A 72089-nucleotide genomic window follows, 5' to 3' on the forward strand; every position below is an offset into this window, starting at 1 on the left:
CAAGCCTAGGACAAAATCTCACCCCCGTATTTCAAGCATTTCAGAGAGACACATCAGTGTAGAAGCGGGGAAAGAGGTTCCCAATTTAAAAAAAATATATATAAAATATTTGTACTGCCTAAGTTTTCAATTTAAACTATTTTTACCAGTTTGTACAACCCTAAGCAGGCTTATGTCATACACACATGACACAAGACTTTCTCTTTAAATTCACATCATCTAGTGACGCTGGGTTTGGTGTAGTGCTCATCAAACATGAGCAAGAGCTGACGTCCTCTCTTCTATAATTAAGAAGTGGAAACATTACACATGAGCTAAATAATTGTTTGCAGTAAGATCACTGTCCTTCATATAATCAGCGCAGTTTCCCTTACACTGCTTTCCTTAAGGCACAGATAAAATGATCCCATTTCAGATTTTAAAAGACAGTTTATTTTTTGTGTTTTATTCAGTCTCTTCAGCAGAAAATATTCAGTTTGGAAAGAACTGGGAATTATGACATAAACATAAGCAGACAGAAAACAACTTAGATATCCGTGGAGCAATAACTTAATCTCTTGTTCCTTAGCTTCTCTTACAAGGAGGTGGAGGACTAATAAATCTTTATGTCATTTAAGAAAATTGAAAGGGTGAAATTCAGCTCAGATCACTAAACTGCAATCACATAACCCTGAGGCATCAAGTTTAAGTGACTCATTAAATTTAGAGTAGGCTAGATACAAAAAAATAACACAAACCAATAAAATAATTTCTAGGTAATTAAGACATTTATAATCTGGTTTAATTTCAGCAAGAACTAACACCCCTAAGGGACATATAGTGAATATTCTTAGACAAAATGAGAAAGTGAATATCTTATGAGTCTCTATGAAATCTCTTTATACTTTAGAATTCAGGAGAGTTTGTGTTATGAATATTTAATGTACAGCATTAAAATCTGAACCAGCTGTCTAGGCTCCCTTTATATTCATTGGAAAGAAGTAGGTTTGTTCAAAGCAGTGAAACATCAGGTGCCTTGCTGTCAGATCATCTGGTGTAGAGTCTTCCTGTACAAACCTAGGAAGATTCAATTGATTAAAAATTAAATACTCATGCATCACAACAAAACATAGCAAAATACCTTCCCAGGTTAAAGTGGAATAGATTTCATTAAAAAAAAAAAAAAAAGCGGGGGAGTGGAATTCCTTGCTTTGCTTTATTTCTTTTTCTATTCGTAGCAGTCTGGTAAGGGCATCCATTGGGTTGTTGATACACCTTCAATTCCCTTATTCACACAAAATGCTACAAATTCAAATCACCACTATTCAGATGAGTCAACAGGCTTAAGTGCATCTGCTTGAATTGTTTAAGCTGCAGCTATTCTGTTCACCATGAGGAAGAGGGTCATCTGAAGGGTCATTCTTATTTGAAGTTCCTTTAATAGTTCAGAATATTCTGTGGCCTACTGTGAATATCTAATTTGATGTCTAATTAACTGCCAGTCACAGTTATCTGAATGAGCTCTAGCTCTATTTGCAATTTAGGAAATACCAACTTCTCTTTAGAAAACCACTTGCATTCATGGCACTGAGGAAACTAAAAAGACAGGAAGAACAAAAAACTTGAGGAAGACCGAGAAAATGATAAAAAGAACAAGGGAAAAAGAAAAGAAATAAAGAAAATTTGAAATAACACCTCTAGTAAATCTTGTCCTGATAGAAGAGGTGCAGTAGGGAAGAATGGATTTTGCAGAAATTAACAAAAAAGTAAAAACACTTGTTCTCTATAGCAGTTCATCTCGTTATGGACACAGTGCAGCCTCTGCCATACCACACAGGCTTCTAAAAGCAGTCTATAATTGTGCATGGGTTAATTTTTCATGTACCTACTCTCATTTTTCAAGATGCTGTGCACCATCTCCTTAAGTGACTTTTTGCATACTCTTCAACTGTGGAAGCAAGGAGCAGTCTGCTGCCTTTAGCTGGGCTAATTTGACCATATTCTCAGTTTATTAAATGTAAATGTCTTGAAAGAAAAGAATGTCCAGAGACTTCAGTAATGGTTGCAATGCATTTGTACAGTGACAACAGTGAGTAAAGGAAGAACTGTTAGGAGGCATTTACTTAGCTAATTTTTCTAGGACACAAAACATCCTGGTCCTCTTCCATGGAACATACTGGTGATTCCATGTGATGCAACAGATGGCAAGTCCAAGGCAGCTGTAATGAAACCTGCCATGGCGTCCCTCAAATTTTGTCACATCAGGCTCTTCCTTTTCTAGTAAAATAAATTTTACCAATTGCCATGTCCTAGCAAACTTTTGCTTATCAAAATATGTATTTTTTTATACTTCCCTTATCTGTTAGCTCAAAGGGTTTATTTAAAGTTTCTTTACTGTCATCTTCCTTCTTTTTATCCCAAGCACTTTGCTCCTTGACCCCTTCCTCAATTACACTGAACTCAATTTGGCCTATATCTGTATGGCACTGCGGTGCAGAGAGATGATCTTGAACCTGGTAACAGGGATTCTGCTATAAATCACAGGCACAGCAGGGCAGAGCTCAGTGCAGCTTAACTTCCCAGGAATTCCCAGCTGCTCAGTTGGGCTTTGCTGCTTTCTCCGAGCTTTGGCATAATTATGACTGTAGCCATGAACAAGTTAACCAGTAACAGCTTGTTTAATAAAATGTATTCAGGCCATGGGCACAACTAAGAATAAGAATAGTCTTTCTCATAATGGAAAATTAAAATTGCCATTCTCTTTATTTTGCTGTTAAAAAATTGCTACTCTGATTACAAAAAGAAACTGTGAAATAATCAGATTTATTGATGAAGAATTGATATTGTACATTTTCTTAGCATGTGTAACTGCAGAAACACATTGTTCTAAACCAAGTTCAAATTAAAAAAGAGCATTAATTTTGACACTGTTTTCTTGGAGATATTCTGTGGATGCTGTCTAGGAAGCAGATGTGAGCCTCTGCCTCTCTCCAGGGTTTCACATCCCAGTTAAACACAGGGTACACTGAAGTCTGCAATGAAGTGTTTTAGCAAGAATTGCCTTCTCCATTTCAGCATTTTCAAATACTCCAGGAAATTTCACCATAATGGCCAAGAATTCCGCAAGAACTAAATGATGCTGCAGTTTTGTAACTGTATTAGCACAAAGTATGTCACTAGTACCTTTTAAAGTCCACCACAAAATAGACTGAAAGGCACTAAGGAGTTTACAGTTAGCAATAAGTTGTTAGTCTAACAAACCCAAAGTTTTTTTTTTTGAAATACAATCTCCCAAGTTTGGTTTTAATATTCAAAAAAGTGGTCTAATTTTCATGAGTACTCCATTTTAATCATTTTTTATAAATGTAATGGAGGCTACTAAGTCCTGAAAAAAGATTGTTCATTTTAATAGGTTAAATATGCTCTCATATTTAGCATAGTTAGCAGCCTCAGTTTAATTATTGTCATTTTTTTGCTTTGGTCTTTTTCCATCATTAGTTTTTATGACTCTGTATATGTCAACCATTAATTGCAGAGATTGTGGAATCTATTTACAGAGGCACAGTACCCCTTAGGCACCCAATTTCCATTGATTAACTAACTGCTCTTGGTGTCTTTAAAATACTGCTTTTGTCTTCCTCTGTGTTCAGACGTTCCCTGACATTATCTTGCATCCAACAAGAAAGAATAAGAAGTGCAAGACTGGGCTGGAATATTTGAATATCCTCTCAACTGGGTAATCTGTGTTTTTCTTCATAGTTGTAAGCCTTTGAAATTGGAGGCAGTTCTTGTTTTAGACACAACATTCCTGAAATCTTTGGTGTGTGTTTTTAGTGGGATTTTTTTTTTTTTTTTTTTTTTTTTTTTTTTTGTCATTTTGTTTTTATATACCCATTACTGTTTGAGGACAAATGCCATCTGATGTTGCAATGAGGGGCTTCACCTTTCAGGCTAATATTTAACTGTAGGTATAAAGGTATGCTAGTAACTAGTCAAATAGAAAGATCTCTCTGTAAGAACTCTGCAGAACTCATATACTGTTGTAGTCAAGGGAAAAGAAAATACTGTGTAGTATCATCAATCTCTTAATTCTTTTTATCAAAGTTCTGCAAATCTGCCTTTTCTGGTCCATTTCCACAAAAGTGGAAAAGACCACTGACCTCATTAAGACCAGAGTCCTACCATCACAAGCAATTTTGTTTGCCATTCAGAAATATACTAAACTTTGCTCAAAAAGTAGTTTGGTTTTTACCTCTTTAAGTCCCACCACTCTTATTCAAAGGCTCTTTTTCTTGTTTGCCAGTCTTCTTCCAAGATGAACCTTTGTTTTAATTTGGGCCTGTAACAACATTATCCTTTAGCTTATAAAGTTTGTCCCTCTACCTGTGATTTGGAGGGATCAGTCATAGCCCTCTCAGATTTCCCTCAGATTTTGTCCTCTGTTGAAAGAAAAAAGAAAAAGTCATATTTTTAGTTACTTACTGTTTCAGATAGTCCTTCCGTATTTGTTTAGTTCTATTTCGTGTTTCTTGAATATGACCAAAGAGAAATGCTTATGATGTTCTACGTGAGGTCTCAGCAGTACAGTGGAAAATAATTGGTCATTACAGTTATAAAATCTAATAATACATCCTTATCAAATGCTCTCAGTGATAAAACTTAAGTCTGCAGCTGCTCAACACAGATAGCTGTTCACAGTTCAGCTGCACATAACTAATATATTTAAATCCTTCTCTTCCTCTCTTTTTTTTTTCCCGATATACAGCCTTCTAGCTTAAAGCATAGATAGGAAGCTCCTACTATTTGTTCTTAAATAAATGAGCCTTCAGTTTGTGCTATGGAATTTCTTGCTGTCCCTTATTATTCTAGTTCTCAAGATCATTTAATTCTTCCCTGAGAGATTTTTCTAATCTCTTATGTAGGCTAGGTCCAAGGAAAGATATAGCAGGACTTAGTCAGATTTTTAAGTCAGCGATTTTTGCTCAGTAGCTGACTTACTCCAGTGGCATAATCATTGCTAAAGTAATTCCTTTATTCACGAGAAAGCTCCTTAAATGTCTTCAGTAGTATTCCTTTCCCATGTATGTCCTAAGCTTGTTTATTGAGAATCAGGATTGATTCCTACTTAATATTTAGACAAAACTTACAATATCTTTTTATTAGCCCTTTCTTTCCCTACCCAGTGGCTTCAGGTATTTATCTTCACTTGCTTTTTTTACAGTCGTCATGCTTTCCTTTTGGAGTTTTGGCAGTTCTCCTTTAACCCTTCCAAGTTCTAACTTTTCTGCTGATGTGCTCCTTTTTCTTATTCATTGTTCATGTTCTGCTTATTTTAATAGTATTTTCTGACAAGGTTATTTATTCATTTAGGCTTGGAGTTCTTCCTTACAAGTTTTTTCCCCATGCTTAATATGAAAATTCCAATGTGGTGTTGCACTAAAGAAATTACAGTCTTCCCCTACATACTTATATCATGCTTTTGGGTTGAATGTCTCCCGTGAGAACAATTCTCATTTCATAAGCACTTGTCGGTTGTTTAACATTTCTACATTTTCCTCACAGTACTGATCTGTAATCTACCTACTTCACTTCTCTTGTTTAATCTTCATCTTTTTGGAGGTGTGAAAAATTAAAAAACAGAGGAGAGGAGAGGAGAGGAGAGGAGAGGAGAGGAAAATGAAGTTCCACTGGAAGAATCACTGGAAACAGCAGCACTTCCTTTAATTTTCCAGTCAGTTTGCTTTTGGCAAGCCCTGTGTCATCTATTCTCTGGCTTTCCTTTGTTGACAGGCTTATCACATACTTCCTAGTAAGATATTTCACAGTTCTTATAAGACTTCTTCAGGATTTTATATGAATCCCCAGGATTTTCCATCATGTTTTTCTTCTCAGATATTTTCAATCATCTGCTTAATCTTGCAGTTCTTTGTATATTATCCACATGTCTCCTTGGACTCCAGTCTCAGATTACACCTGCACTAACTAAACTAAACAAAGTCAGGGCAGCGGATCTTACTTTTTCTTACACCTACAAAAGCGTGTCCATGACACATTTTTAGCTCATCTTAGTAAGCCCAGATAATGACCAGGCACATCTTGACACTTAAGTCACCAGACATTCCCATTAAGCAGTTTGGATGTGATAACCTTGTTTGCTGATATGAGAGAAAATAACCTGAGGGACATAGGCTGTCTCCTTGCCCCTAGAGCCAGAGAACAATCCTTGGGCCATTTTAAGTTCTTAGTATCAACAAACCTGATTGTCTCCATCATCCTTTCCTCGTGGAACTGTTTTCCTTGCTGTTCCTCTTTGCTGACCATTTTCTGCCTGTTTCTCTTTCCTATTCACCACCACACAAGTCTGTTGGTCAAACCAGTCTTTCTCTGGTAAGAAGTTCCTTTTCCTTTTTCTTGATGATAGTTGCAATCTGCATTTCTGGGCTTCTTCTAGTGTCTGAAAATTTGCGTTCTTCCAACTACCTTCTCTTTTCCATCTCTATCTGAACGCTGCCTTTCTTGGTCTTATTTTTTTTTTCCATATATTCCAAATGTTTTAAGTATATAGCTTCATTTGGATTTTCATCCAAAGATAATATACATTCTAGTTTTATGGACATACTTCTCTTTTCTAACCATCGTCATCTTCTGTCTCTGGACACTAACTAACAAAATAGGGAAAAAGTTCTATCCAAAGTCTCCTGTTTATGGTCTATTTGACTGCTACCCATTTGGTGTTTCAATCTACTGCCTGACTAAACCCTCCTTCTGTGCTGTGGGTGAGTTAAATGTCCATCAGCAGTGATCAAAGGCAGAAAGCTTCCAAAACACACTCAGCTAAACTGAGGTGAAAATGTTAAGCCCATATGCAATTTCATTTCAGAATAACTTTTTACCAAACTATAAAGTCATGGGAAAACTTCAGCAAACATTTTTTAATGTATATCTACAGAAATTACAATACAAAGTTAGTTTAATATGAATACCATGAAAACGCAGAATGTTATTAACTGAGTTTCTAAGCACAATGACTATTCCAAAGGATTGAAGAAGCTTTTTACATTTTCAGCTATCCCTGTGTCTGACTGTAGCACCAGAAGAGCTGATTCTACACTCTTACTGTGTTTTATCAGGAATAATTTAAGATACTGGGAAAAAAAAATCTCTCTGGTATAACAGATGTGAGCAAATATAACAGATGATGTGAGCAAATCATATGTGGAAACATAATTGAATCACCGAAGAATATTTTCTGTTTACTCCAGTAAGCAAACAAGAAAACTTAAACCTCTACTAGACTCATGAAGTTGTTATTCAGACTGAAAGATGAATATTAGTAGAATATAAAGTAGGTGTATGGAAAAAGTGATACTACATTCCCACAATGCCAGCTGATTCACAGAGAAATGGTAGACCCTGTCAGAAGGTACTATGGAGTTGTTACTTTTTTTCTGAAGGAAAATACTCTGTGATGCTCATGTGCTTGAACATAAAGGTTAGGATCATTTTTAAACTATGTTGTCTATAATGTGTTTGCAGGCAACCTAAATGTTAAAGTTCCTGCTAAGTCAGTGGAGATTTACAACTTTTAATACAACTGTGTTCAGTTATCTATCTTATACTATCCTGTCTGGCTGCTGCTGTATTTTATTTTTTTTTTTTGTGTTTGTTTGTGCGTATATGTGTTTATGTTAAGATCACTTTTTCAACTTTCAGTGGAGGGTGGAGGAAATATTTTTTAAAAAAATATTTTAAAATGCTAGCTGAGATAAAGTCCCAGTCTATCCAGAAGAGAATATCCAGGAGGAACATTATACTAAGGGATTGTAAACGAATAGACTTAATATTAATATTTCCAAAGCTACCTGTTGCGTGTGTTCAATTGTTGACCTTGTTTATTTAATTTAATTTTTTACACTCAGATTTATTACTAACTTTTAAAATTCACTGAAAGCAAAATTAAGTGGATGTGGACATCTGATATCATTTTTAACCCAGTAGAATCTCCTATTTGATCTTCAGTGGCTAATGAAGAAATCTACAAAAATCCTATAAGAAGATCTATGTCATAACTCATCATATAGATGTCCTGAATATTGAAGAGAAAATAAATTGGATGGCTGTTTTAGCAACTGTTTCCTCACGCAGGCACATACACACACTCACACATCAAATGTCTTCCTGTACTATAAGAAAAGGAAAGTCACAGTCCTTCTCTTTCTATATTTTTTGTAATTGTTTTGTGGGACATTATCCTATCTTATCTCCTCCTCAAAGCAAACACTTACAGTGTCTTCAGTCTATTCAGAATATTTTCTGTGGCTCTGATCTACTTATCTTTTACCTTTCTCAATTACTACTACTGTTTTTTGAACTGGAACCACAGGAACTGAATAATATCTGTTTCCTTCTATTATTGTTGCTTGTAAGAACAAACCATTGTATATATTAGTAAAATACTATTAAAATATTTTAACAGTCTTTTCCATTCTCTTCCAGTTAAGTTACAGGTTTGTTTTTTGTCTGCCTCCATATGTTAACCTCAATGCAGACTGGCTCACAGCTATGTGCATATTTTTCCCCAGAATCATTGTAATGGAATTCGTCTTGCCTAAACTTGCCATGTGAGCATTGTTGGCCTGAAGTCTCAGGCCTACTCAAAAGTGGTGGTAGCATAGGAAACAGGGCATATACCTACCAAATAGAATGTCAAGCATTTTATCATGAGCTTAGGAAATGGATTATAGCAGGAAACTGCATAGTAAAATACTTCAAGGTTATGCAAATTTTCATTAAAAAAAAGTCAGCATTTTAAGAAGCTAATGTGGTACGTGATGAGTCGTTGCTAGGCTGTTTTCTGAACAGGGGATTTCTGAATACGATAGGGAATTACAAAGGCTTAGTAAACAGGAAGATAAACAGATTTCAGCTATCTGTTACCAAAGCAAGAGTTAGCAAAATGCAGACTACAAAGAAAGCAAAGCAAAAGCGCCACAGAAATAGAGTCATGGGTGATGCGCTGAAATAGAGAAAAAGAAATGAAAAAAAAAGTGTGCAATGTTAGCAGATGAAACTTTTTAAATTAAACTCAACTTTGTCACTTAAACTCTGTTTTTCAAAGATACCAAATGGAATGGAGAGGATGGTGAAAGGTCAAGAAATAGAAAGTTATGGAGATGTCACAAGAGAAGAGCTTCTGAATCCATGGTAGCAAATAAGAGCCATCAAAGAGGCAGTTTAAAAATTGAGATCCTCAAATCCTCAGAAAGAGTAACATACACCCATCTTTGCCAGGCAGTTCATTCCTGCAGACCAGGCAATTCATTCCTGCAGATAAACTGATTATTAGTGTTACATTGCTCTAAAAAAACCTCATTTTCAAAAAAAAAGTCATTACTGATTTGATTTTTTTCCAAAAACTAAAAAAGCATAATTCACAAATCTTCTTTCCTGCCCACTGAATTTAGATGTTTTATTTGACTTGATTCAAATGTCTTTGATGTTTTCAAAGAACTTAAAAAAGATTAACTCCTACAAGTTTTCTTCTTGTTACTAAATAACATCTGAACTAAATAACGTCTAAACAACAGGATGTTCCCTTCCCTTTTTGAGCCTCAGCTGCTACTGAAAATTGAACCTTAACCTATTTTTCCATTTTATCTTGGTATTAAATAAGAGTTGATTCATTTGGATGATCAGCATAATGGATCACTATCTTGGTTACAGCAGAAAGAATTGGTTAAAGTTTTGCACAAACATAAAACCTACTGCTACATTTTCACTGAAGCCTTTATGTACAGGAGTTTTAGCCTAAATGGCATCTCATTGCAATCCATTATCATCCAGAAGGAGAAACATTTCCAGAAACTTTCTGGACAGATTTTCAAGCCCATTAGACCCCACCATAGAAACCAGATGTGAGAAGAACTCAGTGCCCAACCACTAGAGGACACCTTAGGTATTTCCATTATCATTATCTATGATTATTAAAATCGAGTTAAAATGTTATTATTAAGAAGAATGTACTAATATTAGAAGTTTCAAACAAAACTTCATATTTGCAAAATTTTCAGTTTTGGTGGGAGCCTATATTCATATGTACATGGGTGTATCTACAGACAGGTGAGGAAATAATGATTCCAGGTACAAAATGTAGAATATACATGGTAGCACACAGTAGAGTTCAGTAAAATTCCAGAAGTGCTTTCTATGTGTAATAGTAGGGATAAATTTTAATGTTCTGAGTAAATATATTTACTCTGATGCTGATTTATATTCCATCAAGACCATATTCTATACAAAAAGTAAATTTCAATTGCAAAGATAAAAGCTTACTAATGTTGATTTTACAAGACACATTTCTTCTGCATTCCAAATAATTATATAAAAAAGGTTCATCTTAATTAGAAAACTGCATTATTCTTTTTTTGCTTCAAACTGATTCTTCCATATATGCAGTGACAGATGTTGACCAGATAAGTATAGGAGTATTTTAATGTAAGAATTAAACATATCTCAGTATCTGTCATTAAAATAAGAACATGATTATTGCTGATTGTATATTGCCTAAGTTGCTATTTCAGGTTTAGAAAGGAACCTATGTAGACCTTCCTTTTAAAACACTTTTAAAAATCAATAATTTTGGTTCCTTTGGACAGAACTGTGCTTTTTAATTAGAAAAAATGTTCAAGTGTATGAGAAATCCTAAGCCATTTCCATGGTGCAATACATATGTACTAAGTCTCTTTCAAGGCTAAAAAACTATTTTTATTCTCAAAACTCTGTGACCTTTGGTCAGCCCAACATTTAAGATTACAACCACTACAATAAGGTTTCCAATTTTGAAAAAATTTTGTCGTAGGAAGGAAACTGGGCCTGCTGCTCATTAAAACTGTATTTACGAAGGTGATCAGAAAGCGAAATGCCTTTGATGTAGCAATAAGCTGAGTAACATGTTCCCTTCTTTCCTAACTTTTCAGAACCTCAAACCTAGCAGGTGCACTTTATCATCCACTAATGACATTTATAGTATGGTCCATATATAGATTAAAATTCAGTCTTTGCCTGGAAGCCGTATCGGTTGTTGTTGTCATTGTTTCATAAATTGTATTACTGTTTCTAGTCATATCATGCAGAAAGCACTGACTGGCTTCATTTTCTTCCTTGTTTAGCATCATTACCTTAGCAAAGCGAAAGAAGTTCTTTTATACCTCCCCACATGAGACACTAGGTAAACCTAAATACAGTCAAATGTGAACTTAGTCCACAAAGCCCTCTCTGTGGCTATCTAGCAACTAGTACGTCATAGCTCGCAGTATTAATTATCTAACATTAGGAGAAAGCCAGTAGTTATGAAGTTATGACCTCGTATGCAATGTTAATTAGTCCCTTTGCGCTTCTATTCCTCATCTATACTGTGAAAAGAGGGTTTTGGTTTTGGTTTTAATACCTGGGGAGAATAGTCCATTGCAAAGGCTCTGGAATCATCTCAGTAAAATTAAACGTGGTGTTTTGTAGAAATTTGTCAAACATGCCAGTCAGTGAAAACATCCAAACCGATGTATCAGCTCAGACACTGAATGAAGCCAACCTGTCAGACGTTGACTTTGAGTGATTATTGAACTCCTCACAGAGCAAAGAGAAAAATGAACTGCTCAGAGCAGTGGAAAAATGAACTCCCAAGAGAGCAGAAACTCTTTGGAAATRTCTAAGACAACTGGAAAAGATTTTAACATTATTCCTCAGTGTATTTATGAGCAATAGAAGCTAGTAAAAAGAAAAACAGTAAGGCAGTACTATAACTGATAATTTTTACATTTGGAAACATCCATTCAAGTGCAGAAGGCTAAGCATTAAACTTCAGTATGTGTATCTGAGGGACATGATATTCTGTGGAAAACTGATATGACAAATATTTGAAAGAAAAACTGGAAAAAAAGAGTAAAGGAGCTGCTTCTATTTTGATTAACTTGTAATTCTGGAGAACAAATCAAGTCTCTGAGAAATGATCATAAGAAGAGTTGAGAAAAAGCTTCACAGAAAGCACTGTCATGGTGTGACTTTCTTTTTGTAAAACAGAATTTTGAAAGCAGGGAAGTCATCCTATGTAYATAAATGACTGTGGAGACGGCATCAACTCTGACAATATGAACATGATGGAAGASTGAGACCAGGAGAGAGATGAAGCAAAAAGGTACACAGAGCCGCAAGCTGGAGTTCTCAAATCCCCGGTTGACTGAAGCACACATGTTATGACAGAGCAACAGAATATGACATTTTGACAGAGCTGGCAATACTGAAACATTACAATCTGGACCAAAAGAATGAAAACAGTGTCCCTGGTTGAATGAAGTTATTACAACCCAGTAGGTCATTTTGCTTCAGGAGATCTGTGGATTGTCTACTAAAAATAAGCGGGTTGTTTACTACTTTTAACTTTTTTTGTGGGTATACTTACAAGTTGTACCAGAAACAATACTAAAATATGCAGTAAACCAGGCCTGCAGCTGGGAGATTGGAAGGAAAATTTTGAACGGAAATTATAGATAGACCAAAAAAAAATAGAAGAAAATGTAATAAAACTCTGGAAAATGTCATTTTAGAATACATTAAGCACTTTACTATGTCACCTTGTTGGTGAGATGGAACAAAGTAGAATTTTGCAACAAGGCATCTGTCAGCAGAATTCATGACTGAATTCAGGGAGCCAAACCAACCCTCAGTTCAGAAGTGTAATTTTTTGCCTATGGAAAAAAACAAAATGAAGGAACTGGGGAGTTTCAGTACTTCGAAAAGGAAAGTGTGAATAAGAGGTTCAACAGAAGTGGTACATTTTCTAGTTAGTGCAAAAAGAAGACAGACCCTTTGCTAAGGAATATACTCAAAAGAACTAAATAAATATGTAAAACGGAAACATTTTCCACTACCTACATGGAGAGAAATTCTGAAGGAGATGGCTTATGCCAAATATTTTTCTACTCTTGATGCCTCAGCAGGCTTCTGGCAGCTATTCCTAGACAAACAGAGGAGATGTTTATGCACCTCCAACACCTCCTTTGGGAGACACGTTTTCCTCCAATTGCCATTTGGGTTATAGTTAGCACCATAGGTGYTTTGCCAGAAAATACAACCATTTTTCTCTGATGAGGGACATGTTAAGACCTGAGCAGATGACACTGTGATCTGGGAAATACAGTAGAAGAGTAAGGCCAATGTTTCCAAGTTGCTCCCAAAGAACCAGAAGTACTGGCCTTGACCTGAATGAATAATAATAATAATAATAAAAAGAAAAAGTGAACACCACGTAGTGGGTACTTCTGAGGAAAAAAGTTTGCACAAAAACGTACACAGAAGGATCTCAATAAGAGTGAGACAATTRCCAGCATATTTGCTGTGGAAAAGATAAAGACAAGACCAAGCAAAGGAGGAGGAGAGAGGAAGAAGAGGAAGAAAGAAAGAGAAGGGCAGTAAGGAAAAAAAGAGAGGGAGAGAAGGGARGAATGTAAAGGAAGGTCCACAAGTATTCTTTGGAATATAAGAAATTCAATACCTTATCTAAATTCCTTTAATAAATGGTCTTTCTGCTACTTAGCAAAAAGCAAGGAGTGAAAAGGAGATGTAAAATTCCATAAAGAATCTAAATGAGTTAATTGAAGGGGCTCCAGTCTTCAGTGCAACAATAAGCACCAGGCTAAATCGCTGACAGATGTATCCAGTGAAGGTGTTACCACATCTCCTTTTTAACAGTACTGTGGAAACATTTGATCAGTCATCAGTGGYAGCAAAAACCAATGTCAATATCATCAAAGACCATGATCTTAATATATAATTAAAGAAAGCTTAGTGATTTTTCTTTCCATATTTGTATCAATGTTAGCAAAGCTGAATATAAGCCATTATTAGCATTGCTAAAATAGCACAAATAAAACCAGTTGCCTCTCTGGGAAATGAACAGTGTAGAAAGGCTGGGCGGGGAAGGCAGCTTCAAGCATGTGATTTAATATTGCAGATTTCCTCCATGGGACATTGGACAAAATGAGAGAGAAAAAAAATCTGAAGGCAGATTACAAATTGATAAAATAAGTTGTTCCTAGACTCTGAAAGCCAGAACTCTTAAAAATAAGCCCTTACAAAAAAAAATGTTAATGCAAAATATGAATAACACACAACTTCCAAGCGCAATCCTTTTACCAAATTAAGAGCTTTTATCAGTTTATTGACTCAGCTTTACATTTCAGTACTAGGTGGGTTTTCTGTTTAAAGGTATTCAAATGATCATCCCTAAATACAACAGAAGGAAAAACACCACTAAGACAAAAAATGGAGATTTGTACTGAAAATAAAAAAAAAAGAATCATTGAGTAATAAAACTGTAGAGGCCATCAAGACCTGCATATATACCATAAATAAAGGCCATATTGAATTTAATGTATTCTCTTTAAAAAAARTGAAATATGCTAGACCATTTCTAAACATAATGTCATCGTTATTTTTGATCATYTTAATTTCAATCATTAAATATTTTAAAGGGAATAGTGAACAAACTTACTTGTATGAAGCAGTACCTAGTTCTTCCTAATTCTTCCTTGTTGTAGTGAGCAGCAAGATAAAAAACTGTCCCTCTTAAGAGGTCTTGTGAACTTAAGAAAAAAAGAGATTTTCTCAATGGAAAAGAATCAGTAAGTGCAGGACTCACTTCACAAGGCTTGATCCAAAGGCAGCTGGAGAAATCCCATTGAGGTAAAAGGATTTTAGATCAGATCTGTCCAGAGTAGAGACATAGAGCATATATTCAAGATTGGGGCTAATCTCAGTGCAGAGCACTAGGGAATAGTTTATATTTTGGAGTTGATGTAATGTCTGTGTTGTCATCAGCTCTTCATTCTTAAGTTTAATGTATCTGACATTCTCTTTTCAGATCTGCATGATATCCATCTACCTCTCTTTGTCATATAGAGTGCAAACTCGGAGGAGGGTATGACGGCAAAAATTAAGTGGAAAACCAAAGAAGGACACTGGGATATGTTTTAAAACATTCTGATCTGGAAGATGAAGTCTGTCCTGATGTCAATACTGACAATTTCACAGAAATARTTGAAATACAAACTTTATATTGTCTAGCTCTATGTGACTAATGACTAGTTCCAGTGAACTGATAATTCCTTGAGAATGGGAATTCCTTGGTGTTTGAACAGATAAAGCAGTCTATGAGATTCTGTGKCACCTTTCGTGAAGTAAGCTACTGGCCCTTCGCTATGCAATGCAGCAATAGAAATTTGTCATGATGATATACTACACCCATGTTRTTTGTATGCTTTGGAAATGAGTCATGATTTCTGTAATCTATTTATGTCTATACATATTAATACAATCAGTCAGCCACAGTTTGAGCCTGCATAGCCACCTGAAGGCAGTGAGGGAGCACCAGTAAAATTTAGAAATAATTAATAAATCTCTGAATGCTGGGCAYTTCCAAGCTTTTTTATATCTTCAGTGCATAAGTTAAAAAAAAATGCATTAAAATGCATTAAATAATAGTCAAAAACTATAGATATCTGAGYACAGAGAGGGATCAAATGCCATTATTGTACAGCCTCTTGCTAGGTAAGATCACATTACAAAGTAAAATCCCTCCTACCTATCACCGAACATACTGAGGCAGCTGTGGATAGAGAAGTTAACAACTGTCTTGCTTTTCAAAAGTGAAAAATAATCACTTATTAATTGATTTATCATATCTAGAATGTGGTGTCAGCCAAAGACAGAAACAGAATTGGAAAAATGTAAAAAGTACATTTTTTTTTTTCACAGTGCCTCTAATAAAAGGAAAAAAAAAATCTGTAAGAAATCTCTCCAAAGTGGAATACTCTTACTAATGTTATCAGGCAGGATCTTAACTACAATGAAGTAAATAGGTCCTTATTGGAAAGTACATCTCGAGCTACATCCATGCTTTCCGTTTGGTTGAACAGATGTTACTCAGAAGTTACGTGGTTCTAGTGCATCTTGGGAAGTATAACCTAACTATGAYGTCCCAGAGAGAAAGGATAGTGAAGAAATACATTAAAGACAACTCCAAGAACACATAGTGACATCTGAAAGAAACACAAATTACAGTCTAGCTATGCCGAAAAATAATGTTTACTTCAACAAGCTAAGTAGAAATGCTTTGATTTGGCAATGTCATAACTTTTTATTTTGATCAGATAYGTGAAAATTAAATTTGTTGAAAAAAAAAGTTCTTAGCTATTTCCATAGTGCAATTACCATTGTTAGACATGAGTTAAGAAATAATTTAAACTACTGGAATTTYTCGTGACATAAAATCAATCTTTTTGTACAATTTATATATTCATAAAAAGATTTTTCATTTGTTCATTAACCTTGTCTTCATTTCTTTGGATAAATTTTATCTTTCATATTTTTGCTGTTATTAGCAAGCAAGAAAATGGAATTTAAAAGTATAATTTTCTCAAGTATGTAAACCCTTTAAACTTCTCAGTCTCTAAGCTGACATCATACTGCAGTGATTCTAAGCTGACATCATACTGCAGTGATCATTTCCTCCAGATATGATTTATAATTTATACTTTGTAAATATTGTCATGGAAGTGTGGAAATTGTATTTGAATAGGTTCTTAGGCTCTAACTGAGGCCCTTTGCKTTTTTTAATTGTTAAAAACAAAACAACAACAGAAGAAGCACAATGACCTGGAAGAACAACTTATCTTTGGTATATGTTCAGTCTTTTCAGTCTTTTGCCTTCAGGGACTCCCAGCAACCGAAGCAGAGCCACAGTCCGGAACACAGTGAGGATCCAGGCCTCTCACCTTTGGACCTTTAGCAATTTGCTCTGAGCTTTCTAAACCGTTTGCCTCAGCTGCTTGCTACAGACTATATAAATGTGGGTCCAAGTCAGAAGTCTCATTCTACCCGAAGAGAGGAGAGCAGCAAGAGGGTTCAGGGCTCACCATGGGCCCTGTGCAGCTCTTGCTGCTCTTGCTGCTGCTCAGCAGTGGTGTTCTCACACGTAAGTACCTGCTTTTATGGCAGTGATTTTTGATTTTTGGTTTTTTTTTCTGGAATCCAATAAAACAATGCAAAAATGAGCAGGACAAGGACAATTTGAAACAGGAAGATCAATGTCAGAAAGATGACATCTCTCCTTTTTTATAGGACTGCAATCATAGAAGGATCCCAGTGCAGGACTGCAAGTGTTGACTAGTATTTTGACATTAGTTTTAATGCATTTTGAAATTTTTAAGGCTTTCTCGTAATGTATTTTTGCCTGATTGTTTTTCTGTAATGTTATCCTTTTCACTTCTGTGGAGATATTGTAGTTTACAGTTCAGACTTACCTCAGCTGTCACTAACCTATTTTGTGGCAACCRTAAAAGAAATAAGATTAGTAAAATAAAATGCATTTAACAGCTGGTAATGACACTTGAAATACAATTATATATTAAAGGGAGATAGTCATCAGTAGTGGTAGAAGACCAGTAGACTTTTTATTTGTTTTTTTAGATCAGAAAAGATGTAGGCTGGATCAATCTAATTTAGCAGATTGTGAGCTACCTTCTTGCTTCTTAGGATTTTTAGAATATATTACAGTGTTATGTAAGGAATCTTAAGGGGTAAAATTGCTCCGGGGCCAACTATACAGGTCTAAACCTGTCTAGTTTTATATGCAGATCAAATCTATCATAAATACACCTTTGTTGAACTAATGTACTTTTATTGAGTGAACTGATATTAAACTATTTTATAGTATGCATTTATTTCTAACTATTATTATGAATGTTGTTGTATTGAGTAGTCAGAAAAATTTCCAGTACGGAAACTTGAAAATCTGAAAGGTTTAGACTTAGAAAGCCTGAGAAGTGCTGCCATTCACGTGTGATGTTCCACATGTTTGACATACAACTGAATGGGTGCAATATATTGACAAGASTGTTATTATATTATATTTAAAACAGATAATTGCATAGGAACTAAACAAATGGAGCAGAAGTTGGAGCATATGATTCCTATTGCCCTTAACTGGAATGAGCTTCCAGGGTGTTTTTCCTCAGGAGTATAATTCTCAGTATTCAAACTGATTGTCAGAATAGCATATTGATTATTTTAAACAAAAGATTCAACAAATAAATATTTGTCTTAATTATCAACATTGATTAATTGTTTTTTATCTGTCTCTTGCCAATTCCCATTTCTTCTATTTTGTCTAACTGAAAAAACCCAAGGAAGCTCTAATGGCAGAAAATTGYCTTACTACTCATCAAAGTTGTCATTTTACCAGTGCACAAACAAAATATAACCATTCAGCCATTATGCAGTATTTCTGTGTGTTCAAATAGACTAAAATTTTGTAGGAAAGCCAACTGTCTTTTACAGTGTATTCCATCTGTCTACATTTTGTGTCTATCATTTATAAGCATTCTATTCGACACATCACAGGGCTTTAAAAAATATCTCTTAACACAGAAGCTGATCCTTCTCAATTTGAATCAAAGTAGTTCAGTTCCAAGATCTCAAGATCCTACTCTGAACTATTAGTTCACAATACCAAGGCAGTTACAGTAAATCCCTTTATTCCCTGCACTGCATCAATATTAATAGCAGCTACATCATTTACACCAGTGTGCTAGTAAAAACTGGCTAGTAAAAGCTGGCAAGCAATTTAGTCAAGTAAATAAAATACAATTAATAATTGTATTTTATAGTCTTTGCTTTGTAGCTATAAACTACTTCTTTATAGCTATAAACTACTTATACATTTTTTAATTTTTGTTTTTATTCTTTACAGAAGAAGAAACACCTGAAAGTGGAAACCTCGGCTGTTCAAGTAAGTTGTTTGTTGCATATGCTTTTGTTATCCATGTTTATATATTAACTCAATATGTTTCGGAGCTTGAGTTTTCCCCTTGCATAAATCTCTTCCTCTAAAATGGACAAAACAGAAGTGAAAGCACTATTCTGAAGTTTTTATTGCCATTTATTTTAGAAACTGAATAGTCCATGATCCAGCATTTCAGGAGCTTCTTCAGATTTGAAAAGTTGAGATTGTGTTGAAAACTTCTGAGAAGCTCCCTTTAAGAAACAGAAAATGCGTTTTATTTTTTTGTTGATTTCTTTATATGCCCTTTCAGGTGCAAATTCCATACTGTGGAATCCCTATTTATCAGATCTGAAGCTTGAGCAATGAGATTATGTTCATTTCACTTTACCTTAGGCTGAGTCTCACTTTTGCTTTAGCCTTCACAGTGGCTGCTAAACACACACCATTGCACTTGGATATCTATCCAAATATCTGTAGAATAAATAATCAACTCAACAGCAATTTATTAAAACTGAGCTGAGACTCGGGAAATGCTGACATTATCCTTATAAGAAACTGAACCTGCCTTAGTTAGACACATAATGTTCTACCCTAGGGTCAAAGTATGACATGAGCTGTTTTGTTCTTTGGCCCTTATTATATTCAGAGGTTTTTTTCCTTGTTGGATACTTTAGCACCATCTCCAGGCAATCCAGTTTTTCAGCTGAAAACAACTCAAAAGGCTTTTCTGTGTTACTCTGCAGATTTCTTGTGTATGTTTAATATAACAAATTCTTTGGTATTTGCATTTCTAATTTTTACCACTTACCTATTCCCTTTCCATGATTTCTATTAAAAAGCAACAAATCAAGCAATAATCAACCATTTAGTTTTAGCATTGTAGATACTGGTGTTGTAAAAAATTCTCAGAATGCACAGATAAATAATGGTATAATTCAGGATAGCAAAAAGTTCAGAGGAACTAACAGGAAATGCGGGCCTTTACAGGAAATGATTTTACCTTTATATTCTGTAAAGGTGTATCAGCATTCAAATCTGTTCAGATGGTCACAAATATCTGCACAGGAGCAACTTAAGAAAATGCTTGTTCATTCAGTATCCCAATAGTGACATATTCCSAAAGAGTTGCTCAGTCTGGACAGAGAGGGCAGTAACTTCTGGTTGTGTAACTGAACTGTTCTAACACAATCACTGAAAATGCCCAATCTTGCTTTTAGTTTAAAATGATGCCTGTAAACATAATGGGAGAGAATTTTGCCTGAGAACGTTATTTGACTTGCATTAGATGTTCCAGACACCAAAGATCTTGTTTTCCTAAATTTGGTGCTGAGCAAAATTATTCTTTTCTTTAGGGCCCTATTATCACATTCATTCATGCCTGTATGAATTCATGCCTCTGGAGGCACTAGATACAGAAAAAATACAGGTGACATTCATCCGTTTGAGAAGAAAACATTTTGAATTTTGAGCCTTCCTTTGATTATAAGAGAGACAGCTCAACAAATACCTCCTCCTGACTTATTCTTAGCAATACTGGGTTTTAAGTTATGTCCCTTTCTATGCTTATTTGTTTTCAGTTTTAGCCATATGACTTAGATAAATCTACTCCTTGATTTTTGTTTGAAATATGATGTAATAGTCTGAAATGAAGTAAATTATTTATTTATTTATTTATTTATTTGCAATTTAAAAACTACCATTTATTTGCCTTAATTAATAAGCAATGTGGTCATTTTGAAATAGATCTACTAAATATCCGTGTCATTTGTTTCTCATCTATGCTTTTGTAATTAATTTTATTGAGTCATGATTTTAAGGTTAGATAGGGTAATATTGTCAGATCTTATCCTAATACATTCTCCTAAAACAATCTGGATATTCTTCACACTTCCTTTATATGTAGCATATGAGTCAACCAACACTAGCTATGTATGTTTTGTAAGGATCTACATAGACATATCCTACAGAAGTCACTAAAATACATCTGCTTTTCTAATTGCAGAAGATGCAACCAGATTTAAACACCTCAAGAAATACGTTTACTCATATGAGGCAGAAACATCAAATGGAATCCCTGGAACAGCTGATTCTCGGAGTGGTTCAAAGATCACCTGCAAAGTAAGGAAAGAGGAGTAAACACAACCCACTGGGACTGTTGACCTATTAATGTTGGAGCTAGCAAACAGGGAGTGCTCTTCAGTATTTTCCCCACCAGGGCCATTCCTTGGAATTTTGAGGCTTAAAGACTAAGCTCTTCCTTTTGCAAACAGGAGACACTGAAAGTGGCTTAAGTTCTTCATGCCACCACAGGAATTCATGTATTTAATACTTACCTACCTTTTAAGGGAGAAAGAGGCAAGATCTGATTTTCAGCCTCACTTGGCACCCAGGAAGAGTCTACCAAACAATAGTGCCCATCAAACAATTCAAGAGATTGAACGGAGGCAGCTCAATGAGTCAATGAAGACTGATAGCCCATTGGTGATGACAGTCAAGACAGGATTGGGGCTGTTTATTGTGTATGCCTATCAAAATCTTCTTTCACCTTTCCCAAAACTTTCAAATAATTTCTTTTTAAATGGAATAATTGGATTTTTTTTTAACACACACTATTCGGATAGTCATAAATCAATATACTGACTCAAATTTCATATAGAGTTTCTAGTACTATGAGGATCTAGAATCTGGATAGCTTGTTTGCATATTCCATAACCCTTAGCAAAGCTAATAACCGTTTCTTCCTCAAGTTACCTTAAGCTGCTTAGAGAACTTTGGAATCTTTCCCAAGTGCTGGTGTCAGCATGACTCTGACACTTAACAAACTCAGAGAAGACTGTTTTTAGGAAAGAAACAGTGATAATGAGAACCATGATAATGAGGAAAGGATAAACACATCGTATTTCTGTTTTCAGGTTGAACTGGAGGTACCACAGCTATGCCACTTCATCTTGAGGACAATGCATTGCTCCCTGAGGGAGACATTCGGAGTTGACACTGAGGGAAGAGCCATGCTAAAAAAGTCAAAGAACTCTGAGGATTTTGCAAATGCTATGTCCAAGTAAGCAAAAGAGGCATTACTGATACTTGTAGCGTTAAATTTAAGGAGATTGTGAGGTTGCAGTCTGTCCTGCCTTTGATATTAACATGACAGCTTTATAAGATGATTCTAGAACAGAACTCTCCCTAATAATAAATTAGGCCTGACAACATTGCTCTCAGTTACTACCAAGGAATTTTTTTTTCCATCCAGACTTTTCACCTATAATTTCTTGGTCACTTATATCATTTATATCAGGAAGCTATTGTATAATCCYCTGAAAGACTATTGCATATGGAATGTTCCTTCATGTAAGCAAATTCTCAAATGACTGTCTTCAGCCTTTTTAAGATTATTTTCCATTGCTGACTTGGTACAAAGACTGTGCAATAGAAGGGCATTTGAGACTGAAGTCCAGTCCTATCATGATCTTTAATGACCTATACAACTTATCTTTTCCCTACTTATCTCCTTTCGTGACTTACTGCCACTACTCACTCCACCCAACCCATGCCTCACCTTGTCGATGCATGTTTTACTCATGCACCTTTATACTGGTTTCAGTATACCTCTCTACCCAGTTGCTCTTTTGTTTCACAAGCTGTAAAATTTCAAAAAAAAAAAAAAAACAATTGAGATAATGCTGAAATATGTATTTCAGAAAACAATTAAAGTGTTATTTAAAAATTTAAACCAGACAAATATCCTCCTGTCTTTTTGTAGTCTATTGCAGTAGTTAATAATTACCTCTTTCTAAAAATTTACTTATCTCCTCTCTGAATTTGTGCAACTTCAACTTCCAGCCATTGCTTTTGATATTTACTTGCCCCAGATGACACAGCCTGGTGATATCAGAATGTCCTTGGCCAGGATTTTGCTGGGAAAGACCTACACTATAGCAATGGTACTTAATACTAGTAAAATAACAATGAATAGTAAATAATAACAGACCAAGCTCAACATGATGCTTTGCAATAGCAGCAGTTTATTTATATCATGTTCTTCACTGATGGCTTTAATATGGTTTCATACTAATACTTGGCCTTTTTTTTGGTCAGGCATGAGCTAAAATTTAGCATTCAAGATGGAAACAATGTCAAGCTGTATCCTGAGAAGGATGAACCTCTGAATGTCCTGAATCTCAAGAGAGGGATCATTTCAGCTCTCCTTGTGCCAACAGAAACAGCAGAAAATATAAAAACAATATCCATGGTAAGTGTTTTTAAAAGCATTCATTTTCCTTCTTCAATAAATGGAACAAACCACACTTAGTAGACTTATCCCAAACATCATATTCAAAATACTTTGAAATTCAGACAAGAAACGGTGCMCTTCTTTAGACCAAAACAAATGCTTGACATCATAAACAAGGATACTAATTTCTTTCTTCTTTCCAGGACACTATATATGGAAAGTGCGATAGTGAAGTTGAATTCAAATCTAGGAAAGGAAATGTTGCTGAAGAAGTTTCAATTAATAGGGACCTGAAAGTCTGTGACAACTTCAGTCCCATCAGAGATTATGTCAGCCCCATCGCCATTGTAAAGGGACTAGTAAGTATACCTGTAAAAATTCTAAGATTAACATTCTTTACCCACTTAAAATGATAAACAATTACTAATTTGGAGCTCCRGTAGATTATCTCCATCCTTACGTAAGAACAGAATATAGACTTGGTGCCAGTCAATGGAGAAAAACCTAATGCAGAGAAAAAGAGTATATTGTTTTTCCYTCATGTTCTCATGAATTTCTTTAAGTTATTTTTAGAGGAGAATTTTTCATAGACCAGTTTCAATGTCAGTGTGATTAAACAATCAACTATTTGTTGAGTTGTTCAGTTGTTCAGTTAAGAATAAAGATTGGTACTGGCACAGTTTTTTGGGGGGATAAAAATGATTCCAGTTAGGCACCATCATTTTCAATATGGTATAACTGTCAATATTAAAGTAAGACTGTGACAGCCTTTAAAAATGTTTGTTRCATATATTCAGCAAAATGATGCCAAAATCTTTATTCTGTAGAACATTCCATTATCGACACTTCTGAGGAGCACTCAATTCTGTCATTACAATATTGATGCAAAGAAAAGGCATATAAGAGATGTTGTCTGCAGTGAAAAACACCTGTTTTTGCCTTCCTCATACAAGTAGGTTGCACTGTCCTTATTGTTATCTTTTCTATGTATATTTTATATAGTAATATATCAAAGTCTGATGTAGATCCCACATAGTCCCTTTGTTCTTACGGAGGCAGCAGGTATGGCAAGATTTCTCAATACTATTTACTTTCAACTAAAGGACTATATTTTTCTTTGATTACTAGAAATCACTATGGAGTGATGACAGAAGTCAACCAGACCTTGAAGCTTGAAGACACCCCTAAGATCAATAATAGAAATTTTGATGGAGGTACATGTGCAGTTCTGAATAAATGTCAAATAAAAATACAGAGACAACATATTTTTGAACAATTATGTCATTAAAATGTTTATGAGGGAAACAAAACAATTGASTTTTTAATTAAATTTGATATATCTAGTCAGAAAACTTTGGGAGGGAATCGGGGAATTTTTTWATTTTTTAATTTATTTCTTCATTTTTAATTAAATTAATCTTTTAGTATTTTTTCCAATTAGTCTTTATRTATTTTTTAGGTATCTTGAAAGTTAATCTTTTTGGAAATAGGCTTAACAACACATTCTTTGCTAGTCATAATTTTGCTCTTCAATTTCTGGCTTTAGCTACCAAATCTGAACAACTCGATGAGTTGGACTAGATGGTCTCTGGAGGTCCCTTCCAACCTCAACCCTTCTATGATTCTGTCGTTCTGTGGTGTGCAAATGTTACTACTGGTCATAGCATACCTTCCTGATAACATACCTTCCTGATAACAATCATTAAAAGTTAGAAAATCAAACCCCGCTAAACGGTATAAAGGATAAAATGTACTAAGGAATCATCTTCAGGAAAATTTAAGATTTCTACAAATCAGTATCATTCTGTTTTKGGGAGAATTACATTTATATTCCATTTTACTATTTTTAGAAATTCTTCAGCTATTAAATTTAAATTAGTATCATATAAAGCAGTCTACAGAGTATATATCTATACTAAGCATGTGTCAGAGGATAAACACTAGCATACCACCTTGATAAAGATATCGAATGTAATTTTTTCTAATTTCTAGATGAACTGGAAGAGAAAGGACTTGCACTGGAAAGTTCAGATGCAAAATTTCCCAAGCAAGAGGATGCTGTTCTGAAAGCTCTTCAGGAATTGCAAAAACTTTCAGCCTCCCAACAGAACCAGCAGAGAGCAAGACTCTTTTACAAATTTGTTTCTGGACTTAGAAGTTTACACAATGCCAGTCTTGGTTCTCTTGTACCAAAGATGATGGAAACTTCCAGGTATGCTACAACAGTGCATAGTGCAAATTCAAYATGTCAGTGTCCTAGTGAAACAATTCTGAATTTGACTGTTTGCTTCAAGTGATTTTAAATTATAGGCTAATTAGATGTTAACATTGGCTTTTCAGAAAGGTAACTATCATATTACTTCTCTAGAGAGAAACAAGGAAAGCATGAGAAAAAAAATGAAATTAATATTTTTCCCATCAGAAATGCTCAAATGGTAATAACAAACTGAACATATATGAAAATGGTAATAGAATTTTAACAGGTCTGAAAGCTCTAGAATTCTATAAAAAGCTAGTCTTTTTCATCATTAGCTGCTCAAATCTTTCTAGTTAATTGGAGAAGCTAACTCACAAAAAGAAGTTGAATTTAGCATAGGCTAAAAAACCTAGGCATTACTGTTTTTCCCTTCTACCACCCCAGCTGAGGGTGTATGCCTGGTACAATCCTGAGAAGATGTTAATATGACCAAATATCTGCAGAAAATTCATCCAGCTTCCTTGAAGGACAAGGATGTTAGTTCCAAACTCCAGTCCTGACTTATATTAAAGAATGCAGCTGAGAAAGCAAAATTTTTGAAGATAGGGGAGAGCACGTGTCTTTAATCTTCCCCATTCTCCATCTCCCAATCCTTGCTATTCCTGTCCTAGCTGAGCTTAATTCAGTTTGCACATACTTGTGTCTTCAGTCTGTAGAGACACTAAAGCCTCTCTATAGGCTTTAGTGTATTTTAGTGTATTATATTGTAGTAGTTAAGGGGATGGGAAAGTGTAACGTGTTTATAGTAAAAAGATGTAGGCTATGTAGTGATAGCATTGTTAATACTTTTGTGTTGTCCATAGCATTGTTAATACTTTTGTGTTGTCCATGGCAAATCATGTTATTAGCACAATTTGTAAAACTAAGCTTCTTTTTGATAAACATTTGAGTGATTTGCTTCCAAGACATACATTATAGACATACATAGGCATACATCACTTACATTAACACACCTAATTGAATGCTTTGAATACTTCTTTCATTCAGCTTCTTTCAAACATGTGCCATGGATGGATAACTGCAAACAGGGAATTGATCTGAGCCCTCTTTTTCTTTCAGTTCCCTTACAGTCCAGGCCCTGACTCAGTGCGGGACTCCAGAGTGCTATAGTGCTGTCCTCCAGATACTGAGAACAGGCAATGTCAATCCACTTGTGACAGACCTGGTCACATATACCCTGGGACTGCTGCCTTCTCCAACTGCTGAAAGAATACGGGAAATTCTTAACATGGCCCAGTATCGGCCAAGCAGAGCTTCATTTTATGGATTGAGTCACTCTGTTAATAAGTGAGTAATGACAGTACCTGGTTTTATAAAATAATCTCAGCAAGGCATTAAAATCTCCACAATAATTGTTAAGAGTAGTTGTTTTTTGAACATTTTTTTAAGTTATCTCTTTTGGAATTAAAAAACAAACAAAAATCATTTGTCCTCTTTTTTTCTAATGTGTTTCTTTTTTGCTCAGATTCTACAATGAGAAGCTAACTGTGACAGAAGAAATAAGAGATGTTGCAGACTTCATGGTATCACTCCTTGGCACAGAATGCTCTGGGGACGAAGAGCTCACATATCTCACACTTAGGGTATTTTTATTTGTTTCTTCCCTTATGCATGCTATTATTATAGATTATTGCATATATAAGACTGTCTTCCTGTTGTTGGAGAAAAAATTATTTATCATATTTCTGTGTTTTCATCACTGACAGGCTATTGGAAACATGGGCACAATAATGGAAAAAGCTAAGCCCAACCTGAAATCTTTGCTTAAGACATGTATCAGAAATGAAGCTGCATCACCTTCAGTTCAGAAAGCAGCCATCCAGGCATTCAGAAAAATGACTATTACAGAAGAGGTAAACTGGATCACAGAAATTGGCAGAAATTGTTTACAATTCACTTTAACTTAACTGTTCACCTAAATAATCAAGATGTCCCTATTATTCCATATTTTTGCTATCTCCTGTGTAATTATCCACAGCCTTTCTAGAATTTATTTTCTATTCAAACATCTGAGAAGTTCTACAGAATTGTGACTCAATGGACACTGCTCCTTTGAAATGTAGCTGCTTAACATATCTTCAGTTTAAAGGGAAAGCTTGAATATGTTCTTGTAAAGACATCTTAAATGGTGCTGTCCCTGTTTAAAGGTGGTTTAAGGAGTTACTCCAAATTTATATGTAGTTAACTAAATATAGAGAAAAAAAACAGTTCTGTATTTTAGAATGGCAGTTGATTGCTATCATTATTGTACTACCTAGATTTAAGTTTAAATTAAGGTGAAATAAAAACATCTTGTAGAGAATGGGTACCATTACACAGAACATTTCAGGTAACTATAGCAAATACCAGTTTCAACATCAACAGGTTCCTACTATAAAAGACAAGAGAGGCTTGTGAGCTTGGGAGCCTTCAAACAGGTCATCAGATTCAGTTTCACTCAAGGCATTTTAAAATTAAATATTTTTCAGAGAATGATTTTTTTATTATTATTTTCAAACTATTTTTCTTTTTATCTTCAGATTAAAAAAAGAGTTTTATTTCCAAAAACTAATTTTCAAAATCTAAGAATTTTTCTTCAGGTCAGAACATTTATTCACAGCAATCGAAAATAAGCATTTTAAACAGAAAAATAACCTGATAGATACAAGATGAAAAAGTCAGCTTCATTAAAACCATAATTTCTATGAAAATTCATGTCAAAAGAAAGKAGAATCAGCAAAACACTCTTAGTTATAGAAAGAGAGGCCGTTGTGGTTATGCAGTCCTGAAAATATTGCATGAATATCATTCTGGAAATTATTTGACCCATTATAGTCCAAAAAGATTTTGGCAATATCATCTGCTCACCAGCTGATCAGTGCATAATTTGCCTTCCTCTGTTTAATATAGGACCGTTCAGCTCTTCTGAAAGTATTCAATGAAGGGGATGCACTTGCTGACAAACGTCTGGCAGCTTATCTCATGCTGATGAAAAACCCTTCTCCAAGTGACCTCACCAAGATTGTAAGAGTCCTGACAAAGGAGAGGAATGAACAAGTGAAAAGCTTTGTTGCCTCACATATTGCTAACATCTTAGACTCTGAAGAAACAGGCATTGAAGAGTAAGTAAAATTAAACCATGCGCTGATCATATAAGAAGAACAAAATTGTGATCCAAATTGTAGCRATGGTGCTTTTTTATTTGTCTAGCAGTGCTTCTTTTTTTTTCTTTTTTATATTTGTTTCCATGCTCACTTTCATTTTTTGAACAAAGTTAAGGAGAAGTAACCTAAAAGACAGAACATCGTCTGGGTAAATCTATGGCTTCGTCAGAGCAGTGATAGCTTACAGTCTTTTTTTAGTTTTACTGTTAGGATGCAATACAGAGCTAGCCATTTTCCATCATCTCAGTTGTATGAATATCTACAAGTGTCATAAGATATCTCAGAATTAGGGCTAAATGGTTTTTGGTATGTATACTAATCATATTTTGTTTACTATGCTCTTAGTCTGAAAAGCAGAGTAGAAGAAGCCCTGAAAGGAAACCAGGTTCCAACAGCCAAGGATTTCAGAAAATTCTCACAAAATTATCAGATTTCCAAAAGAGTTTCTCTACCTGGACTTGATCCCATCTCTGCCAAAGTAGAAGGAAATGTGATATTTGACCCAAACGCTTACATTCCTAAGGAGACTATGTTAAAAACCACCCTGAATCTGTATGGATTGCACCCAAGCGATATCTTTGAGGTACAGCAAGATCTTTTATTATTTTGCAGCTGTTGCCTTTCTCATTTCTGTTGGCTTATAACAACATTCTGTGAATAAGACAGTATTTTTGACAAGTTTTGGTGAAAAATCTAATGATCACTATGCAAGGAGACTCATTTGATCCTCATTGGGATTTAGAGCAAGACCCTATGGGATGTCGCTTGCTGATGGACCATCTTGTTGGGTCACTAAAGATCTAGCTAGGGTAGGGCTGAACCCACCTGTAACAAATAGACTGCATGCTAAGCAATCATTTCTTGCCCACTGATGTATTCGTAGTGGATTGTAAGTGAGGTCCAGCCTATATTGAGGTTTTATGTTGGACCTCTCCACAAAAATAAAATCAATCATAAAATCTAGCATTCTGTTCTGATGCATATTTTCTCTCCAGATTCATAGAACTTTGATATATGTTTTAAATGTATAGTTTRCTCACCAGAAAGCCTTTTTGTTGTAAGGTCCTAAAGAAGTGGAAAACTGTGTGACTTAGGACTTTGCTTTATACATTTCAGCTTGGCTTGGATGGAAAGGGTTTTGAACCAACCCTGGAAGCTTTATTTGGAGAGAAGGGATTTTTCCCAGACACTACGCACAAAGCTTTGTACTGGGTTGACGGCAGAGTTCCAGAAAAGGTCTCCAAGGCACTCTTTGACTATTTTGGTTATTCCCAGGATGGCAGACAGGAACAGGTACAGCTTGAAAGTGTTCTTTGTGCAGCATTGCATTATTGTCTGTTCACATTACAGTATTAATTACAGTACTTTCAGTAAATATTGTATCATCTGAGCCTTCTCTCCTAATAAGTTAAAACAGAAGTTCTTAATCATATTTTAAAAAAGATTTTTAATAATATTTGGGAAGGCCTTTGAGGTGCAAAGTGCGTGTTTGGATTAGCTTCTGTTCACCAAGTTAAAATTTTTGCTATGTAATCACACAGATTTCTCATAAATCTATTTCATTTTATGCTACTTTTTGAATGAATTTTCAGGATATGGTGAAAGCAATAATGCTTAACCTTGAAAAACTCATAAAAGAATTGAGCAACAAGGAAGTTCCTGAAGGAAGAGCACATCTGAGAATCTTGGGAGAAGAACTTGGATACATGAAACTCAATGATTTCAAATTGCTGGGAAGCATGATTTTGAAGAGCATTAAAACTGTTCAGGGTATTCCAGAAATGGTATGTTTCAGATGTACCAATGAGTATTTTGGTTTCTTTTTGTTTTCTATCAGATATTTTTAAGTGTAGGTTTCATATATAGATTTGTTAATGTCCATTCCTTTTTTTGTTTCTCAGATTGCACAAGCCATCTCAAAAGGTGCTGACAGGGACTTATTTGTGCACTACATGTTCATGGACAATGAGTTTGAGCTCCCAACTGGAGCAGGTTTGCAACTCAAGTTTGCTTTGTCTGGAATAGTGACACCTGGGGCCAAAGTAGCTGTGAAGCTTCATCAAAAAAGCGTAAGTCTCAGTTATGCATTTGATAATAATCTATAAACTTATCATACAATTCTGATGGTGCTACAGTTTTAAATACTATGAAATACTCTTAAAAAAAAAAAAGAACTTACCATCACTAGATAAGTTTACTTTAATGTGAATGTCATTCACAAACATATTGCACATATCAAGTATGAGATTACTAAATTTATGGAAGAAATTTAACTTTACRCTTTTTAAAAATAATCTTTATGTATTTCTCATTAATATCAAATGAGAATAGTGCAAGCGCTACTATGTGAGTTTGCCAGGAAAACCAATTAATAAAAATTTCAGTTAAAAGAAACATTTAAAATAAAATTAAATGAAAAAATGAATATGAAATGAAACATCTTTATTTTAAAATTCAAAAAATTAAAGAGCACGTGGAATTAAATGAATTCTCAAGCCAAAATGAGCATTTTTACTGTTGTTCATTATTATTTTGACCTCATTTATTCAATATTTTATATAAATTTCTCAATGCTTCAGCCAACCTAAACTTTCATTTTCCTCTATGCACTATTTAATAGTGTAACTGTATAAATACATAATAGTATAAATAAATATAAAAATGTGCTCAGATTTAGTTTTCCCTGCTTTTTTTTTTTTTTTGATTTTTTTTCCCAGAATTTCATTCTGTTTGCTATTTCTATAATGTCCAAACCAGAAGCTTGAAAGTAAGCTGTTTTCTCCTTAGGGAAATTCAAATCTGGGATCAATTTCTATTTTGTAAAGTTATTTAGTCATTATTTTTGAAAATTATTATMATTTTTCTCCCTTGGAAAACTGGTTTTGTTTTCAGCTTTAAAAATAGATGCAAATAGTTCATATACAAAATCTTTCTGTAGCAGAAGTACTTCTGCAGTAGGTAAGATTTCTAAGGTTATCAGGTTACTGTATTTGCTATGTTGCAGTTACAAATTTTCTCTCCCCTCAGTTTATATAGTGAGGCTTAGGAATCAAATATATTGAATGGCAATGTCAATTATACAAAACTAAGCTCTAGGTTATCAAGAAGAATGAAAATATTGCTTTTTTACAAGATTAATAAGAAAAGTATTGGACAAATAAACATATCATTTTGTTTTTATCAAATAGATGCAAGCAGAATTCATTGCTAAACCTTCCGTAGCAATAGAGTTTGTAACCCACCTGGGAGTAAACATGCCTGAATTTGCTAGAAGTGGTGTGGAGATGAATTCCAACATATTCCATGAGTCTGGAATTGAAGCACATGTTAGCATGAAAGCTGGACAACTGAAGTTCAGCATTCCTGCTCCAAAGACTCCGACAAAACTCCTAAGCATCAGGTAATGAAAAATGCCAAGTCTCTGCCCTTCCTTCTCTTTTTGATTCTTATTCTGACAGAATTGAGGGGTGGGTGCAAGCATGGAGAGATCTTCAGTTCAGAAAAATCTCAGACATTGTAAAACTGGGATAGCTACTTTTGTAGGATAGGTGAATGTCCCAGATAGGGATAACTGAAATTTATCATTCAATTAATTTACTATTCAATTCTATATTTTTCATCAAGACCCTTTGCATTTCTGCATCTTTATTTTCTTTTGCATAAAATCATTATCATAGATATTTTATTTTGAAATTAAATGAATTGCATATATTAATTTCAGAGATGAATATCTCAATACACAGAATTGCATTTTTCTATCTATAATAATACTTACAACAATAATACTCAATTTGATCATTTAAGCCCTAAAGAGCTCTTTATTTTATAAAGCCCCAACAGCTTTTCAGAAAGTAGCCCCATTAATAGGTTTTACCAACTTAAGTGTAGTATCTAAATACCYGTTCCTGAGAATACTAACGTTCACTTTCGTATTCCAGCAACACACTACATTTGGTGTCTCCAACAAAAACTGAAGAGATTCCACCTCTGATTGAGAATAGGGAATCATGGACTTCTTGCAAGTCTTTTATTACTGGTCTAAATTTCTGCACCAATGTGTTATACTCCAATGCCAGTGCTACAGATTCAGCTCCATACTATCCCCTGACTGGAGAAACCAAGTAAGTCAAACCAGCTTTGACTGTGTCTGTTTTGCATCAAGAAACATATAAAGCCCTATAAGACATTATCTACAGTATGCTCTCACATATTCTAAGAAGTCAGTAGGAGTACCTTACAAAGCTAGTAATATGTGAATGATTTATCCTGTCATAACCACATTATTTACAAAATTCATTTATTCCTTTTCTAGATTTGAAGTTGAAATAGTTTCCACAGGCGAAGTGAAGCAATACTCTGCAAGCGCTAACTATGACTTGCAGAGGGAGGGAAGTGACCTGATAGACACCTTGAAGTTTGCTCTCCAGGCAGAAGGTAAGAAACTGAAAAAGCAAGATGGTTTAGCTCAGTTTTGAATTAGAACATTGAAGTGGGAAACGCTTTCCTTTTTTTTCTTTAAATGAATAAATCATCCTAATAGAATCATTTGTAATGTAAAACAGAATACCATTTCACTTGACATGTGACAACACTTTCACTCATTTCACTTCACGTACACAGTTCCAGTGCAAGGTCTTTGTGATCAGATTCAGATTTTATATCACAAAAATGCTTTCCCATGTTTAAAAAAAAATAAACAAAACCAAGTGGTATCAGTGAATGAAAGAATAAAAGGAAAAATTAATGGGTTCTATATAAGCAAGAAATAAATGGCATTTCTGGTAAAATATGGTAATACTGCATACAACAGAGAATAGTGCCATCAACAGCATTTTTTTCAAAGGGAGAATCTGTGGAAGAGTGAGTTTATGTAACAAGAATAGAGAATATAGAAGAATATAACAAGAACTGGACAAGGGGTAATGGTTATAAGCTGCAACACAGGAAGTTCCATCTCCATGTGAAGAGGAACTTCTTTACTGTGAGGGTGAGAGCCCTGGAACAGGCTGCCCAGSGAGGTTGTGGAGTCTCCTTCTCTGGAAGTCTTCAAAACCCGCCTGGGTGCCACCCTGTGCCACGTGCTCTGGGTGTCCCTGCTGGAGCAGGGGGTTGGAGTAGATGATCTCTAGAGGTCCTTCCAACCTTAACCATTCTGTGATTCTGTGAATGACTGGTAGACTGGTCATTGATGATTTAGAAAATGAAGAAAAAAATGATAAATCAGTTTGTGATTCAGACTCATCACCTGCTGATTTATATCTTTAGGGTGAAACTGATTTCTTCTTTTCCATTTTAGAACAGTCCAGAAAGATACCACAGTTGTGAATAACCAAAGTAATTWTTTTCTTCAGGTGTAAGGCAGCATGAGGCCACACTGACCTTCAGGTACAACAGGGACAGGAGAATTTTGACCAGTGATGTCCGCGTTCCAGATATTGATATTGACTTTGGTACAAACTTCAGAATTACTGATGAATCTGTTTCTGGGAAGAAAGCATATACCTTAATCTTAGACCTGCTAAACAAGAGGATAGCTGAAGTTACTCTTACTGGACAAATAAGGTAAGCTAGGAAACCATTTAAGCTTTCCAAGACACCATTGAATAAGATAGCTGAAGATTTTTTAAACTTAGAATAAAAAAGGGGAATAATATCCTGTTTAAGAGAAATTACTGAATATACATACACATAAAAAATTGTTACTCAAATTCTCTTTCATAAACACTTGAAGCATTCTCTTTCTAATCTGCAAAAGATACAAGATATATATATCTAATATAAAGACTAATTCTAAAGTAGATATATGCAATACATAACAGTTGAGCCTTCTTACTATATGTGTATATATAATTTGTATTACAAATTTGAGTTAGTTCTTCCATATTTGTATACAGATTCCTGCAAGAATGACGTTGTAGTACTGTTACTGCAGGTGTGATAGTCCAAGGATATAAACAAGGCATGGTTTGTTCAGACACATTATCTTTTATTGAGTATATTCAGCTCAAAAAAAAAAAAAAAAAAAAAAGTTATTGGGTCTCCCTGTGAAGAAATCTAGTGACACTCCATAAACAACAAAACAAAAAATAACTGAGAGCTTCCTGTAAAAGTTCCCACGCTTCATGATGAGAATATTTCCGGGAACATCTACAGGGGAGCTAACAAAAATGTTCAGCCTGCCAGGGTTTCTAAAATTGTCCGCCTCACAAGCCCATGGTGAAATGAGCTGATCACATTCTTTAATAAACCTCAATCTTCCATGGAATTCTGTGATCCTGATGGTTCCCCAGRGAGTCTTTGTCTTTGTTGTTCATGCAGAATTGCCTCTGATATCAGTGGGAGCTTTGGACAGATGTCAGGGACCTCAATTCCCTTTCATTTACACTAACATAATATTAGAATTTTATAAAATTAGAATTTTAGAATTTAACAAAGTGACAGAGATATAAAATAAATGTGAATAAAGGAAAATGAGGCCCAATGGCATAATGTTTTGTCAAATGTTTTGTTTCCATTTGATTCATGATTCATGGTTCGTATGCTTAGTAAAGAATGTCTTGAATAAAGAGAGCAGGATTTGATTCAGGTACAGCTGAACCAAGACAGGTAGATAGTTCCTTCTGTTTCAATGTTATAAAATAAATATTGGATTAGTCCTTTGTGTTTCTGCATAGCATTAAAATAATTTACTTTAAATTTTCCAAAGTCACCAGGAATCTGCTGATTCTGATTCATTGAATCAGAARCAATCCTATAACTCTGATTAATTCCATTTTTTATACCACCATGAATTTAAATTTTGGACTTACTCCTGAAACATAAACAAAAGAGGTAAATGAAATACTTTATATGCATGTTGACTTTTCACTTTCTTAGATATGCTGGAATGGAAGAAGCAATGCTAAGAGGCACCCTTTCCATACCTCGCCTGCAAACTGAACTTAGAACTGAAGCACTGGTTAATTACTCACTGACCAAAGGATATCTTCAGATGAKCTCAGCTGCAACATCTCCTGGGAATTCAGTTTCAGGAAGAGTTGTTTTCAGATATGGTAAGGTGAACACACAATTCAGGTGTAAAACCTATAAATGTAGACAGCTTATAACTTTGGTTTATATTAAATCTCAAGTAGAGCGAGAATACTTCTGACTTTTACCATTTTTTTTCTTCTAAATTCATGATTTTCAGATTCTGAGAAAGTTGAACTGGAGTGGAATTCAGGAGCAAATGCTGCTGTGAAGAAAATGTCTTCTGGCTTCACAGTTAATCTTTCAGACTACCCCAAAACTTTGCAGAAGCATGCTAATGAACTGCTGGATCGGAAAGTAGCTCATACAGATATGACGCTGCGACATATTTTATCACAATTTATCGTGGTATGTTTCAATTTACAGTGGATATTACTGCTTGATCATGTAGCCCTGATGAATTATCTCCTCAAAGAATGCCAAAAGGAACTTAATGGGGATGACATGTGAAAGCAGTGAGATTTAATACAGTTTATATTTTCAACTTGGATAGAGCCACTTTACCAGATGCCTAGTACTTTGTATATGGATAGTTGCAAGAACCTTCAGACAGCTGTTACATGGTGGAAAGGCCTCAATCTTGTCATACTTTTTCTTTCTTTTATCCCTTTACTTTGAAAAATTTTGCTCTTCACTGCAGGCAACAAACACCTGGCTGCAAAAGGCATCAAAAGATGTCCCCTATGCGCGGACTCTACAAGACAAACTAAGTGGACTACAGGACCTGAACATCCAGAAAATGAACCTGCCTGTTATCACTATTCCTGAAGAACTTTTCCTGAAAAGGTAGGGAGAGAAATGAGCATAGTCACACAGAGAACTRAAAATATATATTCATTCATGTGCTTCTACTATCTTATTTGACTGTGATTTATAAAATAGTCTAAAATTATTGTAAACAGTTCCATAAAATTAGCAGAGAATTTTAAGATAAAAGAAATTATGTAGTGTAAGTTATGAATGATGCTAGGTAAGACAGAACTGATTCTACAGACATCATTCCTGCAGCATATGAATGCATCCTGAAGTACTGCATTATGCCATGAGAAATGAGCAAAAAAATTCATCATTCAATGATCTTTCCATGAAAGAAGTAGTAATGAAGCCTAATTTCCTGTACCTWGTTGTCCAGCATCCATACAGACCTTTTTTTTTATTGGCAATAACCAAAAGGTCCCTAATCCTAATGTCTTACACTTTTTCTCCTCGACCTGCTACAAAGCTTCACTGAACTTGTGTGAACAAAACTTTTAAGGAACCCTTCTGTCAAATTTGGTAGAAATTATCTGATATGTTAAAAATCTATAAGAAATTAGGTTTGACCAAGAAAGAGGAAGATAAGCATCCTACTCCTTCCATCTCTAGCAAATTAAATTATAAATCAGTCAGAGTGAATCTGTACTTTAAAATGCTCTAGCACCTGTCTAGAAGTTGCGCTCGTGATGGGTCTTAGATTAGCCCTCTTGTTAATTAGTGTTCTTATCACATCGTTGGTTTGCCTCTGCATAAGAATTCAAGGACTTCTGCTTCTACACTACTGCTACCCCAGTGTATGAAATGTGTTTGTATAGGATTCCCATTACCTAAGGAAATATAGATGACTGAAATAAATGTAAATGAAAGGAATAAAGAAGCTTGTAAAGTTTGGATTACGAAAACAGATAAAAAAAAAAAAAAAAAAAAGAGTATTTTCTCCTTCCTCGCACTAGTTTTTCCACATACTGCCTTTCACTGGAGCATTATAAAACAAAGTGTTAATGACAGACATCTCCTTTAGCTTTGTAATGTTCCTGAGCTAAGTGTAAGCAGGGAAGCTAATGTTTCTTTCTCCTGTATTCTTATCAACAGTGCACATTAGAATAATAGCTTCTACTGTTCTGTGTCGGTCTTTTTTAATGATTTGCTAGAATGGAATGGAACAGATTTTTAGAATCTATTTGCTTACTTTTCATCTCAAAATGTGACTCTAAGAGTAAAAAAGATTTTGTATTATACAACACCAATAGGGCAAACAACAAAAGCAYCTTGCCAGAATATTGTTCTTGCACAAATTAAGACTGAATTTCCTTCTGTTTTGTCTTTTCATAATTACACTTTTTCCACACAAATTTTTCAGCTGGAAATCCATATTTTCCAGTCCTATTTTTTTTTGTACTGAGAATAAATTAAATGCTGAATATTTGCAAAAAACTTTTGAAATACTTATCATCATCAGAGACATTCTTGATAATTTAGTTTCTTACAGTATGAGTCTTTTCATTCATTTCTATAAAAATATACTTTTTAAGATTAATTTAGATTAAATAATAAAAATAGTATTAATGTTAAAATATTAACATATATTAAACTTGTATACTGTAAGTTTTGTATATTGTTTAGTAGGGGTATTTTATCTTAATAATAATACTAGGAGGAATTGCCTTTCTCTTGTATTCAGCGTAACACGTTGCAGAGTTGTRGCAGTATTTTCAGAAGAATTATTCTTTACTGTATGTCAGCTATTTTCCTTTATTTAATTTAGAGGACCACTTTCATATCGGTGCATCTCTTCATGGATGCTCTTTCATATTGCATCTCTTCGTAGATGATCATAAAACAGATTTGGATTCTCAGGTCAGAAAAAACAAGTGCAAGATTCATAAGTCTTATATTTAGCCCCTTGCAAAAAAAATGCAACTCTCTCCTAGTTATGCATAGTAACTCTAGGCAGATTCCAGAAGCTTTGAACTCTAATACAAGGTCTAACTTAAATAGTCCATTTTGGATTAYTTGCCTTCTCAGCTTTACTGACTATGGAAAAAGGGAAGCAAACATTAATAATATTTACCAAAATCCAAATCACTTTCAGTAGATTCTAATAGATGGATGCTTCAAAAATGCTGAGATAAGAAAAAGTCATCTTTACATTGCTATGTATATCTAAAGTCAAGATATTGGTATAAGCCTGTAAATAAATAAGATCGGTATCATGGGAATAGTAGGAATTTCCTTGTATAAATCATGGACTTTTATAGATTGTTAAACACAGTCACTTTTGTTTTCTAGTGATGGCCGGATCAGATACAACTGGAATAAAAACAGTTTTGTAATTAATATTCCATTGCCATTTGGTGGAAGATCATCCCATGACATGAAGATGCTACAAACTGTTAAAACACCTCCTCTGGTAATGGAGTCCATGGGAATAAATGTACCATCGCAGGAATACAGAATCCCACCGTTTACTGTTCCAAAATATTATCCACTTCGTGTGCTTTTACTTGACACTTTAGAGGTCTCTAGTAATATCTATAGCAACTATTACAACTGGTCAGCAACATACACTTTGGATAACACCCACACAGACAAAACATCCATAAGAACTACTTATGCCATGAATGCCGATTCAGTTTTTGAGCTGCTTTCTTACAACGTAAAAGGTAAGAATTTGTGTTGATATTGTATTGTTGGCAAAACTTCTTTAATAATTTCATTTGACATTCATCAGATAAAGCATAGCACATATGTTTTCTTATTGTTTATTTAAAGAACAAGGTTTGATAATCTGAACTCTCTTTAAAGATAATTTGTGAATCTTTTATTTAGGCACTAAAGATGAAATCATATAATTGAATCAAGTATTTTAAAGTCTGCACTCCAAAATACTCCCTATTGAGGGCAAAATCCTTCAGGACTGAAAGTCCAATCCTAAAAAACAATTGTGTACTTGACAAGTCAAGTGTTTTCAAAATCGATCTTGTGTGTGTGGTTTTGTGTCTGCCTGCAATTTCTCTCTTTCTCTTTCTTCCTGTACATATTAATATATATTTGTTTATAACTTGAATATGCTTATATACTGCCATAAATACTTACTATTTAAGTATCCCAGATCCAGACTGAGTAGGTCTTAAAATGGGTATTTTAAAGGTAGTTCTTTTCAAAATGCAATGAGAATAGACAAASTCATTTAGTTTCTTTTAAAATCCACACCATAAATGGAATTAACAAAGACATTTGATAAAGGCAAGAGTTAGATAAAAGAATCTTAGTTATGGTCTAGTTTGGATAATTCTTGAGCATCCATCTTGTTAAATTCACTAGTTAAGTTGGCATAATGTTGCATCATCTCATATAATTAAACTTAATACAGAGTCGAGTTTTAATTTATTGTCATTTTTAAAATTTAGCCCCAAATATCAAAATGATAAGTTTTTACAGAAATATTCTTGATTTGCAAAAATATTTTTTCTCTGACAGTCTTTAAGACATAATGTATATATTTATCTTGTGTCACTTTCCTTGTATTTCAGGTTCTGGAGAAGCATCTTATCATAGGAATGGCTATATGTATKCATATGAAAATCATCTGAAACACAGACTGTTAACATCAGTTTTTAAACTGGCCAGGACAAAGAGCTATGAACCTAGTCCCACTGGAAACTGCACGGTATCACTTATGGCATCAAGCACTCTGGGTCCTCAGCTTTCATTTTCCACCGATATTGTTTCTGAGAAGACAAATAATGTGAATATCAATAATGTCAAGATGGAAGGCCAGCTGGAAGTGGCTTCTGTCTTTGCAAGAAGTATTTACACTCTGTCAAGCTCGTACAATGAAAAGAGACGGGTTTTAGAAGGGAAATCAAATCTGAAGTTGGATTCTTCTTACCTTCAGGCTACCAATCAGGTATCTGGCAGATACAGTGATGGTGTGTTTTCCATTACATCTGTCTCTGATGTACAAAGTGGACTATTAAAGAACACAGCTTCACTAAGGTATGAAAACAGCCAGCTGAAAGTGACATCTGAGACAAATGGAAGATACCGACAACTTGCAGGTGTCAATAAGCTTGAGTTAATTTTATCGAGGAAGACAGCTGCTCTTCGCTCAGAAAACCAAGCCACTTACAAGCAAACCCAGTATTATGCCTTGTTTGCAGGTTCTCTCAACTCCCAGGATCTTGTTTTCAACACTGATATTTCAATGACTGATCAAAGGAATCGAGCTGCCCATAAGTCATCTCTCAATATTAATCAGTATGGTCTAGCCAGCAGTGCAACCACAAATGTGCAGTTTAGTCCACTGACAATGCAGAGTGAAGTGAATGCCAAGCTCGATACTTCCGGAGGCTCCATGTCGCTATCCTCTTCTGGGCGCTATGGTAAAAACAATGCAAAATTCAATATAGGTGGAAGAGTGAGCTTAATGGAAATAACACTGGGAAGTGAATATCAGAGTACAATTCTGGGCATGGACAACAAACATGTTTTGAACTTCAGAGTTAATTCTGAAGGACTCAAATTTTCAAATAACTTGCAAGGATCATTTAAAGAAATCAAGCTGGAGTACACAAATGACTTGAATATACCTGGCTTATCCTTAACATATGCTTCAAAATTAGACAACAGCTTCAGTTCTGAGAAGTTCCACAAGCATGTCTTTGATCTACAACTACAGCCTTGGTCACTTACAGCTAAGATGASTAATAATATTAAATACACTAGAACTGAAGTTAGCAACAAAGCGGAATTACTCCTTGAGCCTCTGAAGCTGAATTTGGGTGGTAATGTGAGAGGAGCCTATGGAGCAGATGAAATAAGGCATACCTACGCCATTACATATGCTGATCTGGCTGCAAACTTTAAAACAGATACAGTTGCAAATGTTSAAGGCGCAGCAGTGAGTCACAGAGTTAATCTGAATGTGGCAGGACTTGCTTCCTCAATTACCATCAACACAAACTGTGATTCCAAATCTCTCCGTTTCAGCAATGCTGTACGTTCCACTATGGCCCCATTTACTATCACTGCTGATGTACATACCAACGGTAATGGAAAGCTGATTGCTATGGGTGAACACACTGGAGACCTTTACAGCAAATTTCTGTTCAAAGCAGAGCCTCTTGCTTTCACTTTCTCCCATGATTACAGAGGATCTACCAGTCACAACTTGAAGTCTAGAGGAAGGTACACTACACTGCTTGATAATAAAGTCCATGTGCTTTTTACTCCATCAGAGCAGTCAAGTGCTTGGAAAATGAAAAGTCAGCTGAACAATAATGTATATTCACAAGATCTCAGTGCTTACAACGATGCAGAAAAGACTGGTATGGAACTTAGTGGAAGAGCTTTGGCAGATCTCTCTCTAATGGATTCATCAATCACAGTGCCATTCACCTCTGAAGCAATTAATGTAATTGATGTGTTAGGCCTCAGGGACAGTTTGTCAGAGCCTCAGGAATTCAGTATCTCTGGCTCTGTGAAGTATGACAAAAATAAAGACATGCATGTTATCAACCTGCCATTTTTGGAACACTTGCCAGTTTACTTTGAGCAAATCAGAGGCGCTATTCTATCCACACTGCAGGCCATCCAAAGATACTTGAAAAACATTAACATAGATCAACATRTGAGAAAATACAAGGCAACTTTGGATAATCTCCCACAGCATGTCAATGACTACATAGACAAACTGGATATGAAGGGCAGGGTTAGCAGCATGAAAACTAATCTGATTGCTTTCACAAAGGACTACAGCATAACAGCTGATGATCTCCAAATTATACTAGAAAAAGCCCTGGTCAATATTCAAGAAATACTGTTTCAACTGCAGGACTACCTAGTACAAATTGAGCAATACATAAAAGATAATTATGAGCAGTATGACATTAAAGTACTTATTGGACAGCTTCTTGACCAAATAGTTGAAAAAGTAATAGCTCTAGATAGCAAGTATAAGATAAGAATGACTGTAGTTGATATTATTCAGAAATTACAAAATTATTTTCAGCAATATAATCCTAGTGAAATTGGAAGCAGCACTTTGGCTTGGATTAAAAATGTAGATGAAAAGTACAAGATCAGAGCTTGGATACAGGAAAACCTGGAAAAACTGAAGACTCAAATTCAGAATATTGATGTCAGACGCAGCGTTGAAAACTTGAAACAGAAGATTAAAATGATTGATGTTAAAAAAACTTTTGAAAAATTGAAGCGTTCTTTGCCAATGAAAAGACTGAATGAAATTCTTGAACAAATCAAAGACTTCATTCTAAACTGGATGGAAGAGTATGAAGTGTCTGAGAAGATCAGCACTTTCCGAGGTCACATGCGCAAACTGATTGTAAAATATGAAATTGATAAGCAAGTATATTTTTTAATGGATAGGATGGTAGAGCTGCTTAACCAGTACAAAATAAAAGAGACTGTCCAGAAACTAATCTCATACTTGAAAAAAATCGATGTGAAATCATGCTTTGATAAAGTGGTTACTTTTATTGATAATGCTGTCAAGAAAGTGCAAACTTTTGATTATGAAATGATGATAAATGAAATCAACAAGTTCCTTGACAGGATTATAAAAAGTCTCATATCTTTTGACTATAACCAGTTTGTTGATGACACAAATAACAAAATCCGAGAACTGACACAGAAAGTAAATGAGGAACTCAGAAATCTAGAACTTCCACAGAAAGCCGAAGCACTGAAACAGTATATGAGAGATGTTAACCGTGTGATTTCAAGATACGTAGAACAACTCAGGGACACCAAGCTTGCTGCAATAATTAACTGGTTCAGGGACCTCATAAACTCAACAACGTTTGCTAATATAAAAGCCAAGATAAATGAACACCTGGAAGATCTGCGAGAGAGGATTTCTGAAATGGATATTTCCAAGGAATTTCAGTGGTATCTTCAGAAGATAAGCCAGTTCTACAGTTCGGTTGTCATATACATTTCTGACCAGTGGAACATTGCTTTTAAGAAGATTGTTGCTCTGGCTGAAGAGTATGATATCAAAAATTGGGCTGAAAATTTAAACCAGTTTGTTGAATCAGGATTTCAAGTCCCCGAAATCAGAACTGCTATAATCACCATACCGGCCTTTGAGGTTAGTCTCCGAGCCCTGCGGGAAGCAACATTTCGAACACCAGATTTCTTTATCCCACTGACTGATCTGCATATTCCCTCCTATGAGATCAATATTAAGAAACTAAAGGACATAAAAATCCCAATGAGATTTACTACTCCAGCCTTTACTATTCTAAATACATTTGAAGTTCCTTCCTATACAATTGACCTGAATGAGATTAAACTTCAGTTTCTTCGAATAATAGACCAACTCATGTCTGGTGAATTTCAGTTGCCAGCAACTGATGTGTATTTTAAAGATCTGAAGATGAGAGATATGCCTTTTCCTGACATTTCTTTCTCACAACTGCAAATGCCTCAGTTTGAAATRCCAGTATTATTGGTTCCTAAGCTAAATTTAAATGAGTTCCAGATTCCTGACATGAAGATACCAGAGTTCCAACTTCCACGTATCCCACATACTGCAACTATCCCTACCTTTGGCAAATTGTCTGGTACTTTCAAGGTTGCCTCGCCATTCTTTACACTGTCCACACAAGCTGAATTTCATAACACTACAAGTTCTGCAAGCAGTCCAGAATTTGTGACGTCTGTTTCAGCTCAAGCAACGTCCAAATTAGATTTTCTTGTTTTTAGCATTATTGCAGATTCACGTGTCTCAGCCCCTGAGATGAAGCAGCTGAACCTTAAAAATTCCATGAAGGTCAACCACAGATTCCTTAAAGTTGATCACACTGATCAAGTAAAATTTTTAGGGACTTCTGTAGAAGGGGAAGCTGAAACAAGAGCAAACTTATATACAACAAAAAATTCAGTTGAAGTACAGAATAATTTAATAGTCAAGCTGCAAAGAAAAATTTGGGTACGGAGTGGAACGACATATTCCCACAGGCTGAATATTCCACAAGCTGCTTTCTCCAGCCAGGCTGATCTGATCAATAACATGACAACAGAGGTAGAAGCTGGACACATATCATTTACGTCAGCTGGTAAAGGAAACTGGAAATGGGCTTATCCTAACTTCTCTGATGAAGGGACTCATGATTCACGTGCCACTTTCAGAGTTGAAGGCCCCATTATTATATTTTCTGCCGAAAACAGAATAAATGATAAGTACTTGAAAGTCAACCAAGCTATGAAATACGAATGTGGTTTCCTAAATTATGCAACACTTCAGATTCAGTCTGAAATTGAGTTACAGCCTGTGGGACGCAGTGTTCTGAACTTAAAAGGCACAGGACAGCTTGGAGCCATGAAGGTAGAATTAACAGGCTCTCACAATGCTCGGCTTAATGGACGGATTACTGGAACTGTGAATAATGAGATTTCCTTCTTGGCCCACCTCTTTGAAATTCGTCTATTGACAAACAATGATGGAAATGTGAAAATCAGCTTCCCAATGAAACTGACCGGCAAAATTGACTTCCTGAATAACTATGGTCTTGCGCTCAGTTCCTCTATTCAGCAAGTCAGCTGGCAAGCTGCTGGCAGGTTCAATCAGTACAGATATTCCCATAACATGTCTGCAGCCAATAATGATGACAGAATTGAAGCTCACATTGAAATGAGTGGAGATGCCAATCTAGATTTCTTAAATATTCCTCTAAGCATTCCTCAACTTCAGGTTCCCTATACAGAAATCAAAACTCCTCAACTAAAAGATTATTCCCTGTGGGAACAGATGGGTCTGAAAGAATTATTGAAGACTACAAGACAATCATTTGATTTAAATTTGAATGCTCAGTATGAAAAAAACAAAGACATGCACTCGATTCCACTTCCTTTGACGACAGTACAYGAAGTACTTAATAAATACATCATTTTCTTCAACAAGCATTTTGAGAAAGGAAGAAATGCTGCTTTAGATTTTCTCACAAAATCATATAACGAAGCCAAAACAAAACTTGAAAAATACAAAGTACAGACATCACTGAACAAACTACCGCGAGTCTTCAGAATTCCAGGATACACCATTCCTATCGTGAATATTGAAGTTTCTCCTTTTACTGCTGAGTTGCCAGCCTTTGGTTACATGCTCCCCAAAGAAATAAGCACAACAGGATTCACAGTCCCATTTATTGGCTTTTCAGTACCGTCTTACACACTGGTCTTACCCTCTCTGGAGCTTCCAGTGCTTCATGTCCCACAGGATCTACGCACTCTTAAGCTTCCTAGATTCAGAATCAACAGCCCATCAAATCACATATTAATTTATGCCATGGGGAACATTACTTATGACTTCTCATTTAAATCCAGTGTGATCACTTTGACTGCAAATGCTGGGCTGTTCAATCAGTCAGATATTGCTGGGCGACTCAGTGTCTCGTCTTCTTCAGTCATCGATGCATTGCAGTTTAAGCTTGATGGTTCAACAAGTTTGACAAGAAAAAGAGGTTTGAAGCTGGCCACAGCGCTATCCCTGAGTAATAACAAATTTCTAGGAGGAAATCATGACAGCACTATTAGTCTCACAAGGAGGAACATGGAAGCTTCATTGGCAACAAATGCAGATATCAACACACCCATTTTAAAACTGAATTTTAGCCAAGAGCTTTCTGGAAATACCAAGTCCAAACCTACTGTTTCATCAGGGCTAAAACTAACATATGATTTTAATACTACTGAATACGGCACCAGGGCTAAAGGAGGAATTGCTCACAAATTTGCCTTAGAAAGCCTTACATCTTACTTATCAGTAGAAACATCAACAAAAGGTAATATTGATGGAGTGTTCTATACTGGAAACTCATTTTCTGGAAATGTGGACCATGAAGCAAACACCTATCTGAATGCTAATGGAGCTCGGTCATCTCTCAAACTTGAGGCCAGCTCCAAAGTAGATGGACTGTGGAACAATGAAATGAAAGAAATTCTTGCAGTTGAAGCATCTATCCGTCGTGTTTATGCAGTCTGGGAGCACAATGGGAAAAACTATGCACGATATACACCTCTTTTCACAACTTCAGGGACTCAGAAATGCAAAGCAACCTTTGAACTTGCTCCTTGGACTATGTCAGCAGATCTTCAGGTGCAAGCTACTCAGCCAAATTCCTTCCTGGACACAGCTTCAGTTAATCAAGTTGTCCTAGTGAAAATCAATACTGAACACCAGAAAGTTGGCTGGAAAGGTGAAGGCCATGTTCAGTCATTATCTCTCAGTCATGATATGCAATTATCAAATGACAAATCAAAAGCAAGATTTGATGTTTCTGGTTCTTTGGAAGGATACGTAGGCTTCCTCAAAAACCTGAAGTGTCCCATTTCTGAGAAGAGCTTGTGGGATATCTTGAAGCTGGATGTTACTACCAGTGCTGACAGAAAACAGTTCTTAAATGCTTCAGCATCCCTGGTGTACACAAAGAGTGAAGATGGCTACTTTATCCCCATACCTGTGATTAAGCTTACAGATGGCATTTCTTTCAGTATTCCTGAGCTAAACTTAAATTCTCTAAGTCCTGTCCTCAGCACTCCGGAATTTAGAGTACCTTTCACCACTCTCGAGGTCCCATCATATACTATTGACTTGCGCAACATAAAGATTCCACAGACACTGAGTACAATGCCATTCGATGTGAATTTGCCCACGCTGCCAAGAGTAAGATTCCCCAAAGTGAACATAGGAGCCAATTATATTACAATAGAAGAGTACAAATTACCCTATTTTGAATTGACAGTACCTGAATACCAAATAACTGTGTCTCAATTCACTCTTCCAAAGAATATTTCTCTTGGCAATCTACATATAAATCTGGATGAAGTAGCTAATAAGATTGCAGATTTTGATCTGCCTACAATTACAATTCCTGAGCAGAAAATTGAGATCCCTCCTCTCAAAATGTCCTTGCCTGCTGGAATTTACATCCCGTCATTTGGTGCTTTAACTGGATCTTTCAAAGTTGCTTCACCATTGTACAATGTCACCTGGAGAACAGAATTAAGAAATAAAACAGACTCCTTTCAGGAATCCATTGATTCTACCTGCAGCTCAACCTTACAGTTYCTGGAGTATGACTTGAGTGGTAAGACAGCTTATATTCGCTATCACACATTTTTAGGGGAAATATTGTATGTTATATTCTGTTTTTTTCCCTAGGACTTACTTTGCATATGAAGGTGCTGCYCCCTATTTAGCACTGACATTAGACTGAACTTCTACTTTTAATATCCACAGCGTTGTTTTGAAAGGTATAATCAGTCTCAGTCAGAGAGTTAATAGCAAGGTATATGCATAGTTAGTGGCATAGTTAGTGGCATACTCTGAAAAAAAAATCAAAGAAAATTTCCTTTTCTGTCTATCTGTTGCTTTCTTCAAATTGCACAGAAAGAATCCCTCATTACGTACGATGATAAATGTGAGGGAGGAAAAACAGTCTGACTGGCACTAGATTCAGTTTAGAGGTAAAAAAATACCAATCTTTTTCTTTATAAACTAAGTATATTTCATTTTGAAAATAATCTCAACACAGAAAACTCAGGAGTTCCACAGCAGCATATGATATCAAATTTTAGGCTTTAGAATTATAAAAGTATATGTCAAGTACAAACTCTCAGGAAATCAGAAACTCCATTTATGATCTGCATGCAAAATATTATTCTAAGAATAGTGCAAAACTGAATACTAAAGTACTCAGTACAAACATATCTATGCCATTTTATTTGGTGCATTATGGGCAGCTGGTTATTTGATGCATAATTTCATGTATTACTAAAACACCTCACACCTGGCCACCTAACACAAAACTGGACATGTATTTAATATTGTTTTCTGATAAATTCTATAAATATACACAACTGTTTTTTTTATAGTTCTGTCAAACTACAAATATGAAGGAGACATGATTGTTGTGAAGACAGTTGGCAGCTTTTCACATCGTGACATGAGTGCAACCTACAAGGAAGAARCTTTTGCCCGAGGAATTAGGTAAATACTTGTGATTATAATGTCATTAATCATGGACAAAATCACAAATTTTGCATTGATTTTTTAATTCTAATACCCCAGAGTAGTTTGCTGCAATTAACAACAACCTATGTGGCTACCCTTTCACTATTAGGCGGGACTTGTTCTCCACCCAGATAGCTGGAAAACCATTTACTCTCGGCATCCGCAGAATAACTTTTCTCAGAAGCTTTATTTCATAGAAATAAAAAATAAGATAAAGAATATTGAATAATTTATCCTAAAGATTCTTTATCCTAAAATTCTTTATCCTAAAGAATAAGATAAAGAAAAAAAATTTATAATCAGAGTGATTCTAAATTTGACCATCAACATAGTTTTCATTGGAGATTTCTATCAACACAGGTCATTAAGGATTGTCCCTGCTTGAGCAGGGAGTTTGGACTAGATGATTCCTAGGGGTCCCTTCCAACCTTAACCATTCCGTGGTTCTGTGATTTTTTTTCTTTTCACAAGTGCTATTACTAGGGGCTACAGAGATGGATGTCTGTCTGTTTTGATCCTCCAGTGTTGTGTTACTGTATCCAAGGAATGGAATTGGAGAAAGGAAGGGCAAATGCAGATGCAATTTACTGCTCATGGAAGAAATGGAAGTCAGCTTGTAGAAATCCATAGAAAGCTGACAGTGATGCAGCTACAGACTTTGTTTTGATATCCTGATTTAATGAAAATTCTTTACAGATCTCAATACAGTATTAACTAAAATAGGAAAGCTGGAGTGTCCTTAAGTTTTGAATGTGTTAGGCTAGATCTTCAGAAACGTGGATAGTAAAACCCTGCATTTTCTTTTGATGACTAAGGCATTATTTCCTTATGTATATATTTTAAAAACCTTAAGTTTATTATATTTAGGTATAGTGCATTATGTACTTCTTTAGGACTTGTTCTTTCTTTGTGCCTTCATTAATAGCTGTTTATTTGTGGTTACTTTAGACTTGTGAATGGCACTGCATCACTCGACATCACCAGCCCAACATTTACTGATGTTCACATGCGTTGTAAAGGCACTGAGAGCAGGACAGCTGCCTCAATATCTTCACCCTCTGCTGGGACCTTGGGTTATCTCATTGAATCTGACACTGACATTCTGAAGGCAAAAATTTACTACCGAACTCGGGTGAGTTTGATATGAGCAATAAAAAGCAATAAGGTTGGGACTGCTCAGAGGATAGGATACATACACGTGTTTATTTTACAAAACAGTTTAGGCACTCATTGTCCAAAGTGAAAATATATTATGATTAAGAGCAGTTTTTCTTTCCTAAACTGATCTTAACCGYTACTAAAAGTAACATGTCTCTGAAAATCCTATTTCATCTTCTCCAAACAGTTACTCTCTCCTATGATGAGAAAACAGGCCCACTGAAAGTGAACGAACAGGAAACAGCTAGTTTTAGATTATATACATCCATCAGACTAATTGCAGTTACTTAAAAAATAGCTCTTGTAGGATTCAAGCCACTGGAAGAGGTCAGACCATCTACAGAGTGCCTTTTTTATAACCCTATTAATATATCACAGTACATTATGATAGGAAAAAATGTATTAGATTTGCTATTATATCAGCAAATATATTTTTATTGGCATACTACAATAATTTCAGAATTAAAAGCTTAGCTTCCAAGATGTTGTATTAATTTTGTGTCACAAATAAGTCATAATCCATTGTTTACAACTGAGAACTGGGAAATTCATTTTTGTAAATAGGCGCTAATTTGAGGAACCTTTCTTACTGTTACTCTCGCACTAAATTCTCATTGATTTAAGTGATTGCTAAGTGAAATCTTCTAATGTTTTCATATTAGGAAATACTTACTTAATTCACCTTAAGTGATTTCAAAAATCAAAGAAGGAGCATTTTCCCAAGTAATTCACATGCCTTATCAGACATCATAGGCCTTTAATGCGAAGGAAGGAAAACTCTTTGCATTCACATAAAGAAAGAGTAGATTAAGTTATACACTGATCCTGCTCTTCAAAGAGGCACAAAGTAGCAGCAAAGTACAACAGTATTTGTTTCAAAACAATCTTTCAGTATGGGAGCAAATGTACAGCAGACAAAAATGATTCATAGTGTACATGCCTAAGAGTATCATAAAATTAAAGGAATACACAAATATTGAAATATACTTTTTATAGATAATGCTTAATTTGATTATCTCATTTTATATTTTCAGTCTGCTCCTCAAAAGGACATTGACATATTGAAAAGTGAGATATCCTTCAAGAAAGCGGACCTGATTCAAATGAAATTAAATTGGAAAGAGGATGCTGCCAAAGACTTGCTCTTGGGTCTAAAAGAAAAGGTACCTAGAATGACAACTGCAGTCTATAACTGTGTTAATCGGTATTATAAGGAGCATATGGGAATGGATATCAGTTCTGCCACACTGAAGATGAAGAATATAATGCAGAACAATGCTGACAAAGCATATACATTTGCTGTAAAAGAAATAGATGCACTAGATGATCAGCTTCGCACAGCTGCCAGTGAGGCCTCTGGCAAATATCAGGAGATGAAGGTCAAAGCCAGACAGCTATATCGAAGAGCAGCAGATCGAGCCGAGAAGTTTGACTACCAAAGAATAAAAACAAAGCTTTTGGATGCTACCATTGACATAATAGAAGAATACCACAAAAAGATAAAGCACCTAATTGACTCTGCCATTGAATTCCTGAAGATCACAAAATTCCAGGTCCCTGGGCTGACTGAGAAGTACACTGGTGAAGAATTGTACCTCATAACTACAGAGAAGGCGGCAAAAACTGCTGATTTATGTCTTTCAAAACTTCAAGAGTACTTTGATGCTTTGATTGCAGCTATAAACGAACTGGAAGTGAAAGTTCCTTCTTCTGAAACAATTCTCAAAGGCCGTAATGTACTTGATCACATTAAAAAAATGCTGAAACAACTGCAGGAAAAAATCAGGCAGACATTTGCTACTCTCCAGGAAGCTGATTTTGCAGGAAAGCTTAAGCAGCTGAAGCAAAGAGTGCAACAAATTTTCCAAAAGGCAGAAGAAATGATTAGAAGTTTGCAATCCAAAAATTTTGAAGACATCAAAGTCCAAACACAACAGCTGTACAGAGATGCAATGGCTTCAGACTATGCACAGAAACTGAGATCATTGGCTGTAGATGTTAAAAAATACATTTCTCAGTTGAAAGCTTTTAGCCAAAAGACAGTCCAGGAACTTTCAGAAAAGTTGCACCAGCTGCTTATGTATGTAAAAGCATTGCGGGAGGAATATTTTGATCCAACTGCACTTGGATGGTCAGTTAAATACTATGAAGTGGAAGACAAAGTACTAGGATGGCTGAAGAATCTCATAGATACACTGGTGGATTGGCACAAGAATTATGTTGGCGATCTTGCTGACTCAGTTACACGAGTGACCGAACAAGTAAGAGATAYAGTGGAAAAATACAGTCAGGAATATTATGACCTTATTGCTGATGYTGAAGAAAAAGGAAAACAGAAAGTCATGGAGCTCTCATCTGCTGCCCAGGAAAAAATCCGATATTGGTCTACAGTTGCTAAAAGGAAAATTAATGAATATAACAGACAAGTCAAAGCAAAACTTGAGGAGATGTATTGGCAACTTAGTCAGTCCCAAGAAAAGCTAATTAGTGAGGCAAAAAAATTAATTGATCTAACTATAGAAAATTACTCTGCATTGCTGCAATATATCTCTAAGCTTATTCRTTGGTTAGAGCAAATGACAGCAAACACCATAAAACCATATATAGCTGTTCGTCAAGGAGAGCTCAGAATAGATGTGCCAAAGCCATTTGATTTGGAGTCCATCTACCAAGTGCCACAAAAAAGCAGAGAGGAACTCAGAAAAAAAGTGGAACTAACACGCACACTGATTCAACAAGGCATTGAACAAGGCTCTAGGAAATGGGAAGAAATGCAAAGATTTATTGACGAACAACTTGCCATTGAGCAACTGAGTCTTCAACAGATTGTGGAAAAAATAAAGGAGCACCTGAAGACCTGAATGGACATGCAGAAAAAAGGAAAAATAATGAGTTTGTACCACAGTATTTAAAGATAACAGCAATCAGCATATTGGAACTTCAGGTAGATACTGTTGAATCTGAATTTGTAAATGAAAACAGAATAATCTAYAGTAGGTTATTTTAATAAGCTTAATAACTCAATAAATGAATTCTTTATTACATTTTTGTGTCATTTATTGCAGGCAGTTTTACTTAGACCATACAGCTTAATCCAACAATTGTTAAGGTCAATGGAAGTCTTGTATTGATTTCCCTGTGTGTTGGATCAAGTGAATAATGTGCAATACATATTGTAAATAGTCAGAAAAACTATGGAATACACAATATAAACAAGTTCTAAGGTAAAGGTCACATTCATAAGCCAGATGAAGAACAACTTGGAAACACACCTATTTCCTGGAATAGAAGTACCTTCATAGATAAATTTGGGAGAGAAAGAAGAAGAGAACATTCACAAAAAAATAAAAATAAATAAATAAATAAAAAGGAAGAAAAAAAGAAAGAATTATGGAAATACCAAAAAGTAAAAAAGAATATCACTATATGGAAGTCCAACTTCTGGAAAAAATACAGATAAAAACAATGTTATTCTAAAAACAGATAAATCTACATATGTATCTATTTACAGGATACTATGCTAAGAACTTCAGATGGATTGTTTCCTCCTGGCTAACTTATAATTCTGAAATGCAGGACTTTCTCCGCTGTTTTCCAGTGATATTTCTGGTTTCACATCAAAATATCTAACTTGTAATTATCATAGGTTTAGTTAATTGTTAAAGTTTCACTGACATCACTGAATATGAAAGGAGTTAAAAAAAGCTTTCCCCTCAGTCCCTAAGACTATGGACTAGACCTCATTTATAAATGAATTTTCAAATTTAAAGCTTAATTTAAATAGTGTTTCAGAATTCACTCACAAAATGGGACTTCTTTCGACTGCAAAATGTGAGGAGCTGTTCACATTCATTTTCAGCTGCTGCATATAACTATTCCTTGAAAAAGGCCTTGTGAGGCTGAAATAATGTTGCCTCTTTTACAATAAACTCTTTAACCCTCTGGAATATTWTTTTTTGCTTTCTTGTTAATGAAGCCATAATTATCTATCTCATCTGTTTTCATGCAACCATSATCTTTTAGAGTCTGATTTCATCTCATGACATGATTAGCTAAGTACATGAAGCAACGGAGCATGGGTTTACAAATAACCTRAGTGAGTTTTGTGGGAGCAGATCTCTGTTCAAGAATAGAGCAGCACCGCACAAATATGCTAGCTCATCTCCTGGAAACAGGAAACCCCAATGCTGCATTAGGCTTGTGAATCAATGATGTTCCTCATTCCCAAGCTAGATTCCTCAGTTCTAGCAAGATCTAGGCTCAAGTTGGGTGCACAACTTTGACCTGCCTATTCTCAGATAGTATTATTACCAGAGGAAAGTCCATCATGAAGGATGTTTTTTCTGATGAGCTTATTTAACCCCCAAACCAAGAATCAGGCACAGTAGTAGTCCCATATCTATTTAGATGTCAGGGCGCAGGCTTCTCTTAGAAAGTACAGTAGCATCAGTTCTCTCTTTAGATCCAGAGTTGTCAGGGTATTCAGTAAAGCAATAGTTCTCAGAGAAAGAGATGCATCAGACCAGTATGAACTGTAAAAAAGAGGGATTTTGTTTGTTTGTTTTGTTTTCATTCTAAATATAGTAGTCTGCGTGTGACACCCTGCCCAGGAACCAGAGACACAAAAACCCATTTTTACTTGTTCTACTGAGTTTCCAAACGAAGTCGTTGGCTACTGAGCCCTTTCACCTTCATTCACAAGGAGACTCAGGCCTATGGGTCATCTGATCTTTATTTGATGTCGAATTGCACAACTCTTTTCCACGAATTTCACAAATGTTTAACCATAACCAGATTTCTCAGACACAGTCCAGCTCTTGCTTCCCTCCATCAAGACAAACAATCCGATGAAACAAAAGACGATAAAAAATACAAGTTACAGGAGAAGAGAGTGAGGGAGATTWAATTTTTTGTTTTCTTTTGTTTTCCCCCTCATGGCTATTTATTTCTGTCCATCATGCTTAGCTCTTGGGAGGGTTATAAATTCTGAAGGATTTACACAGAATGAGTTAATTGAATAATAAATATGCCAAAGAGCATAAATATTGGCTCTGCCTGGCAAAAGTGAAGCTGCCCAAGAGCGACACAATAGTTTACACACTGAACTATGGTTAGAGGTTAGAGGAAATTTCCAAGTCTCAGAGCAGCAATGACGCCAATTGGATCAAAGCTCACAATTCTGTAATGGATGTGACCCCCATTTTGCAGTCTTTCGACAGCTGGTTAGGGGAGTGCCTGGAAACACAACATTGCTTTCAAAAAAATCCCTAAATTTGCTGTAACTTAACTGCTGTTAAATCCCCATGCCAGAGATGTCATCTGAAGCACCTTTGAGAAACTCTTGTAAAGTTTTGACTTAGGAATGGGTGTATCTTGCATGCGTACCATATGTGTGTGCCACAAGAATGTACAATTAAATGTAACTTTAAATTCACATTTTCCCCATTTTTTCTTTAAGATTCCACTGAATTTTAACTATATTTGTCCACATAATGTGAAAATTTGGTGCCATATTCATTTTAAAAATTGGTAGTTCCATTCTGGCCACTTTTTAAGTCTAGTTTATATAATAAGAAATAATATATTTCATTAAATTGAATTGTGTGGGAGATAACAGGGAATGAGCAGCTATCTGGGACTCACTGACATTGCTTTTTTTGTTGTTTTTTTTTGGTTTTTTGTTCTTTTTTTTGTTTTGTTTCCCCCTATAGTCTTCATCGTCTGAATTCTCATAAATGCCAGAGGGGCTTTTCTGTGTAATTTACAGCAAGTATCAGACATAGAGCAGAACTGGTTGTAAAAGTTTAATTAAGTGAAACATTTTAACAAGAAATTCAGAGAACAATATGCCCTGCTCTCAGCTAAGTGACTGTAGAAATAACATTGACAAGAAACGTGTGTGTTCCTAAATGAAAAACTTTTGCAGACGTAAGACAGCAAAAATGTTCCAGAATTTCAGATTATGCAACACTAGAGCAGTCCTTCTGTTAAGTGATTTAAAAATGTATGTATATCTTTGCTGTATGTACATGGATTATACATACACAACATAACCACACATACCACATAGTGCAATGTTCATCTCCATCTCCAAATTATGCTATTCCAAATTATGCTATTACATTTGTACAGCAACTGTCTCTGTGCCTACTGATATCTTATGAAGTCTAAATTGAAACCTTCAGTAAGAGACACTAAAGTTTGTTCTCCCCTCCTGCTGGCAGATTTATTGCTCAGGTGGGAAACCAGAATTTATTAAARGTCAATGGACCTACGGAATTACTTGTATTTCTACAGAGCCAAATCCTAGCCCAAATGAAATCAGTGGCAAAATATCTATTGGTCTCAATAAGAATAGTCTATGGCTAGATAGAATAGTCTAATAATCTAGATGTGTAACATGAAAAGCGCTTTGGGATCCTACAGGACAAAAAGATATATTATTAAAAAAAAAAAAAAAAAAAAAAAAAAAAAGCCATATAGACTGGAAGATTAAACCCTAAACCCTATCAAACTTTGGAAATACCAGAATTAAGATTGTCAGTGCAACATTAACTGCAATCTCTTTATACATGCCTACTGTTATCCATTTTACCTAGTATCATTGAAAAAAAAATGTGTCAGAAGAAAGAATCTTGGTTGCTGGTCCTATGGCTCTAATACAGAAATATCCTTGTTCCTCTCACTACCCCCTCCATCATTTCACTATCCTTCCAAGGCACTGAAAGAAAYCGTGATCTTGTTGCCTACATAAGCATGTGAGAAGTTTGTGAGACCCAACTGGACAAAGCCCTGAGCAAGCTGGTCTGAATTGGAGGTTGCTCCTGCTTTCAGCACAAAGTGGGACCAGAAGCATCTGAGGTCCCTTCCAAATTGATTTACTCTGTGATTGTGAGTGGAGTGGGCCATCAGGGCACCAAACTTAACACTTTGGCAAAAGACTTATCAGAAATATATATTAAAAAGGGAATTTGTACCAAAACAGTGTGTGTAAATGTATTGTCATTCTGATTGCAGCCCCAAGACATAGGTCCCAACACCACATTCAGATGTTACCGCCAATCTGAATATTTTCTATCGCTAYTGCTATCATGTCTAAACATGATAGTGGAGTGGAGGTCGATTTCAGCTTGAGTTTCCGAGGAGTCTTGAACCTCGGAATCTTTTTTGATGATAGTAAGACCTCCTAATGGATCTTCTACAATATTTCTATTCAAATAGTATTCTCTCTAGGGAATAGTTTTATCTTAGTAAATCACACAAAACTCCTAGGTATCTGCACAATTCTTAAGTTATCAGCTGAGAAACAATATTTTCCTTTGATGTGATACATCATTTCCTTTAACACTCACTGTCTGTGATACTTGTTTGTATCAACTTGGACCAAATTTTGCAGAGATGTATCTTAATTTTTCTTTAATATTTCTGAATTCCAGCCCCCCCCCAAAATTGCAAGTCCAGCTAGTTTCAGCAATGCTTTAACATACAGTGATGGAAACCTTTTCTTTTGCTTGATCCCACATTTGAAGAAGGGAGGGAGCACTTCAGTGTTTCTCTTACTGGTGAGAATATATCTGTGACATAGTTCGATCAACCCTGCCATTTTCTTTACCTTCCATAAAGTATGTCAGACTCAAAACATACTTCGATATTTGGCTCGATGGCAGGGTGCAGAGAGTGGTAGTCAGTGCTGCGGAGTCCAGCTGGAGGCCTGTAGTTAGCRGTGTCCCCCAGGGGTCGGTCCTCGGTCCGGTCCTGTTCAACTTATTCATTAACGACCTGGATGAAGGGCTGGAGTCCTCCCTCAGCAAGTTTGCCAATGATACCAAACTGGGAGGAGTAGCTGATAGCCCTGAGGGCTGTGCTGCCATCCAGAGGGACCTGGACAGACGGGAGGACTGGGCGGTGAGAAACCTCATGAGGTTCAACAAGGGCAAGTGCAAGGTCCTGCACTTGGGGAGGAATAACCCTGGACACCAGTACAGATTAGGAGTGGACCTGCTGGAGAGCAGTCCCGCAGAGAGGGACCTGGGTGTCATGGTGGACGACAAGTTGACCATGAGGCAGCAGTGTGCCCTGGTGGCCAAGAAGGCCAACGGGATCCTGGGGTGCATTAAGAAAAGCGTCTCCAGCAGGTCGAGGGAAGTGATCATCCCCMTCTACTCAGCCCTGGTGAGGCCACATCTGGAGACTGCGTCCAGTTCTGGGCTCCCCAGTACAAGAGGGATGTGGAGCTGCTGGAGAGAGTCCAGCGCAGGGCTACSAGGATGATCAGGGGCCTGGAACATCTGCCCTATGAGCAAAGGCTGAGRGAGCTGGGYCTGTTCAGCCTGGAGAAGAGGAGGCTGAGGGGGGACCTGATCAGCGTGTATAAATACCTCAAGGGAGGGAGGGAGGAGGAGGGGGGCGGCCTCTTTTAGGCAGTGGACAATGATAGGACTGGAGGAAATGGCCACAAGCTGAGGCACCAAAAGTTCCACAGGAACTTGAGAAAACACTTCTTGACAGTGAGGGTGACAGAGCCCTGGAACAGGCTGCCCAGAGAGGTTGTGGAGTCTCCTTCTTTGGAGATCTTTAAAACCCACTTGGATGCAGCCCTGTGCCACGTGCTCTAGGTGACCCTGCGTGAGCAGGGGGGTTGGACTTGATGACCTCTGAGGTCCCTTCCAACCTTGAGCATTCTATGATCCTGTGATATGTGTGTCCATAACCAGTTGTTCTGGATGTATATCTTGAAAACCTGAAAAATCAACCAAGTAGTTTTGGTGATGATACAGGGCAAATTATTCTTATCATTCCCTGCAATGCTATCTTCAAATCTTTGCCTTTTCCAGTATTTACTGTGATTGCAGGTGTCCATTTCGAACATGCTTGAGTGCTTGAGTTATTATTCTGAACCACTTCTTGTAGAAGTGGTTGTACATATGTCCTCCTATTCAGCTATATCATTGCTCTGAAAGCACTGGTATAGCTCAATAAGCAATTTCAATGCACAGAAGTCTTCTATGTTGGGACTTCCGGAAGTCCCTCCAACCCTTTAGCATCTTGTTATGTCCATTCAATAGGAGACAAGTCAGAGAAAAGGGATGACACACTGGATATTATGCTTTCAGAATCTTAACCATAAAATACGGAGTTTTGACTAGTGAAAAGGTATCTCTCCAGTCAAATTAGTAAACTGAACCCTCTGTAAACCCTGTCTTCAACCTTGCTATTATCCTTTCTAATAGGCTGTTCTGTCACCAAGTTCCTAAACATCCTCCCCATGGAGCTCACCGGTGACTCTGAAATGACATTTCAGTTTTATCTTCTGAAACATTTAATATGCTTAAGCGGGCAGCCAGCCTGTAGTTTAAGGCAATTCATATCCAAAATCAGTAACAAGAGGCTAGCAGATCCTTAAGTTTCTACAACTGAGTCAAACTTCTGCRTTTAGTGTAAAAATTCCCCCTGGCCATATGCATGCTCACTGACCCCTGCAATTCACACTCTCATTGGGAAAATGGAAGAAAAGTGGTGACTTAAGTATCCTTATCTCTGAGGTTAAATATGAGTGTTAATTAAGTATTCCTGCATCTAATTTACTCCAGAATCACTGCCTTTGAATGTTCTCAAAGAGTCATTAGTAATAAAAAAATAATAGTTTCACAAACAGCTACCACATTTATGTTCACGACATTTCAGACATTTCRCATTGTTAACAGGCTGTTTGTCTGTCCAAAATGTTCTTTCTCTGTTTTCAGTATGTTTGTTTCTTTTAATAAGCTTTTGTTTTGCTGTGTGGTAATGACTGGCTTATGAATACTTGCAAACAATATGGAAAGTTATGCAAAAGTGTTTCATTTTTAGGTTGCAGAACAGAAAGCCAGCCAAATCTGACAGAACACACATCCCTCACACAAAGTCCCTTCGCACAGAGATGTGAAATCAAATGTATTACAACAGTACAAACCCCACCTCGTGTGTCTCAGACACATCTCTCTATATCCATGCAAACACACACACACATGCATTAGTGGAGTGAACATTAATGTCAAGTTAAAAGACTAAAGTTAATCCTTAATCCTTAGGTCATCCCCTTCATTTCAGCACATTGAGCCRGCCAAGTCTTCCAAACACAACTGTCAGCAGACAGCTGAGGTAACTCTTACCACTCAGCTCCCTTTTGTTCAGTGGCTTCATCAGTGGCATTCAACTAAGTTCAGCATCTTAAATTTTTATTTAAATAAAAGAGCAGAAGGTTTCATTTAAAAAAAGTTACAGTGAAACATCTTATTTTTTGCCTCCTCTTTTAGCTCTAACTACCTGATGAATTTAATGCACAGGTTTTTGTTTGTTTGTTTTTAATGATATGTTTGGTCTTAAGTAAATGTTTTCCAGTTCTTCCTCCAAAAAAAAATTAAATGAAAGTTGTCCAGTCCTCCTGGAAACATACTTTTGTTTTAAAATAAGCACTGATGTTTCAATGGAAGGGGATGGACTCAGACACCAGAGTAGTCTTTGTGATCATGTTTACATGTGTCATCAGGATTTCTCTAGCCTTCCTCTTAAGGTTCCATCAAATGTTCACCATCTTTCTGTTTTTTGCAAATTTTCTTAAAGTATACCCATCTGTGACTACCCTTACAACATATTACCCAAGACAGAGAAAGGATCTAGTTTCATTAGCTAACATTCTGGATTGAGATTCAGTTGTCAGGCCAGCTTTAAATCTACTTCATGATTTGGTCACATCATTTTACTTCTCGTGTGTTAGTTTCCAAACAGTAAAATAGGAATCATTCTTCTCTCCTTTTCAATGGAGTTCTCATGATATAATGAATTCATGACTTGGAGAAATCTAATAACTCCAGTAGTGCTGAAGGCATGAGGTAGGTAGACCCATTACAAAGGCAACAAGAAATAAGAAACGTGTATTGATTTCTCTATCCCATCATTATGTTTATTGTTTTAGAAACTTGGAGTGGATTTCATGTGCTAAATCACTCAGAAACACTCTAGTCCATCCCAAAACCATCATACATACCAGGCATCAAACATATAACACTCTCACACAGATAAATGATCCGAGGAATGGACTCAACGGCTGCTAACAGTTAATTTATATCGTGGTTTCGCCATAAACTTTTAACTTTGGAAATAATCTGCCACCCGTTTCAGTTTTTGGCTGCCACATAATGCACCTTTGTGAAGTCACTTTTCTGTCTAATAGAGATGTTTCTTTTTATGGGTGAACATTTGTTTTAAAAATAACAAATAGTTATCTCATTTACTGTTCACAAAAATCATGCCACTTAACCATATGTAACCAAGCCCCATTTCATCTGGTTTAATGTTTAGCAAGGCATGCACACTAGTAGATATTACAGGGAGAAGACAATTTATTTAATAAAATTGCATTAACTTTCTCCATTAAAAAATGAAATATTTGCAACAAAAAATGTTTAAAGTGAAAAAGCAAAGTCTGCAATGATTGACACCAAGAAATCAGTATATGCTGGAAAGCCTGATGCTAAGCTCAGCTGCTTCTTCACTCCTGTCTCCATTTCTGGTTTGTATGTGGTGCACAGCCAGTCTACATTTCTGAAGTCAAGTACTCCCATAGTGATTACTGATGTCCACATAATGTAGTTAGCAGATAGCACCATTTGTTTCGTTGTGGGTAAGGTTTCATCAGAACTTTTTCAAAAACACTTTTTCCATTGGGGAAAATAAAAGTCTGCATATACATAGACATAATATGCAGTATGCAATATATAATATATAATTTATATATATCTACCTATTTCTATTTTGCTGTGGGACAAGAAGTTAAAAATGAGTCAACAATGTGCTTTTTTTGTCCAAGAAGGTCATCTACAAATGAGATTGCGTTAGCAGGCATAGCTAGAAGTCAAAGAAATCCTTCCCCTCTATTTGGCATTTGTGAGACCACATCTTGCTTTTTATGCCCAGGTAGGGCCTCCCAGACACAAGGCAGAATTGGACACAGTGGACACAGTGGAGTGAGGGCAGCAGAGGCCAACAAGTTGGTGAGAGGGCTGCAGCACAGGGTGCATGAACAAGAGGGAAATGAGTCTTTTAAATTTTAAGAAGAGAAGGCTAAAGAGAGAAGTTATTGCTCTCTCCTGCTATGTACTCACTGCAAATAAAGACGACAGACAAATTCTTCTCAGAGGTTGCYTCTGAGAGGTTGCCTCTGAGAAAAGATGAGAAGCATTAGATAATAGCTGCAGAAATTCAATATTAAAAAAATAATCACAGTGTGGGTAGCTGGACAGTGGAACAGGAGCCCAGAGAAGCTGTGGAATCTCCTTCCTCTGGGATATTCAGAACCCAAGTGAACAAGGCCCTGAGGAAGCTTCAGAGCTGAATTTGAAGACATTGTCATCCCTCAGTCATCACAACTAGGTAGACAGTTGGACCAGATGTCCTCCAGAGGCCCTTTCTGCCTGAATTTTTCAGTTCTGAGATAAGACTCACACTCTGCAAGCACCTACCCAGAAAAGGCTGTGCGTTCTTACTCAGTACAAGGGACTCCCCAAGGGAAACCATATAGATGCCCCAGACACACAAAAATCTTCTAGTGGAGCTTGTAATCCACTCACAAAAACATGCAACACAAATCTCTATGAAACCTGTCTTTCTTACTTCCTGTGCCTCTAAAAACTACTTAGCATAGCACAGGCTCGTGTGTTCCCCACTCAGACTGGAAGTCACAGAAAATGACCCTAGATGACATTTTATGGTCATAGACTGTTTGCCTGCTGTTGTTTATCTTCAACACATGTAAAAACTGTTTTGTGGAAAAGATGGGCCAATGAATTTGATCTTTTGTTTTGATGTAATGCATTCCTCTTATTCATTAGATGCCTTTTTGAGATTAACCTAAGAATGTTGCTCTTTCAGTCAACCAGATAAGGCATCTTTTTTTTCTATTGCAAAAGGGAAGGGTGGGATGTCTACATATTTTTTGGCTAGAGCAACACTGATACTTTATGCAATTGGACCTTTGTTCTTAAAATAAATACATAAACTTGGCTTAAAATAAGAAGTAGTAGAATTTGTTTGTTATTAGAATGAACTCGTGATTAGCAGAACCATTAACCAGCAGCTGTCTTTTGGTTTGTGTGTGATGACCACACTTTCCCCACATATATTGAAGGACAAGAATGGCATGTGCTATGATGTTAAGGATGTTGGAAATGTTGAGGATGCCTTTTAAATTACATTTACTGCTCTGTGTCTGTCCAAACAAACAAGCACTGTAAGAAAGCAAAGAAACTCTGAGCAAGACAAACAGCCTATGTCTAGTTAATTTTATCTTCAAGCTTGTAATCTAATACCAGGATATGAAACAAAATTTGCTTTGGACAGTACCCTCTGGAAAAAAAAAAATAGAAAGGGGGCTATCCTGCATTCCTGCACCTAAGGAGTGTCTGTAGCACAGCACTGTACACCCGTAACTGCAGTGCACATACCACTGTTTTGGAATCTTTTGCATGTGAAGCAAGCYGAGTCCTCTTCACATCCCTCCAGTCACTGCCCTTGAAGCCTTTGTTAGAAAGCCAGAGGGATTTTTTCCGTTTTCTACCCTTTGCCTAAGCCAYTGATGTGGTTGCCAAAAGGTGCAGTGAGTGACTGTCTGACCAYGCCCATGTTTGTAAATACTTTCACCAAGTGTGCTCTTATGCAGGTTGGGGTTTGTTTTTTTCATTTGTTTTTTGTTTTCACAGGTCTAGTCTCTTCTTTCTGGCATTGAACTGCTGCTCTCCTAAGTGACTCTGGGTTGGATGCAATTAGGAGACGCAGATGCCCCTGCTGGAGCAGGAGGATTGGACTAGATGATCCCTTCCATCCTTAACCATTATGTGATTCCGTGATTCTGTGATTTAATTGATTTCATAGTCTGACCTTAGGACAAACCGTCTTTAAGGCTTCTTTTCCCAGTCCTTCCTATCAGAAGTCATATAAATATATATATATATATGTATATGTATATATGTATATATGTATATATAGGCACAGACATACACACACACACACATTTATATATATATAAACAGGTATTTGTTTTTATAAAAACAAAAACCAGTACTCTAGAAAGAGTACTACCATATATCTCTAATGTTAGATGATTTCAGTGACTTACATCCACTTTGCCTAAACTAGAACCCCTTGTCATATTGTAAGGAGTCAACTTAAAAAATTAGACATCTCTAATTTTCCAGTTATAACCAGTTATACCTATTGCACAAGGCTCCCAGGCATGGGAGAGAGGCTGGGCCTGAGGACAATAAGTGCACACATGTTATACTTTATGACGTGTGACACTTGACAGATTTTCTGTCACTAGAAAGGCTGGGTACAAGTGCCACATACAGCTCAACTTTCAGAAAGAAATGGCTTTAGGAAAKAAATGGTGGTGTAAGACCTGCCCTAACGCTTTACCCAAGGGTGACAGAGAGACATGAAGGGAAATGGACTGAGGAAAGAGGTTCAGGTTTGCACAATGGCCAATGGGACAGCCAGAAACAGAGAGCCAGTCTCCACACTTTGACTAGTAACTTAATGTAGGATAAAAAAAGAAGTTAAACATTCTGAATGTTTCTAGCAGGATTCTATAGCCAAAAGTTTGGACAAAAAGAAAAAAAAGAGATGAGTTTCAAATAAATAACCGAAATTGGCTAAAATATTCAGACCAGTCAGGAGTTACTTAGCAATCTACTGAAAGCCAACAGAATTTAGATTCACAGATGACCTAAGTGCTTTTGGTAACAGGAATAAGAACTTAAAATGAGGCATGTTGGCGGGGTATCAGTAAAGCCTGACATACTGCTAAGACTTCATGCCTTCTATCATTAAACAACAGCTAAGCAGAAGGCTTTTTATTTATTTATTTTTCTTTAAATCTCTGTGCTAATTAAATTTTGAACTTAGACACCTAAAGAACTAAGCGTGCCTTGGAATTGTTTTGTTTATTTAGCCTTAAGACTCTTCTAGCAATAAATCTGTCTGGCATAATTTAACAGACATTGGACTGTTTAAAGCTAACATGTATGTATAAGTAACTGTGATTGCAGTCGAGGAAAATACCATGATTATATAGATTTTAAGATGCAAAACTTTTATGGGATACAGATAGCCAGAAAAGCATGGATAAAAGAAAAAGCAATGCTGTCCATGAAATCCAAAGGAGCATTACCCAAAAGCTCACTCACCATCAAGGACATTCAGTGCTAAAGAGATGGCTCCAGTGAATGCTCTAGCTTTAGCTAAGGCCTTATGAATGCCTATGTGACAGGAGAAGGAAGCGTTTTCTTAAATCCGTCCTTTCCCCTTATTCAGAAAATGCACAGACCTCACATCATTGTTTGACCTTCACTGGTCTACAGCACTTAAAGTGCATCATTACTTTTGGCAGCTCTACCGTGGGGTCAGCAACTTCCAGCAAGAGCCATTAACAAAGGTGCAATAACATCTTAAACCACTGCAGCTGCTTGTTTGGCTCATACTAGTCACAGGTCCAACTGGATGAGCATACAAACATGTAAAGGTTACATTTAAACTAAACAGTTTCAGGACCACCTAACCATCTGGAACAATCTGATCATACCCATGATATTAAACTCTCTTAGCCTCTAGAATAGGGCAGCAGCCGGTAATGTTGCCTACTGGCAATGATCCCTGGCCTGTACTAACTCACAAGCAATACCTAGGAATTGTTTGGGAGATTACTATGTGACATGGGCCAAAACCACTCCAAAGACTGTTTTAACAATTGGATAGTGAAGACGAATAAGTTCCAGAGCCTGTGCCCATGTCTTGACACTGTTTAATTCATTAGGATTGATGTASCCATAATTTTCTGAATTATGAATTATTAATTTTGAATTCTGTGTCACTAATCTATTTGATGTCTTGAACATTTGGGTCTCAAATTTACATATTTAAAACAAATGCAGCCTGACAGTACTTCTTTAGTAATCAGTGTGTTGGCCTGCTGCACCCAAGCTTTCCTCCATAAATACACATTTTTTGATGTCTGCAAATGAATACATCTCTATTTGGAATAAACCCCCCTATGTCTGGTCAAACCAAACATGCTTTCAGAATCTGAGTAGTCTGGAATGCACATTTGGAATGTGCAATGGTGTAAGGACAGCCTGAATGCTAGAAGAGTAACAAGTCGRGCTTTTGAAGCATGACACTTACTAGATCTGTTGCCCAGGCTTTGCTTTTGTCTGATTGTCCTCTGTGGTCACTACTCTGATGTGAAGTAATGTCTGCATGCTTTAACCCATTAAGACTTGGTAGAATTCAGTAATGGTATCTGTAGTTGTGATCCCACAACCACATGCCCAAGATGGACTTCTTTCACCACACCTCTCCTGGAAAAGCGAGGTCTTTTCAACTGGCTGACTGTTACAGAGTCATTCAGAGACCTCCCAAAATGTATTTCCCAAGGAAACTCAGATACAAGCCTGACCTTTCAGCCAGCTGCCCTAACTCTTTACGAGCACACAAGGTCATGCTCACCACAGTCCCTACTGGATCTGCAGCTGTTGTCCAGGCAAAAATGGGAATAGGTGCCCACAGCCTCTCCCACCCCCAGCATGTTTCTCATGCTCCCTGCCTCAACCAGTGGTATGTCCATGTTCCTCCTTGCCAGCAGGGTGCATTGGGTTAGACATAGAGTGGGAGGGGGACAGTTTGGATTGCATTGAATTGCATGCCATGGAGGCTCCTGAACACGGGGAAATGTTGTGGTTATCAAAATTCCTCCGTCCCAGCCTGAATGCTTGAAGTGTTGAGGAAACGAGTATCAGGATTGGGTCTTTTAATGACTCTCGGGGGCTTAATGACCCTAAAAATTACATATGATTAAAAAAAATCCTCAATGTTTGCCAAACAATCAAAATAACACAGAAACTTTCTCAAAATTTTTACGTTTTATTACCAAAATTACATTTGCTACCAAAACTAGCATTGATTTGACCACTGCTTTTTTTTTTTTTTTTTTTTTTTTTTTTTGCAATACTTCTGGTTCTACAATTCAGTGTTTAGGTATTTCTGGAAAAGGAGTGAGAGGCTTATAACTTAAGGACTTAACTTAAATGTCGAGACCAGAGAACAAGCTGAAAGCATAACTTTCTCTCTTCAAGTTGCTGGATTCTTCTTTTCTTTAACCTTGTTTTTTTCCAAATACAACATTTCCTTTTTCTTTTTTTTTTTTTTTTTTTCTGGAATATCAACATACAGCATGTTATACATACATCATCTGTCCATTTCATTCTTATTACAGATTCCTGAACAGATCTCATCTCTTTATTTTTTTTAATAAAAAATCACCTTTTATAGAAAAGTCACAAGCTAGTGATGGCTCCCTACCCTTCCTGTATACAAGTACCAGAAGCAGAAATATTCTAACATTTTCAAAAATGTTGTTCCCAATTGTTTTGACAGTGATCATTTTTAATGTGTTTTCAATACATGCTTCAGAGCAATGTTGGCTTGGATGAGACAGAAAAAGAATTAAATATAGCTTTCTTCCTATATATGTTCCATGAAACAGGGTTATGTTACATTCAATAGTCATTATGCGCWGACCCTATAAATATTGTCCGGTGATTCATTCATTCATGTTATTCTATAGACTTTAGATCATACACTTTATTTAGAGCTGAAAGTACTGCAAAGGATATATTAATCTCTGGAGGAAGTAGGGAAAGAATACAGTGCACACTCTGTATTAGTATCACAGAAAAACTGGCTGTGAGAAAGCACTTTCCAGCAAAATGTGCTGAAATTGCTATAGTGAATCTAAGGTGAATAAGTACCTAGAGTGCATGTCTATTTCCTTACTGATCTGGGAAAAGCAGGTCCTCGGTTTGTCAGCAAAAGGAATCAAATCTGGAATCAAATCTGCTTAAGTTCTATTCAGTGCTAGAGAGAAGATTAAGAATGGTAACAGATACTAGTGCAGGCCTACCTGATATCACCATTTCTGATGATGCAACATGCTATATTAAAAAGAAAACACAAAATGTCATGTGCAAGGGTTTCCAGAGGAGTCAATGGAGCCACCAAAATAAAAGCATTAGACACTAGTGCCCTACTGAATGGAAGTCCAGAGCATTAGCCTTTTCCTTCTATTGTTTCAATAGCATTTTCTACCTCTGTAMTTATCACACTGAGATTCATTTCATGTGCTCATCCCTATTGTATATGCAGCATGTGGCAAATAGAGGATTGCTGCCCGTACTGCTGTTTATTTGCGGTGTAGGCTGCAGAATGCATCACACTTTGTTGTATCTTGGTGAAAAGCCTGCACTTGCCATCAGTTTCTCTCCAGAAAGTTTCTTTCCAGCTTATGCCACTGAAATATTATTGCCCACATCTCAGTATTGAATACAAGGTAAAGAGAAACATGAAGCAATAACTGATAATGAGGACTGTCCTTTGCCATATAAAATGATTCATTACTTCCAGACAGTTTTACTTTTCCTTCTTCAAAATGTCAAGGAGTTTAGGACAGGTGGGAGAGCTGATGCACAAACCAAGGGACAAATTACATACTGCACCTTTTTAGTGGGTGGTCCCGCCGAATGTTTTTGCATGGAGCCTTCATGCTGGTCCTAAAATGGTTTTCAAAACAAGGTCAAATGAATGTGCTGGAAAGTACTGCTGCCATCCTTCAGGAGTGAACAGCATCAAAACATCAAAACTGTGGAATAAAATGTACTGTATGTTACTGTTATAASCATATCCAGCTTCACCTCTGTGGCTTTACTTGTGCAAAAGATCCAGACAGCATTTAAAACATCTTGTCCGAAATGCGTCGGTCAGTCAGATGATGGCACTACAGACACAGCTCCACCAGCACTGTTCTGCATTCATTAAAAAGTCTGTTAGGCCGTTTATTATTCTGGTTTCATTCTCAATCCTGACTTTCCCCTGGTTACCTGGTTGGAAACTGTACCCCCTGATAATTCATACACTCACACAGACAGCCTATAACAAATGTTGCTAAGAGAGGGACTGCCACCTGTTAAGAATCCACGGTTTGGGGATGCAGTGAAGTGTGCTCTTTTCCCACACTAGTATTTTAAAAGGTTATAGATCATGTGTGCATAATAGGCAGAACATTAGGTCACTTGTCTCACTTACAACAATAATCCATTTTGATATGGGTCAGGTTGACACAAAGGGTCCACCCATACCAGATCTATTGACGAAACTGATCCCTTTCCCCCAAACTAATGAAATTTTCAACTAATGGGTACTTAAGTTAATAAAGTGTGCCACGCATCTGCTAGAAGCCATTTGTAAAATAAAGCACTGGAGTTCAATTTTGAGATCATTGACATAATGTTTGAGTGGCATCCCACAGGGACTCAGCATGGCACCAAATTAAGGAGAGTAACACAATAAACGGGTGAGAAATAACGTTAGTATATAAACAGTAAGTAGGAGCTTCTCTTTCTTTAAAGGAAGCATAATACTACTTGGGGTTCATACCATCACTAATGAATAGAGCAGGACAAATCCTGGTCTCCTCTCACAGCCAATGAGCATTTGGACATTGACTTCAATAGGACCAGGATTTAACCTGAGGAATTATTTTGACGGAAATTGGCAACAAGCTGGTTCGTATAGCTGAAAACTATCTTTTCACTGAACTTGTGCGTGTCTAATATTCTCAACTCCACACTATTTTGTCCTTTCTTTTGTGGAGGAAAATGGAGAAAAATTATCTTAGCAGAGCTCAAGAGATTTGTTTTCTAATTCCTGCAGGTATCTAGAATGATTCAATTCCTACCAAATGTGTCTTAACGATAACAAAGCTCTACTTTTCTACAGCTCTTAGAGATTAGAATAGTTCTAGAATATCAATTGAATTGGCTTTCCTATGCCAATCTACTGCAAGCCATTGAGCTCCCTGGAATATTAGTGATTGCTTTATTATCTCCATTGGCACCACTGCTGCTAAAAGTTACCTCTCAAAAATTGCATGACAAATGAAGCACCTTTTCACATGAAAAATATTTTCTATTTAAAATGACGTTGCTCCAAAAGCCTTTGGGGCTTCTTTAAGATACTTGTTTTTTTAAAAATACTATGAATAATATTATCAAAACTTTTATCCTTGTTTTCCATTTTTTTTTTTCATCTTACATTTATAGGATTTCCGTTGTATTTTAAGGAAAAAATTTAAAAAGTGCTTCAGTATGAGAACTAAAATTTGAATTCAAAAASAGGGAAAATGATTTACAGCTCTACTTATTAGTTACTCTTTTTCTCTTTATCAGAATTTCTATAAAGACATGTTAGTTTTATAAGCAAAATTTTTAAATCTCCTCCTTTATAAATGCCTAAAGCAGTTTTTCAGTGAAATGGATACATGCCAGATGATATGAAAAGGCTCTACTGAGGGATCAGTAGAGTTTATGCCTTGGCTTTGCCACGTATGAATATTTACACTGTGTTTTCAGATGATAAAAAGTGGTAGTGGATAAAAGCTCTGAGCCTTCCTTTGCTCATTAGAATTCCTCAAAATGCTGTAGAATTGTGATAGCATTTATAGAAAATATTGGGAATTACTCTAAACATATTTTTTTCCTAATAAATCATCACCATTTTCACAGAATCACAGAACTACAGACTCACAGAATGGTTGATATTAGGAGGGATTTGTAGAGATCATCTAGTCCAAACCCCTGCTCAAGCAGGGACACCCAGAGCATGTGGTACACGGTCACATCCAAGCGAGTTTGGAAGATCTTCAGAGAAGGAGGATCCGCAGCCTCCCTGGGCAGCCTGTTCCAGGGCTCTGTCACCCTCACAGGAAAGTTCTTTTTCACAGGGAGATGGAGCTGCCTGTGTTTTAACTTGTACCCATTAGTCGTTATCCTGTCACTGGCCACCACCGAGAAGAGTTTGGCCGCCTTCTCTTTACATTCTCCCCTCAAGTATTTCTATACATATTGATCAGATCCCCTGTCAGTCTTCTCCAGGCTAAACAGGCCTAGCTCACTTAGTCTTTCCTTATATGAGAGATGCTCCAGTCTCACAACATTTCTTATTGTGCCTTATGGCACATAAAYGAAGTGGAGGTAGAGTTGGGTATGTTAGGAGGAAGATCTCACTCAGATGTCACGGCTATGAGACTATTTTTCCCAATTTGTTTCACTCCAGGATGCTTCATGCAATAATGGCATTTCCCAAAGCAGTTGTTTTCCCTCTTTCAGATCTGGAAAACATGCTAATATATGGGACCTTGCTGACTGATTTCAGCAAGTCTTCAACTACATTCTGCTTTGTTCTCTAACAACTGGACTTGAGCCGGTGTACACATCTGTTGGGCCTGCAGATCTCAGAGTAGTCTACRTGTCATGAATTTCTGCAGTGGAAGAAAGACAACCATACAGATGTGCCAGACTGACATACTGAACAGGCCAATGGTAGAGTCAGGAATAAATCCCCATTTCCCAAGGATGAGAAGTCTTCTCAGGATGGAAGAATTTTACCAAGAGTACCTTAGACCTCATGTTTGATTGCTCCTGAAATTCTGTGTGTTCATTTCCAGAGAGCAAGATTCTCCTGCTTTTCAGTCTGATTAGGTTAGGTCCTTTTGATGCCAAGTAAAAGCTTTGGTACTTCTCTTGAACTGGAGACTGTTTTTCTGATATTTTTTACAAGCACATTGGCAATACACTGCTTCTTGGACTCACCATTAGAAAGAAAGACATAAAAAGGAATGAAAGAAAAGTGAAGGAAAAAAATAATTCAAGAATTCAGTCTGATTTGTGGCTTGTTTACAGGACTTATCCTTTGAGTTAATTTCAATGAATCACTTATTTGTTGAGGTACTGATTGATGAAATTTTGTGCAAAGAGAAAAAGGAAGGAATTAAAAATTCAAGGTCTTGCCTTCACTTTTGAGAACTGCTATTTACTCCCCTCCCATTCAGTGAAATATAAGAAGAGACTGGGCTTGGTTTCAACTTTATTTAAAGGTAGAAAAAAGGGAGTTACATAGGCATCTAGTGGGGAGAAAGGGGCAAGGATGGAAGAGAGAACTGGGCAGGTTTCTGAGGGCTAAGTTGTGGTACATTTTGGACAATACTTGTACGGAGTAGGAGTGTAAGAAATGAATGTAAGGAAAAAACAGCTATGCTCTGTGTGTGTGTGAACGGGTGAAATCTGGGCAAATTAGATGTGCTAAAAGGTGTGTGGCCGGGGTGGTGAGTCTCACCTTGAGGGGCAGTTTGGAGAAGGATGTGGTGAAGGGCCAAACAACCTCCTGCTTCTCCTTACACCGGATGCTACAGGGACCTCTTCCACCTTGACACACTTGATCTGAGGCTCAAATTGCTGAAGACTCAGCCACAAAGCCTCTCACTGTCACTCTCTCRTAAAAGAATGGGCATGTTGAAAGTCCCTGCCCTGAGTTAATGTTAGAGGAAAGATGGTTTGTTTAAGTTTATGCCTGATAAATTGTGTTTTCCTGCATGATACCACTACGAGATTCCTATTCAAAAGGAGATTTCCCCAGGGCACACTGATAGAGTTCAAAGAATATTTCATGTTTTTTAGAATTAAAATTCAGTGGCATTTTGTCCATTAGAGCAGTGAGTTCACATACTACTTATAAGTTGT

At 36.3% G+C, this 72089-nt stretch overlaps 1 protein-coding gene across 1 annotated transcript; it reads left to right on the forward strand.

The window, feature by feature from the left end:
* The first annotated feature begins 18787 nt into the window (after positions 1-18787).
* Positions 18788-52574, forward strand: APOB (apolipoprotein B). Its single transcript, XM_026044913.1, has 29 exons — positions 18788-18820; positions 20817-20932; positions 21727-21872; positions 22910-23063; positions 23249-23404; positions 23873-23997; positions 24174-24259; positions 25038-25257; positions 26362-26589; positions 26768-26885; positions 27009-27155; positions 28192-28403; positions 28791-29028; positions 29562-29738; positions 30038-30229; positions 30347-30514; positions 31634-31845; positions 32384-32566; positions 32758-32879; positions 33797-34007; positions 35322-35497; positions 35635-35822; positions 36115-36260; positions 38520-38893; positions 39764-41827; positions 41888-47344; positions 48132-48246; positions 49219-49402; positions 50463-52574. Exons 3-29 carry the CDS (start codon positions 21772-21774, stop codon positions 52287-52289), a joined length of 13581 nt encoding a protein of 4526 aa, XP_025900698.1. The 5' UTR covers positions 18788-18820; positions 20817-20932; positions 21727-21771; the 3' UTR covers positions 52290-52574.
* Positions 52575-72089: the final 19515 nt, after the last annotated feature.

Source organism: Nothoprocta perdicaria, unplaced genomic scaffold (genome assembly GCF_003342845.1).
Source record: "Nothoprocta perdicaria isolate Ctin4 unplaced genomic scaffold, notPer1 scaffold_39, whole genome shotgun sequence".
Taxonomy (NCBI): domain Eukaryota; kingdom Metazoa; phylum Chordata; class Aves; order Tinamiformes; family Tinamidae; genus Nothoprocta; species Nothoprocta perdicaria.